Raw genomic sequence first — 72,089 nt, forward strand, 5'->3', positions numbered from 1 at the left:
AATCTCAATCCAAAGCTCCTATCTTATTTGTGAAGAAGAAAGATAGATCTCTGTAGATATAAGTTGATTATCGAGGATTCAATAAGATTACCATTAAGAATAGGTATCCTTTGCCTTTGATTTTATAACTTCTTGACTAACTCAATTAAGCAAAGATCTATACCAAAATAGATCTACAAAGAGCATACAACTTAGTTTGTATCAAAAAAGGAGATGAATAAAAGATTGTTCTTTGAACTATGTATGAACATTTTGAATATAATGTCATGTCTTTTGGACTCACAACTACGCCGGCCACTTTTCAAAATCTTATGAATGATATTTTTCATGAGTTTCTAGATGATTTTATTATTTGTTATTTAGACGACATTCTAATCTACTCTAAGAATACAAAAAAACATGAATTTCATGTTTGTCATCTGTTATAGAAACTTAGAGATGCATGATTACATGCCAAGTTAAAAAAGTGTGTATTCTACACTACTCAAGTTAACTTTTTAAGATACGTCATTTCCAATGAAGGCTTTATGATGGATTCCAAGAAGATCCAAACTATCATAGATTAGAAGATTTTAAGAATAGTACAAGATGTGTAATATTTTTTAGGTTTTTTTAACTACTACCAAATCTTCATCAAGAACTTTTTTCAAGTTGCAGCTCCATTTATACATTTGAATTTTAAATACAAACTCAAATGGAATAAAAAAATAGAAGCATCATTTGATGCTTTAAAGAAGGAATTTATTTTTGCACCAATCTTGCATTGTGTCAATTTTTCTAAGATATTTTTTATAGAAATAGATGTGTCAAATTTTGCTAAGAATGACATGTTATTATAAATGGAAATAAATAACAAACTCTATCCAGTAGCTTTCTATTCGATAAATTTTTTACCAGTCGAGATTAATTATGAGATCCATGACAAAGAACTCCTTACAATTGTAGATTCATTTCAAGAATGGCATCATTATCTAGAAGGCTCATCAAGTCCAATTATCATATATACAAATCATAAGAATCTTGAGTATTTCATATCAACACGTGTTTTAAATCATTATCAAGCCTATTGGAGCATGTTTTTATCAAAATTCAATTTCAAGATCACTTATCAACCCAAAAAATAACAAATGCTATGAGACATCTTTTCTAGATGTTCTTATCTTGTACCAAAAGAATAAAATGTATCTTTTGATTAACAAAGAACAATCCTCTTGAAGCCCAAGTATTTTCATCTTCGAGCAATAAAATCAACATTGACTATTGATTCAACCTTTATCAAGTAAATTCAATCAAGTATATCATCTAATCCTCTTGTTCATGATATCAAGAATACTTCTTCTAAGTCCTATAACACTTCAAAGTTTGAGTTCAAGAACAACCTACTATATTTCAAAAATCGCATATATATTTCAGATGCAAGGCACAATTACATGTCTTTCAAGCTTGTCATGATTTTTCAACAGCTAGACATTTTGGATACAAGAAGACTTTAGAGCTAATATCAAGAAATTTTTGGTGGTTTCAAATGTAGAAGGCACTGAAAGACTTTGTACAATCATGCGATACTTATTCAAGATCCAAAACTCCTTGCCATCAATCTTATGGACTGCTTCAACCGTTACCTATTCTAAAACAACCATGGTCTTTTATTTCTATGGATTTTATTATAAATCTCTCAGTCCCAGATTCATATGATTCTATATTCATAATCGTAAATCGCCTCACATAAATAGAAAAAGGTTCTAGCCTATGATAAGTTGGACTATCATAAGCTAGAATCTTTTTCTATTTATGAATAAATCAATCATGTTGCTTATCAATTATATCTATCGAAGTCTATGAAGATCCACTCTGTATTTCACATATTTCTTTTTGAATCATATAAGATAATGAATATTTTGGAAAGAAGACAAATGCCACCTCCTCCTATAGAAGTGGATAATAATCAAGAGTTTGAGGTGGAAGAAGTTTTAGATTCAAGGCGGTGCTCAAATAGGTTGGAATATCTTGTTCATTAGTATGGATAAGATATTAGTGAATGTACATGGTAGCCATCAAAAAATCTTGCAAATGCAGCAAAGAAAGTTGAAGCTTTTCATCAATAACATCTATCAAAACTAAGATGAAGAATAGCAAATCTTTGCTATAAAAGAAACAAGATCAAAGAAAGATAATATTCTACCTTCTATCTTTCTTTGTAGCTAATGTATATTTGTGAGACTAAGGAGATAGAGAACCTACAATCAATAGATTCAATTCAAGAGCTTTCATTTGCATACTTACTAGATGAGACATTGCAATTGTCACAACCTTCAAGATGACAAAATTGAGATGAAGATCATCAAGAACAACATGTCTTTCCTCGATTAGATGGTGAGATACAATATATTTGATATCACAACCTTGGAAGAGACTTCCGTTGTTTGATGATTTTAATAGAAGTAGGAACAACTCCTGACAGTGCTCCAAATATTTTATTTGAAAGAAGTTACAAAGGCTTCAACAGTGACCAAATAATAGAATGGTCTTCTTGTCCTAGTGTAGGATACTATCAATGGCTGAGAGGGTCTATCAACCATCTTCAAAGAGAGCAAAGATCGAAGTATGTGACAAATGTAATTTGCTACATTTTAGACTTCTTCAATATATGAAGACCACTCCTTGTAGAACTCATCTTTAAAAGAAGAGGTAATATCACAGACATATATATTTATGTCAATAATTACTTATATGATTATGTAGAAGTAGATAAATATAGATTAATATCATAAAGTCTTTTAATAAAGCTTCCTAGAAGCTTCATAAATACGGTTTTAATTTTAGATATATTTGTAGATTGGAAACTTGGCCAACAAGTTAACCTCGTATTGGTAGCTTGTAGAATAAGCAAATCATGTGATGCCTACATAGATAATTTGCCTTGCAAGTTAAGACATGTGGTTATCAAATTCAATATGTTTTACACGTCTTTTAGAACATCACTATGTACCTCCTAATTAAGAATATATGGAGGCAATAGTAAAGCCTTCTTCACTCTTTTCAATATTGTTCTAGTCCTAAGTCTTATTTCAATACTTTTTAATCTTCTTATTTTTGATAATAGTCATTTTAGTTAATATTACATTACCTTTTGAGTGACTTTCTAGTTTTTTTTAGTGACACAAGAGTGTATCAAGGATTTTCTTTTTTAGAGATTCATGTCCTTGACAGTACTATGCATATTGATAGCTTGTAAAACAAGCTAACTATATGATGTACATATAGATAACTTATCTTACAAGTTAAGACATGTGTCTAATAAAGTCAATACATGTTAGAAGTCCTATAGAAGATTGTCTTGTAGCTCTTAGTTAGAAAATATATAGAGACAAGAGTGTAGCCTTCTTTACACTTGTCAATATCTTTTTAGTCTTTAGTCTTTATTTCAAGACTTTTTATTCTTCTTGTCTTTGGCAATAGCCATTTTTGTTCAATATATTACCATCTTTGAGTGATTTCTTAGTCTTTTTGAGTAATATGAGAGTGTATTGAAGATTTCTTTTTTTTAGATTTATGCCTTTGCCAATACTATTTCAAATGAAATTAATTATTTATGATATTGTATCTTATAATCTTCTAACTAGAATATGATGCTTGTAATATTGTAAATACATTAGATTACATCTTAATCAATAATATTTATACTTAAATTATAATGCTAATTAAGAATATAAAATATGATAATAAAATTGAGTTGTATTTATTAGCAGCTTAAAATTAGTAATATAATAAAGTGGCCCTAGCACATTATATTCATAATAATGAATTTACAACCATAATTAAATTACATTCACTACTAAGAGTGATATATCAAACCAATAAACTTTATTTCATATCATATCAAAGTTTATTTTGGTCTTTATAATAAATAAAAGTAATTTAAATTGACTTGATTCACACAAGAAATGCAAGAAATATATATCATCTTCATCCACACAATAAGCACCTCAAATAATCTCAATTCATTGAAAAAGTGCATCTAATTTATACATCATCAACTTCCACTATACACAACAAGGAACTTGAATTGTCTTTATTTATTCAATAAGCATATTAGATCCACACAACAAATAACTTGAATCTTCCTAATATATCTAAAAAGTAACTCAAATTTTCTTGATTCAGTCAATAAGAATATTTAATCCATACACAAAAAATAAAATAAAATAAAATAAAAACTTAAATCATCTCAATCTATTCAAAAAGAAATTCAAATTATCTTCATAGCAAGCATTTCAAAAAAAATCAATCTATTCAGGAAGCATATTCAATTTACACAACAAGCACGTCAAATTATTTCAATTCACTTTAAAAATGCATCCAATCTATACAATAAGTAACTCAAATTCTTTTGATTTATTCTACAAGAATATTTGATTTATACAACAAACAACTCAAATTATCTTGATCCATTCTATAAGAATATCCAATCTATACAACAAGAATCTCAAATCATCTTGATTCACATAACAAGTAATTTAAATCATCTCAATGCATTCTTTTAAGTGCATTCAATTTATACAACAAAGAATCCAAATCATCTTAATCCACTTAATAAGGATATTTAATTTATGCAAGAAGAAATTCAAATTGTTCCAATCTATACAACAAGCAATTCATAGTATCTCAATTTATTCAACTAGTAATTCAAATTATTCTAATTTATTCAATAAGCATACTTGATCTATATAATAAAAAATTTAAATCATGCTAGTTCATTCAATAAGTACATCCAATCCACACAACAAGTGCCTCATATCATTCTAATTTACTCAACAAGCTTATCTAATCTACATAATAATCAACTTTAATTGTTAACCAAACAAACAATTGTTTATCTTTCTTATGCATTAACAATTATATTGATTGTTGTTATTGATGATATGCATAGTAGCTACAAAAAGTAGAAGAAGAGTAGAGTGGTCAAAAACAAGAAAAATACAAAGTATTATCTTAAACCTAATAGCAAAGTCCTAATAAATTTAAATACTAAGTAAAATGGATCTAATGAAACAAATAGGTTGATATATGATTTTTCTATATTGATTACATATTCTCCTATATAGATGGTGTAGATTTTTAAGAATTTTAATATTATTTGGTATGACCAACAAATCAGATATTTTTAAATATTAAACCAATTTTATGTCTTAATAAAACAAATAATTAGTTAATAATTTTTTTTTATACAAGAACAACCTTGAATTCACATTGATAGATGAATTTTACTTCATACATGGTTATTTTAAATATCAATACTTGTTTATATGAGTTGGAGGCAATGAATATGTGCTAAGTGAAATTCTTATGACATAGTAGGTATTGAGTTTGAATCTTGTGTAAGAGCCATCGTTAATGAGTTCTTTATCCCGAAGGTCATGGGTTGGCGAGTAATGCAAGCCAAAACATTTCAGACCTGCCCGAATTCTTCAACTGAATGGACCTTTGTTACGGAAATTTACCCAAAGCACATAGTTTTAGGGCTGTTTCTCTCTGGTCGTCATAGAAAAGTGGATGAAAGGGCCCCAGCCATGAGATTCATGCGGTGAAGGGAGCCGATGTCACAACAAATTAATCAATGTCACAGCCAAACTGGCTTTCGATCGATGCAGATATAGAACAGCAGCCTCGTTTCTGTGCATCACATTGTGCCCACGCAGCACAATAACACCAGACTTTGCAAGGAATTGTGTAGACTGTGTATCTGTTCTCTGGGATTGCATGTTTGAAGCTGCAGAAACTAGGAAAAGACTAAAATCTCTAGTGATTGAACTGAAGACTAGGATGCTGAGTTCCACTTGCACCTCCCCAGCTGAAGAATCATAACTAATATTTTATGCTGGGAGGGTTGTGAGGTCGCATTTCACGGTTGGGATCAGACAAGCGTTGTGTGAGGAATGAATAAGACATGTTGAGGGTATGGTCCTCATTCCAAGGATACATTCTAACGCAATCGAAGACAAGGTTCACACGGACAAATTGTGCTGCAGTCGTTGCATGATAATGGAAATCAATAGGCAGTCATCCCTATATCGAAAGATATTCCGTTGCTAAGTCCATCCACAAGCCAGAAAATGAAACGACCGTTGTAATACTATTCATCTTCCAAATGAATGTAGCATGCTCACAAAATAAATCTGTCCGGTGACCTTCCTCTACTTGAGAGGAAAACGACCCATGCGATGGAAGATGCTGTCAAAGCTCTGAATCAGAACACGCAATTACAGCTCCAGCATTGAAACCCCCAATCCGCAGGTAAGTTGTGTGTTAGCAACAGGAAGCCAGCATCACTGCTGTACATGGCAACAAAGAAGAATTGTCTACCATAGAGGGATTTCGGGACTAAGTGACCGGGAAGGTATTTCACATCGCACAGCCGAATTTCAAAGAAGTTTAAGATGTGGACGAAGAGGTCATTTTCAGGCTTCCTGATATGCTCCGGATTCAGCTAAAACCCACTTGAATCAGGTTCGCCAGGAAATCAAAGAGGAATCGAGTAATAATCCGTCTATTTCAGAAGAAATTCCATTGCATTCTTCCTTCACTCCTCAATTTATTGCTATTTCATCACATCTACGTTCAATGTGAGAGTTCAAAAATACCAATTGGCACTGCTGTGATCTGACACAAGCTTCCTTGTGTAAGGATACGTCACTCTAATTCAAGTAGCTTATAGTCCTTCTCCTCAGCAGCCAGATCTCTCGCCTGTCTGGAACACAGCCGAAGGCAGCATCAGCGCAAGGGGTGCCGTTCTCTGACTGTAGAAGTATCTGACCATTGACGGTGTTTCTAACTGGGATTCGTGCAGTCGGTGCTGGAAGAGTTCAAATTCAGATCCACGCGCTGGTCTTCTCTTTTTCATTGTTTCAAATCTGCTAAGCATTAGTGTAGTTACACTTACCTCTTTCCCAGGCAAGGAGAAATCATCTAGATCCATGCGCATCAAAAATGTTGATAGTGGAGAGCGACTTGGAAGAAGATTGACTATGATACGGAGGATGCATGTCGCAAGAAGAAACAGACCGGATGCAAGATCCGAACTGCGGATCAGACCTACAATTACAGTTTTCTGAGCAAGCTTCATCCGTATTTGACAACACGATGGACCCCCTTGCTACGGCGAAAGTATTACAACCACGAAGGGAGGTTTTATTGCGATTATCAATACCAAAGTTACAAAAACTTGACATCATTGATTCTGCGGCATTCGCATCTTTGCAAACAGGACTAGAAAAAATGTTCCTAACACTTATCGTTCGGGTTCACTGATATCGGAAGATGATTCTCAGAAGCTTCGGGTTGAACACAAAAGGAGAGTGGATATTATGAAAGAAATTGACAGGATCTTATAATCAATCGTAAGTCTCACGAATAGAAAACATTTTTTTCTCTGTCCTGTTGAGCATGCTTCGCAATTAACTTAACAGAGCAAAATATGTATCGCCACTCTGCATAAGACAGCCAGAGGTTGGCTCATTCTATACATTTAGAACGGCAATGCATCACTCTTCCATCTGTAGTGGCCGGCTCTTCGGTCCTGTCATAAGCAATTAATCCTACATCCAATCAGATAAAATGGAAAAATCGTCATGATGAGTAAGTCTACACCTTGGTCTCATTGGAGACTAGCACCATGCTATGCAAAGCACAGTCGACCGTTAGCAATCAGGGCATCAGTCCCCGATCCTGGTCGCCATTTCACGCCTGACCAGCACACTTCTTCGTCACTGAGTGAAAAACCCATGGAACAAGGAACTTCTTACGGTAGGCACCGTAGACATTGAAGCTCGCGCCCCTAGAATCCTTGAGGATGTCTCCAGGGTATCCTGGGTAGGAGTTAGGACCATAGATTCCAGCACACACTCCAGCAATCTCCAGAGGGTCCTGGTTATCTCCTTGGAAGTAACCGTTTCCATAGGGATTTGTGGTAACACCAGCAAGGATACTTGCGATGTTGATGATCATACCGTCCACTCCCGCGTCACCATTGGGGGCCTTCAATGGCGGAGTGTTAGGTCCGGCTCCGTAAGCGGCCTTAAAAAACGGCCACGCGCAGTATCCTCCGCATTTCTTCGCTGAATTTCCGACCCATCCGTATGGCAGCCTTGTCCGCTTCGTGAGAGCAGCGGGACGAATAGAGGAGTGAGTTCCGCACTGCGAGCTGCAGAATCCCTGGACATTCACGTCGTCTGAGGTGAGGACGAAGTACACACCGGTGGGATCCAGAGCCAGACCCTTCCTTAAGGAAACAGTGATAAGCTTCTCGATGTCGGATTGCTTCAAGCTCTTCGTCAAGGAATACTTCGTGTCGTGAACTTGGGTCCCCAAAGTCACGACAGGCGCAACGGTTACACCCTTCGTATTTTTGTATTTGCTCACGATTGACCACCAGCCAGCGACGGTAGGGAAACGCTTCGATGGCTTAGGGGCTGTGAATGATTGCAAGAAAGTAATCACTATGGCCTTCTGGGCTTTGGTGAAAGACCCATAGAATACTAAGTGTACCTTGAGAATCTTCTTGTTGTCTCCTACTAGGACAGGTCCCCTGTGGTATTTGACGTCTGGACCCTGGTCCGTGACGAGGAACTTCGACCTCCCAAGGGCATTCTTGACGTAGAGGTGGAAGGGAAGAGCTCTGGAGGCAGATTCCCATCTATCCTCCAATGTAGCAGGGGCAGGCAGTGGGTCTCCATCAAGGTTCGGAGTCACGAAGTTCGGCCATGTGACCACACCGATTATGAGCAAAGTGCCGAAGACCCCAAGTATTGTATTGCGGTACCAGATGGCGCTGCTTTTCCCTGAAAAACGGGAAGAAAGAAGACGCTCAGGAGAAGTGCGAACGCGTTCCACTGGCATTGAGGATTGCTTAGTGAGCATTGACTCACTGAGAAGCTTAGCGGTGCTAGCTTCCGCCCTTGACATGGAGGAAGACCTCTGATATAAGGTACCCGACGCGCTCCTATCCAGAGCGGCCATGGTGGAAGGAACAGAGGACACGGGGACCCAATTCAGTACAACAAGTCGAATCGTCTCGAAACCCTGTCGCAGACAATCAACAGTTAGTAAAAGGTGAATGATAGCGACAGGTGAAGGTGTTCACGGAATCCTAGTGTTGATAACCTTCGTGACGGCAGGAATGAAGAGGATTTCAGCGCTACTATACCTACTCGGCGTTAACACATTCGCGGACAGACAAGATGCACAGTGCGGGAAATTGGGGACTGAATTGCTCCACCACAAACACCACAAAACTGCATCATTATGATTTACGGTTGACACATGCAAGAAGAATGTACAATCTCCTCAAGACTAACTACGCTCCAAGTGGACAGTGCGCATTCACAGCTTCGTGATCTAGATCCAACCTGAAAAGAAAGAAAGGAAATCCCTCTTCGTTCACTTGTGAGGGAGATGACCCAAAGGACACAGAATGGCACCGCTCTGTGTCACAGCAATAAAGGAAACGCGACAGTGAAGAAAAGAGAGGAGATGAAGAGGTAGATCTATCCTCCAGGTGAGGGTGCAAGTCACTGGTGGGGCAGGAGGAAGCAAGTAGCCATCTGAGAATGAGGAAGGGGAGGGTGGCGGCTCAGTGAGCGCGCCATTGTCCAGCGCGATGGTCGCCGTTATTACAGGAAGAACTATTTAAAGAGGATTCATGGTCATATTGTTCCTATTTCTGCTTTTATTGCTTGTCATTTGAGCTTGTCGAAAGGCACAACCGTTGAGGGCTTCAAATTTGCCATACCCAAATATGATCCTGTCATGTTCCTCGTTGCACAGTAACAGGAAGATGAATACTAAATGGCCAATTAGAGGCCAGCTCAGAACTCGGTGGTCGCGCTAATCGTGGAGCAAAGCAGATTCAAGGAACCGTTCGCACAACGGCGTAATTTCTTCTGTTTCGCCTCCCGCTGTTCATAACTCCCTCAAACTTCCCCTCCTCCTGCACCAAAACTCAATTATTTACGCGCGCATCCAGGTTGTGCAAGTGCAATTATTGTTTGCTCAAATTAAGATTAATTTAGTAAAAAGTCCAGAAATACATTGCTCACAAGTTGTGTGAACTTTCGGTCTAATTTCCCAGACGCGTTCCTAGATTGCAATGTATGTCCACTGTTGAGTATGTTTGTGTGTGTGTGTGTGTGTGTGTAATTGCGTGTGCGCGCGCTTGCAGACAACGGTTATTGAGAACAGATTGCGCAGTGCTTCACCCTCAAACTCCATGATGAACTGATTACTGAGAATCCCGAAACGAAGGCATAACCGTTACCACCTAGCGTACAATATGTAGGCACTTCTTACAATTTTTAATTGATGACTCTGCAGGGTCTACAATAACGAATTGATTTGTTCTAAATGAATTCACTCTTGCATTGTCTAGCAGCTGGAATAGACACACTGACTTGTGCTGGGAGAGAGACGGAAGTTGGCACCTGCTTGCACATTCAATCTCTCATTTCAGGGTTCGCGTTGCGAAAATGTGCTGTAGTCTCGTGAGGAAAGGATCCATTCGCTTCCCACTCGGTGAAACAAACGCGACTGGGAGAGCGCACATTCGAAAACCAGCCGGGTTGTGAGGAAGGAAGCTCAAGGGAGGGTGGCTTGGTTACACTGTGACCCTGAACGAAAGATTTTTCCTGCTGTCGCCAAGTAACTAGGTCTCGCGGTTCCTACATGTCGTTATAAACGCACCTGCTAATCAATGTGAAAAAACCCTACCATGCACGGCGCGGGATAACAATGCACCGTGCCTAAAATCTCTAGATGCCTAAAGCCACAACCACAACCACTGTTGAGTACTACTCAAAGTCTGCCGCTGTCTGCTCTGTCCATTTCCGTCGGGGCTGAACACGTTGGGCAAACAGCATCACCATTAATTCGTGAACCCACTTGGGAGACGGAGGGAAGTAACTAAGCATATTAATGACGTGGTACGCTGCCCCTGGATATGAACCTCCGTTAACCTCGGCAGAAAAGCTGATGTAATTGTGTTCAGTTAGCGCCCAAAATTATGAATAAGTTGTTAGTTTACAACTTCGGACATTTTAAGACGTTCGCAATTTGGTGAGGGAGAAACTGCTGCACCCGATTCCTATGACACAGCGGTGGTGAACACAATCCAACATCATAACTGACATGAGGAATTCGAGCATACCAGCGTAGAAATCCGTGGTGCTCGAGCTATTGAAATCGGAGATGAACTTCTTCAATGCATTGCAGATGCCGACTCCGGTTGTATGCTCAGAGAGTGTTATTTCGTTTCGGAGGTGGGTTCTGCAGTTTGGTAGGTTGTTCAGCTCTCCCCAGACGATTGAATTGGACTGATGTGGAGGACCAAACATTGTCGATTCAACGATATTGCTCAATTAGGGATCTTGTGATCCACAGATGGCTTAAAATCAGTCAGCGCCAGTGATTTTGCCCACTATGTGAAGGTAACTTCGACTGACATGGTGCTCTCGACACGGCTACGCTGACATCCATGCAACGTGAACTCCGTCACGATTGCTACTAAACGATCAGATCGGCGAGCTAGTTCAGTCAATTGTGGTCACCACCTGGTGCAGGTCTGAAGTGTTTCCGACCAATTCCACAGCGTTCAACAATGAGGGTTCAATGGCGATGAATCTAGAAACTGCGCAGCCATGTCCATCCCGCCGCTGACTTGTGAGGTGATCTCACACTGCTCCTCCCCAGCCATGCAAAAACCCCAAACCCTAAATCCTCCGGGCTTCGGCCTTGGAATGGCTCCCTGCGGCAGTTGGTGAAAACGAGTGTCAACAACACCAGGCATCCAGATTGGGCTTGGAAGTTTAACGTTGTGAGCCATGCCATGTTTATTACAGCAAATGTTGCACACAGAGACTCAAAATTGCACTGTAATTCTCACTCTATGTATATATATTTATATATATATATATATATATATATGTGTGTGTGTGTGTGTGTACATGCTTTTCAGATGGTAAATATACATTAAATTCTGTATTTTGATTTTAAAATAACTTTCTGGTGTCATGGATGTAATATTGGGACACAAGCATGCAAAAAGAAAACTTTATGGATGACAAAAAGAGTTGTGAGCTTTAAAATAGGAAAACAAAAAATAAATAAAATCCTCATGGTTAACATTAAGAATTATTGTAAAACATTTGGTTTTTTGTATGTAGTTGAGGGAAGTTGTTTTAACTTGTGTGGAGCCTCTACATTTGCTACGATAAAGGTAAGGCAAATTTGACATCATGAATTACTATTAGCATTCATCAAGAAAAAAAATCACTTCATGCATTTCATAAATATGCGCTGTAAATCGATTTTTGTTTCTTTTTCTCGTTTTTCTTTTTTGCAAACATGTAATACTGTATTTTATCACAGAAATAATGCAGCTTTTTGCTTGAATGATAGATTATGTAGTAAAAAACTCCAGTAGTGATGTCAAAATTTTAGTAGTTGAAAAAAAACTAAATAATTTTTTAAAATGAAAATTTGTATTCTTCTCCCTAAATGGTGACAAATGTATTACCACACACAAGTATTAAATTTATGAAAATATTACAGGACATCTAAAATATTGCATAGGTTGAAAGAAAATTGTATATGATAAAAAAATTGATAATTTTATTCAAGAATATAATTATTGTACTGTGATTTCAAGAATAGAACACAATACCGGTTGCTATTTGAATTTTATGCAATTCAAAATCTTTAGAAATAGTGTTAAGGTAGAGCATTTCAACAATCAAATTGCACATTTTATGATAAAATAAACAGGGTCAAAGATTGTAATTTTGTATTTACATTTTTTTCTTCTCTGTACGTCTTTTTAATTTTAGATAACTTTTGAAACATTGTTCGAAAATCAACGAGTGTAATTTTTTCTTTTTTCTTCTTTCTTTTTTTCTTTCTAAATTTTTTTTAAAAAACCAAAAATAAATTTAAAGAACAAACAAAAAAATACTTGTACATGTACATACACTCCATTTGATAAATGCTAGAAGTTTTAAGCTAATACATCTTAAACATAATATTTTTATTAAAGCACTAGAACTAAACTCAATACAGGAATTCAAAACTTTTAAACAGTAGAAGCCATAAACAATTCAAACAATATTTTAATATTATTTCCTGATTTTAAAAGGTGTCATTTGTTTTGTTTGTAATGTATTCTTTGAAAAGTTTCATGTATTCAGTGAGAGAAGTTGGTATGGACTTTATGATAAATTATCCACAACATTCTGTTTTATGTGATCCTTGAAATAGTAATAAAAAAAACCAATGAAAGAACTTAGAAATTTTACAAAAGTATCTTTGATAGTATTTTCAAAAATTAGGTAATTACCAAAAATAAATTAATATTAAAACACGTTCTAAAAGGAAAATATATTTATATATATATATATATATATATATATATTTATTATTGGATTAAAAGTTATTAATTAAAATTAGATTACCATTTTAGATATACACATATTAAATTTCAGATTTTAAGACGAATATATTAGAATAGATGTCAGGTTACATCAAATAAATAAAATTGAATCTAATAATAATAATTGTATATTTTTAATAGAGTAAAATTTTATTATTTTTTTAATGCAAAATTCTAATGAAAAACAACATACAAACTATGGAACAAAAGACATCAATTTTTTATCTTCAAACTATTGTTAAAATGTTTTAACTAAATATCAAAAAAAATCATTGAAATTTTAAAAAATCAATTTTATTTAAATATGCACAAGATATGTATTATTAAAAAAAAATAGAAATAAGATTTTGATTATCATATTTTAAATTATAGTTGAATACTTATAGTTCCTCAACTTTATTTTCAAGTAAAGTTTTTAAATACTATTTTATGTATTAATATGTAAAAACAAAATTGTGATTTTAAATTCTATTAAATATTATTTAACTTTCCAAAACATATAAAATATTTTGATACAATAAAAAGTTATAAGTGTGTGTGTATGTATGTAGGCACATGATTTTACATTTCTAAATCTTATAGAGATGTGTACTACTTTGCAAAATTGTTTAATATTAAAAAATCACAACTATTAATGATTTTTACTTTTATACAAAACAAATTAGATATATCTTTTAATACAAATGACTTTAATTTTGATTATCAATAAATAACACTAAAAGTAAAGTAGTTTTTAAAAAAATCATTATTTTATAAACAATGGAGCATAGTAATTGCTAAAGTTTTGAAGCAAAACACTATAATAAGGAGTAGTAAAAAAATTATTGTATCTAAATATTATGAAAGGATTTCTAAGAAATTACTTGTATATGCTAATTATAAGATCAAATAACTTATTCTCGGAGTATACATTGACTTTATGTAGCACAGTTTCAAGCAAATGAGTTTGTTACAAGTATCGATTATAAGAAAATATTTACTATAATTTAGAAAAACACATTTTACAAGTCACAAAAATATTTAGAATGAATGATATGTTAATAATGGTTTTTTTTAAAACTAATAGTAATAATATATACACACATGTGTTTAATTTTTATTGATTAATTAAACATAACTAACAAAGTCTGCAATAAAAAATCTCAAGCCATTATCATAAAATCAGTTTTTGTACTTACAAAGTAAAGAGTATATCACTTGTTATTTTAATTTTCAAGTCTCTTAAAATGCACAAACCAGTAAATTTCATACTAGTTCTATTCAATTAAGCTGTAATTAAAAAATATTAATTTAAATCTAAGATTGAATTTACCGAATTTAATTTATTGTTGAGTTTGAACTAAATATTATATTTGTTTATAATATTTCTTATATGATAATTAAATAGAAAACAGATTAATTTTTCTTTTAAGTAATTTCTTAAAAACACAATTGTGTTATATTGCTATTAATATAAATTCAATAGTTATGTATTGATGATGTATGGCTAACTTCAAGTTATTATATCAACTATGAGAATACTTGATAAGAGCATCAAATTTTATTGGGCAAAAATAACTTTCATTTAATTCTTTTCAAAAAGTGCAATTATAGTCAAGAGACAAATGTAACATTGTACTAACTTTATTGGTTTATAGAATATTATTGAACAATATGATTTTTTAGGACATTTTTGAAATTAAACAAAAATTCTTACACAATATGATATTTTTGGATATATTAAAAAATACCATCTTAAAAATATAATGATATTAAGACCAAAAATTTGACAAAGTTTTATAAAAAATATTATATTTTTATACATCATATTTTATAATTATAATACTTGATTTTAAAATTTTAAAAAAGCAATTAATATCTGATTTTATAATTTTATTTATAATTAATTTTGAAGCTTGTAAAGATTGGGAAGATGAGTAAAACTGCACAATGTTGTTTTACTTACAAAGACATAGTATATGATTCATGTTATGAATTTTATTTTTATTCATGAGAAAAAATCCTAACAATCTAAGATAGATAATTATGTTTTCTTACTTTTTAAGCCAACAATATAATCATGTTTACACAATAATGATTATAAATTCTATTAGTAAAACATAAAAATATTAAAGATATTTTTTTAACATATTTATTATTACAATAAAAGTTACTATGGAATGACAAAGGTGGTTAATAGTAGAGTGGTAATGCCACCAAACGAAATTAGGTCATATAATAAGGTTGTGACATTCTAATACCTTAGATGCAAATAGAATTCTATTTTAAGACTTTAACAATCTAGCTCATGTTGTTAAGTATATTTAAATCATGTTAGATATTTGGTATTAAGGAATAAAACCACGAAGTTAAAGTGTTATGTATTAGATTGATAGTAAGTAATATTTGTTAGAATTTGTTGATAGTATTGGCAACAGTTGCAAAAATTAGTGGCCATTTAATTAGTGTGCAATACTATTTTTATCGTATAAAAATAAAATAGGTAAATAATTAGACTCAGCATTTAAGTCAAAACAAATATAACTTTATTAGTGTTACATTTATCACATATATATTTTTCTAAACAGATTATTTTAAACCTTCAGTAATGTTTTGTTTGTTTTTTTTGTTGTTTTTATTTGTCTATTTAGTTGTTATTGATTCATTGTTCAATCTTCTCCAAAACAAAACTTCTAAAAGGCTTTAAAAAGTTATTTTCATGTTGAAAATATTCACAAAAACATCAAAGTTTTTACAACAATGCAATATATACATACATACATACATACATACATACATACATACATACATACATACATATTTATAATTTTTTTACTTACTTACTGAAAATATGTATTTAAATCCAATTTGTGTCTTAAAAAAAAAAACATGATTTGATATAAGCACAATATTCATATAAAGCACTGCAATTTGTATAATTCAAAAAATTAGGATCATTTTTATTTCACTTACAGTTGCTTCATACACGCGCACACATACACACACACACACATTCAAAAACATCAAAAAGATACTACATTTATTATCATTTTGTAACATCTTAAATATGCCCAGAATAATATGTTATCTTTAGATGCTTACCAAACACAAATATAAACAGGTTTGGAAAGGCCACAATTTATATATTATAGACAATTATCGCATCTCCGTCTCATCACAAAAATAAAACTTGCTTTTAATAAATTCTAAACCCTAATCTAGACCAATGCTAGACCAATGTGAGATAGACACGTGCCACAACTCAATATGCGTGCGCCTACCTTGAGGTACATCAGAGAGTCTCAACATCAGGATGAATGCCGAATTGACGAATGAAACACCCACAACAGATGAACAATTGGATAGATGAATGTATGGATGGATATCTAAGTGGTTGAGTAATGTGGATTCTCACGGGGTTTGTTTCCGGTAGTAATCTTTGAAGCTGGGCCAGGACCCGATCGATGGTTCTTTTTCCCGCCTTCCCATCGTTCCTTCCTTCGCAGGTTGGGGCAGCGGCGGAGCCACGACCTTCCCACTTCGCCGCTCTTCACACTTCACTCCTTTTCGACTCTGCTCCGCCATGGCCTGTTCCGGGGTCGTAAGTTTGAATGGCCGAATCGACTAAGTTTGAAGTTGTTACGCAGGTTTAGTCGACGTCATTGAGGAGGACGAGAGCAGAGTGTTGTCTTTGAGCAGGTTGGATTCGGCCTGGATTTTGAATTCGGGGAACAAGTTTGAGGGGAAGAGGGTGCGGCGGAGTAGGGACGTGTTCCAAGATGGTAAGGGGAGTGGTGACTGTGATGATCTGGAGGTGGAGTGAGGTGATTTGAGGGGATTTGAAAGTAGTGCTGCGATGCAGGGCGGTAGTGTAGGCGGAGCGCCAACTGCGGAAGCGATAATAGAATGGTTACAGCAGGAGATGGGATACAGAGCAGCGCCGTCGGTAGAGGCGCTGCGCAGGATTTGCAGGGGGAATATGATGCTCGTGTGGAAGTTCTTATTGGACAGGGTGAAGAGTGACCAAACGGTGGAAAAGATTCGGCGCAATATTCATGTGCATGGCAGCCCGGCTCGAGGGACGGCCGTGAGTGAGGTTGGGAAACGAGATTTGAGGGGAGATGCGGGGGACGAGGGAGGGAAGGAGAAGGAGATAGAGTCGGTTAAGATTGAGAGATCAAATTCAGGGAAGAGTGTGAGAAGGAGGCCTGGGACAAGTGATTACAAGAGCCGATCGAGACCTGGGACGGGGGACAGGCCAAAGTCGAGGGAAGGTGCTGATCAAAGGGATAGAGAGAAGGTGGCTGATAGCGAGGATTCGATTGAGAAAGCATTGGGTGAGAGGGATGCTGCGGAGCATGAGGTGGAGAAATTGAGATTGTCTGTGCAGCGCATGACTAAGGATTTGAAAAGCCGCATGCTGGATGTCTCCAAGGAGGAATGTGAACGGCAACGCGTTCATGAAGATAAAAGTAACTCGAGGTGAGTTCTTATTCAGATGAAGAAAATGTTGTTTATGAAAAACACAAAACATCTAGGAATTATTTGAACTTGAAAAGATTTCCTTGGTGTTCATATTTGATGGTTCATTTGTCTTGCTGTTGGAAAATATAGTGCATTCTAATCACATGGGGTTACAGACACAAGCAGGTGTTGTTGGAATCATACGATCAGCGTTCAGAACAGTCGATTCGCATATTTATGGAATATTGGAAGCGACTGCACGGATATGTTGAGCATGCAAGGGACGTGCAGAGAGGAAAGGCGGGGCCATCTGACTTTCCTCTAGAGCGGGCCCAAACCAACTTAGATGCACATCTTTCTACATCAGTAAGTGTATCTGACGGCAATCAAATATTAAATGAGTCTTCTCGAGAAAGGACTATTCGTCAAGCCTGTGAAGTTCTCTCAGCTGCCTTATTGGATAAAATTAGGAGCTCTTTTCCAGCATATGACGGTGGAAGCAGCAATTCCGATGGGCAGCTAGAAGTTGCAAAGTTAAGCTTTGAAGTGGACGGGGATGGCATCCCAGAAGAAGTGAAAGAGAGTGCCACGATTTTGTTGAGAAATCCACCTCTGTTATTACAAGCCATGAACGACTATTCTAAACGTGTTGTGGCAATGATCGAATCCGAAACTGAGAAAATTGATGTTAGAGCGGATGCTGAACGGCTTAGGTGCGTCTTCATCCATATTTTCAGATGAACCTTGTGAGAATCTCATTGAAAGGCTTGTTTGTATTGACACTTTGAGCCGGAATATTAGTTCTCGTCCCTCTCTGCATGTTTAAACTTTTTTTTGCGACTGTTGAACGGCAAGGAAAATGATACAGCTCAGACTCCTCTAGGAAAACTTTTAATTTCATAACGTTTTACTGCCCTGCCCTACCTTTTATAATAATTTGTTTCGTCAGATCTGCAGGTACAGGTATGAGAATAACAGAGTTCTTGAGGACATTTCGGCTGAGGCAGATGATTTGTTGAATTTGCACCGCCGCAACCCTAGGGGTGGCAGTAAGGAAGTCAAAAACACATTTAAACAACTTCGAGAAAGACAGGTTAGATGCTGACTGTCTTTCGATGAGTTTAGTCAATCGAAGGTTCTGGGCGTGGGCATTAAGGCCTGGACAGATTTTTCGTAATTTAATGAAGTTATACTTGCATGGATAATAATCGTTCTTTGAATGGTTTAGTTGGTTAGATGTCTGCGACTCAACGTATCTTTTCGCTAACCGAGTCCGACTTTGACAGAGAGCGCACGCTTTTCAGTTCATGGCCACTGAGGATGCAGTGAACCAGGCTGCTGAAGCTAAGAAGAGAAGCGATGAACTGATTTTAAGGATTCACGAAGTTGGTGCAGACGCCACAAATACTGGACCTCTCAGGCAACATGAAGTGAGATAAATAGCTACTACTAGGTGTTTGGTGTTATTATCGTGGTTTCCCCTCTTTCCTCCGCATGTGAATCGAAATTCTTTCCTGAAGGTTGACATGACAAAATTGCCCATGTGTTTTCCTACAGTTAGAAGTGTGGGCGAAGGAAAGAGAGCTGGCAGGAGTCCGAGCTAGTTTAAATACACTATTGTCAGAGGTTCAGCGACTGCATAAGTTATGCGAGGAGCGAAGAAAAGCAGAAGAAGCACTTCGACAGAAATGGAAAAGGATAGAGGAGTTCGATTCTAGGCGCTTGGGATTGGAAGCTATTTATACTGCTCTGCTCCGTGCGAACATGGTAATGATCCACTGCTTAATGTCATAATTTATTGCGCTAGACTTGAAATGCAGCAAACGAGCAAGAATCAGAAGTTGTGTTTATTTCTTGGAGATGACTATAACAGTTACGAGATAGACAACCAATACATATACGAATGACCAAAGCCTGTCAGTACATATGTATTGATCTCCAACTAGTTGGTAAATTAAGTCTTCAATTTCCGTCTTTGAAGTCTTGATGCAGATACAATGATTTCTGTTCTTTTTCAGGCAGCAGCAGCTGCTTGGGAGCATCACTCAAGGGCGTCTAGAGAGCAGTCGGCAAGCACAATCATCCCCATTTGCGAGTCTTTACAAAACAAATCCAACGCCGCACGTGACCTCATAGAGAGGGAACTCTCAGCCTTTCAAAGGAGTCCTGACAACCGTTTATACATGATGCCAGCTTTCGTCCCGGTAATCTAGTTTGTTTCTATAAAGATGATGTTTATGAAGTGTCTTCAGGATTTGTATTTCGAGGTAGATCATGGTCTCTTTAACATGATGAACCCCAAACTTACTCGATTTGGATATAACCAGGGTCTTTTAGAGGGAATGACTTCCAGTACCTCAAGTGGAGCCGAGGCTATTGCAGCTGCAGAGAGGAATGCTGATTTGCTCACCGCCAAGGCAGCAAGTGGAGATCCATCTGCTATTCCATCAATTTGCCGCATTTCAGCAGCGATGCATTCTTCCGGTACCGTGAAGGCCCCATATTCTGCAAGTTTCTTTCATTATTTCTTTCATTCTTAGAAAACATTTAAATCAGGGCATACAAATTATCTGGATGCTGAAACTTCATGTCTTCCGGCGTAAATTTGAATTTGATACTGCTACTCCGATTTTATTTATTTATTTATTTATTCCAGCTTAATAGTTGTCTGTATGTTTTCATTGCTTTCATAATTGCATTTGTCTGCTTTCCATCTTACGCTGCTTTACATATTTAGAGCTTTGAAGATTTTAACGTATGCAAGAAGTCCTCATCTTCTTAGATATTTGTCTGCTGCAGGAGTGGAAAGTGGAGATCTTGGGCTCACTCAAATTGTGGACTCTTTGCGGTTCTTCCTCCGACCTGGTGGGACGTCTGCAAACCTTGTAGAGGATCTTGCCAAAGCAGTGAATCAAGTGCAGACCTTAAAAGATCTTCTTAAAAGTGGCCGTGGATTGTTAGCTGCTGCCGGTGCATCGATACCCGAGTATGAAAGGTAATTTTGTGTTTTATGATGAGAGGGTTCGGTGGTTGGTAATTGACTCGGACGTTTTACGATTCACTTAGCGTTTCTGAATTTGAATGTGCAATTCAACAGGAGTGTGCAACAATGTGCTGAAAAGTCAGCTGAGCAAGATAAGCTTGCTCTGGAGGTATGGTTACCAGAGCTTAAGAGTGCAGTACAAGAGGCCCAACGGTGTTTGGAGGACTGCAAGCGCGTACGTGGCTTGGTAAGTGTATGAAATTTCCTACGTTACAGTTGAGAATTGAGGACGTTTTTTTTGGGGATATATTGGTTCTGTGATACACACCCCAAAAGTCATTTCCATTATTTTCTGAGTCGCATTCGCTTCGTGGTGTTATGCATGCAGGTTGATGAGTGGTGGGAACAGCCAGCAGCTACTGTGGTTGACTGGGTCTCTGTTGATGGCCAGAACGTTGGTGCTTGGTTGGCCCTTGTGAAACAACTTCAAACAGCTTTTTACGAGAAACAACTCTTGTGATTTCTGTTGATTGAAGTTGTTGCAATGATCGAAGAACAGCAAAAGCATCTTCTGAGAATGTGAGGACCTGCTGCCTTGTAATTGGATCGCGGAGCTTGACTAAAGACTGAAGCCGTCGTTTATTACACTGTATCTGTGCTTGCGAGCAGCAGGCTTTGTCCATCGTTACAAATCCATCACATGTGGAGAATTTATGCAGTGCTGGATACTGACTGCTACGCGATTGTGGGTAAACGCAATGGTTCTCATCAATAGTTATTTCTTATCTAGAAACAGTCAACTCCGATTACGTTCGATCACGAAACAGTGTAGATTACATGTTTCCTTCACAAGAGCCCTTGGAGCAAAGTTCAAAACAATGGAGAATATCTGTGGATTTATTCCAGTAGTGATATTAATATTCCTCCCAGTTAAGCGATCTATACTGTGAACCAAATGTAAGTATTAAACAGTGGTGTATCAATTCCCATCTATTCAGTCAGCTTACCATTTTATTGAATCTCACTGTTGCTAATTAGGTACTGCTGCTTCACTATCTACCTAAACAATGGACGGATTTTTAAAGCATAAGGAGGGTGATGGGCAACGGAATCGATGTGATGGATTTTTGGAGTACTTGGCTATGGTCATTCTTCCTCACAGGCAAAATCAACCGACAGTCTGCTGAAGGTGTAATCATCTTAGGGTAAAGTTTTATGCCAGACATTCGTATGCTAATGACCGAACTAGTTTCGTGGACATTTTATTGGTTGATACGTCTAATGCATGAGACAATTTGGAGCTTTATAGATCTCCAGTCATCCGTCAACCTTTGAAGTTTTCATTATCTGAAACGGCATTGGTTTATTAAGCTAAGAGGTTTTATAATAAAAGATCTAAAACAATTGTCTGCCCAAGAAATACTCAAATGGTGGTAAAGATCTGATCACATTCTAACCTAAATGTTCTAATTTTGGTTTCACATTTGAGCGGCATGACAACACACATGGCGTGTATTCCGTACACATAATCGAACTTGACCATATACCCAAACCATCGACTCAGATGCACAGAAAACACACACATTGATACATACACATACATACATACAAATAAAAGAGTCAGTTAGTTTGAACTCGAAATATTGATCATTTCGCACCTCCCACGTATTTCAAATTCACAAGTACATCAATGTCGAGAATCGCAGGAAAACCCTAAATATATTGTGAAATTCAAGTGTCAAGGGCATTGTAGAACCCTACACAGTATGAACATTCATTAATCTTTTTTTCAAATAATAGTATCCCATTTCGAAACCTTGGAATGAAGTAGTAAAAGATTCCAACCACGTTGATACTGAAAATGTGAGAGAGAGAGAAATTACGACGTGATTATTACATGCCTAGCTCTGCGCCACTTCATCAATTCCTTTTCGCATTGCATATCATATTTCCTTTTCCTTCCTCCAAACAGAAAAAAACCTGAAGACAAAAGAAAAATATGTGGAAATTAGAAAGTGCTTGCGAAGAAACGCGGCGAAACGGCTATCGTTTTTTTTGGAGCGCCGCCGCGCCACACTCGCCCCACCCCACCCCACCGGATTCTTCCCAGAGTCCTTCTAGATTCCGACTTCGCTTTCGGTTGCACATTCAGGTTTAGGTTTCGGTTTTCAGCTGCTTGCGGCATCACAAGGCCGTGAAAGGGCATATCAGGGCTCCTCGCCCAGTTTGGCAACCACTACTGGGCTGGACCACTGTTGGCCCTGGAACGCGGAAAACCGTTTCGCCGCTCATGGTGTTTCGCATCATCGGTTTTTCTCTTTGCTTTTATAAGGGTGTCGATTTTTCTTGAGAATTGTAGTTGGGTTACTTGAGATTCAGAGCATTTCGAGTTTCTGAGGGATTTGAGTTTCTGAGGGATTCGAGTTTCTGAGGGATTTCGAGTTCCTGAGGGGTCTTGTGGGGGAGAAGAAAAAGGGGAGCCATGGCGGCTTTGTGTCAGCGAGTTTCGTGGCACCATGTGTCGTCGCAATTTGTAGGAGAGATGGTGCATAGAGATGGAATGCGATCGTGGCAGAGCTGGCGGAAAGTGAATTTGGGGGAGAATCGATTGTATGTGTGCGAGGGGGTTGTGCGAGCTAGTCGGGAGCAGGAGTCTCCTTTCACTGAGAAGACGTCGGTGAAGAGGGTGCGTGGAGGTGGCCATCCTAGTGGCATCGCACTTCAGAGTTTGGAGTTCTGGAGCGTTGATGCCGCGGCTCGGACGCGGGACGGGCAAGGTGACACTTCGAATGTGTTGCAGAGCTTCACGAACACTGCTGCCGAGTTCCGTGAGCCGAAAGATGAAACATCAGGTGAGGACGTTTGTCGATTTTTTTCCTTGGTTGGAGTTTGAAAACTACTAAGTTTAAACAATGTAATTTTTTTTGAGAGAAATCAAATTGTAAAAGATGAAAATATTGAAATTCTGCTGGTTTTGTATCAACTTAGACTCTCGCTTTAAAAACTTTTAGTCGAGAGAGTTATGATTCAAGGTTTCCTTGAAGTGAGCAAGAAATTCCGCTGTGCTGCCGATTAGGAAGTCTGGGTGTAGAAAATGGTTCTCTTTTTGTAAACCTTGCTGTGCGTACCGTCGCATGATTTTCTAGATTTTTGTAATTTCTCTATTTGGCTTATGAAGAGGCCAGAGTAGCGCATCTCCAATGAGACCATCGAATTTAGTCGAACTAGTAATTTTTCTTAAGTTAAAAGTTTTAGAACGAGAACATGTCACTCAATTATGTCACGTTTCTGTACTTTCGCTACATGAAAGTAACTTACAGCTGAGCTTTAACTACGTAGGTTCAGGCCGTGAGGAGGAGGATGATATTGCTGCCCGGTTACCCGAGCTCAGAGAAGTGCTAGACCTACTACGTGCCCAGTGGGCTCAAGAAGAAGCCACAGGATTGAGAAAGAAGAGAGGACCTGGAAACGTGTACTTGATAGGGACTGGTCCAGGCGATCCAGACCTCCTCACAGTGAAGGCATTGAAATTGATGCAGTCCGCGGAGTTAGTCTTATACGATCGTCTGGTCTCCACTGATATTCTCGACATGGTACATGCGGGTGCACGTCTTCTTTACGTTGGCAAGACATCCGGCTATCACAGCCGAACTCAAGAAGAGATACACGAACTTCTTCTCAGTTTCGCAGAGTCTGGTGCAACTGTCCTCAGATTAAAAGGTGGAGATCCCCTCGTATTCGGTCGAGGCGGCGAGGAGATGGACTTTTTGCAAGAACAAGGTATTCACGTCCAAGTTGTGCCTGGTATAACGGCAGCGTCTGGAATTTCTGCAGAGCTTGGAATTCCACTGACTCACCGAGGAGCTGCCAACAGTGTGAGGTTCTTGACTGGCCATTCAAGGAAAGGCGGTGACGATCCACTGTATGTTGCAGAACGAGCAGCAGATCCAGATTCCACTTTGGTCATCTACATGGGCTTAGCTACTCTCCCAGGCTTGGCTGCCAAGCTTATGGCTAATGGGCTCCCAGCTGATATGCCAGCTGTGGCAGTAGAGCGAGGCACGACTGTCCAGCAACGAGTGGTGTTCGCTCACTTGGCTGATTTGCCATTGGAAGTATCAACAGCTAAGTTAGAATCGCCCACACTGATCATTGTGGGTCGTGTTGTCGCACTCTCCCATCTCTGGCCATTCAAACCCTCTAGTGAGGATGTAGGTGTGCAGGTCCAATCTGCAAAGCTCGGCAAGCAAAAAACTGATGCTGTGAGTAGAGAACCCCGTGTAAGGAGTTTGCGCGGCCCTGATCCAAGTCTTCCTAGTCAAAATTGACACAATGATATTCATTTAGGTAGAATTAATTGATTCTTTCTCTAATTTGAGACTGAGTTTGTAAAGATAAAAGGCCTTTTTTGTTGTATGTAATTAGTGATCGTGCTAGCAAAGTTCGAATAGAACGCAATCGAACGAAGTGTGTGTTAGGCGATGAGGAAAGGTCACTTCACATGTTGAGAATTTCAATAATCCACTGTGATATGAGTTGTGACGAATGCATTTTCTGCATTATCAATCACAGTCGTACAACTTCGTTCTCTGTACGAACCAGTTGATATGGGATGTCGTGACGAACTCTCCAACTTTGCGTATAGATTCTTGCACATAGCAGGCTTTCTTAAGAGGTTTGGAGCTTTTGGTGGGGGTGAAAACGTTCTTGATGCATGCTTATGTCTCAGCTGCTTGATCTGAACCTTGCAATTTCCCCAGTTTTGGAGTTCAATTTCCTTGTGGGAGAATGTCTTGAAGAGTAGGTCACATTGTGTTTTGCTCTAATACATGCATCTATTTGCTACTTCTTGATATTATATTCTTTACTTCGTTGGTGTTTACTTCTTGTCGTTGCCTCACTGCATTGTCTTGTGTTCTTTGTATTTTTGCAGTTTTTCATTTTCACATTCTGGCCACAATTACAACTTCAATTTTAATAACCAGTTGGAACAATAAACAACTAACATTTAATTTTGTTCGAATGTTTTAACTCAATTTACTTCATTAGAAAAATTATTTGTAATTGATATAATGTCACAAAGATTAATAACCTCTAAAAACATGAAACTATAGAACAATAATTTCATTTCATTGTGTATATATATATATATATATATATATATATAAGTATATAAACAATACAAGCTTATCAAAAAAACTAGAATATTTTGTAGCCATGTGGCATATCTACGACCATTTCTTTGATGTTTTTCATTTACTTCTAATTATATCTATTTACTTCAAAAGTGCAAGTATTGATTATAATTTTTATAACAACAATTTTAAGTCCATTTAGATTTTATTGACTATTTTTATTGAATTTATTGAATATTATATTAAACATTGATGAAATAAATAAATAAAATACATAGCTTTATCAAAAAAAAATTAGAATATTTTTTATATATTGCCACATGCTTTCAATAGCTATTATATACTTTAGTACAAGTGCAAAGGTTATGTGGCTTTCTTTAGCTATCTTTGAAGGAGTGTGGTAATTTAGATAGTTCTAAGATCTAGAATCCTATAAGTTAAATTTTTTTTATTTTCTTTTTAAAAAATGACAAGATAAAAAAAAACCCAAGTTTATTAGAAGTGATTTAATTTAATTTTTTTAAAACTTTTATTTAGGATTAAAAAGATAAATTATAAATACTTTTATTAAAAAAAGAAGAAGTATCAAGACATATTTTACAAATAATCAATGATAAATTCTATATCAGTCCTTCCAATATAAAATTATTTAGAGAAACTTATATAAAAATAGATTAAAATATATATATATATATATATATATATATATATAAAACTGAAATATAAGTAATAAATTAGAATAAAAAATATAATTTGTATTTAAGAAATCAAAATAGTAATAATTTCATTATATATATATATATATATATATATATATATATATATATGTAAGTGATTACAACATTATGATTATTTTTTTTCTAATCTTCTAACTTATTATCAAAGGAGGCCATATTCAAGGCAATAAAAACTCTTAAAGATTTTTATTTTATTTTATTTTATTTTATTTTTCCTAAAACAAATAAGTAGAAGATTTATGTTATTTTTTTAAAATTAAAAGACAAGAAAAAACATAAAATTATTATTTTATAATATTTTCAAATATCATATATTTTTTATATGCTATGATAATACAACTAAAAATCAAATTTACTTTAATTAACATAATTGATTAAGTTCAAAACACATGTTCTTTTTTGACATGATTTAGATAATGTGGTAATTGTATACAATGTCATATAATTTTTAGAAACATAAACCTATACAAACTTATTCAAAGATAAATATTCACTTATAATTAAAAAAGTATTAAAATATGAATAATATACATTTCTAAAATAACAATGTATAAGTATAAATATTATTAAATATGAAACTTAAAAAAATTCTTGAAATCAAATTTAAACACAAAAAATATATTGATAAGATTATAGATGGGCTTGATTTTTTTTTTCTCTCTTTCTCTCTCTCTATATAGGTGTGTATATAGGAAAAAATAGAAGATTTCTAAAAACACAAGGCTTTTGAAACAAGTGCTTAAGTTGTAGATTACTTCCATAATAGATTTATCAATGTAAGAAACTTCTAATAGAGTTTCTAAAGCTACTTGACTCATCTAAGAACACTTACATATATATTATACATCAAAAAATCTTATTTAAAGTTTTAAAATTAAAATAGTAAATATTTAAATTAATTAATTAATTTCTATTTATTATTATATATATATATATATATATATATATATATATATTTATTATAGATTGAAATGCTTCTTTCAATACTATAAGAATAATAGATTTTTTTATATGCCAATCTCTCTTTGTCTTTCTTTCTTTCTCTTTCCATATATATATATATATATATATATGCAATATAGATAATAATGATTTCACGTCATATTTTCTTCTTAGGTTCCCTGGACTTATTTTTTAGTGATTTTTAAAGTATTTTTTGAAGATTTTTATTAAAATAGTTTTATCAAATATTAGAGGATATGTCCAAGAATTAAAGTAGGATTTGAAGGCTTATAAGATTCTTAAGTTGGTTAGATATTATGAAATACTATAATATATTTTAATATAAGAAAGTAGTTTTTAAAAATAAATTAGAGTAAATAGATTGCACCATGTTTTAAATATGCAATTTTTTTGGTTTTTTTTCTTTCACTTTTTTTGTATTATATTATTTTATATTATACTTTAATTATTATTTTTAATTATATTATTAATTAAAATTATTTTTACATAATGTCATCTTGCAATTTGGATTAAAAGATGAATCTTAATTTTACAAAGATCTCTACAATAATAGGCTTTGACTTATTATTAATCCTATAGGCTTTGACTTATTATTTAAAGAAATAAAAAATATTATAAAAATATACTACAAATACTTGTATTAAAAGATTTTTGATTATTTTGAGATCTATAAAATTGAGATAAGACTTTATTAAAATAAAAAAAGAATTTAAATTATTACAAACAATGTCATTTTAGTATGTTTCTATTGCCATCAATTGTTATTAATTGTATTTGATAAAAATCATATTTATCTCTTGTCTATGTTAAATTTATAAGATATAATTGTACACCGCTTTAAGCAAAAAAATAAATCAAATTCCTCAATCTTAATAAATCTAGGATCCATTGCTCTTTGATTATTGATTTTTAACATTAGAATACTAAAATGGTCATAAAAATCCATTTGAACAATAAAATATATGCCAAAAATCCATACTAAAGTATTGAGGTCCATAGCATGGCTAAGGAAAAAATGATAGATTCTCAATGATATCATAAGTAATTGTGGTACCAATTAAAAAGCCCATAGCATGCTCTTTTTTATTGGAATTAGGTTCTTTATAGATTTTAGAATTAATATCTCAAATTATACAAGGTCCACATCCTCAAAATTTAAATGATGGTAGAAATATAACAAAGGTAGGAAATATATCATGAGATGCCTCTACCTTATGTCACGGACATTCATATTTATCTTGATAATTATCTTGATAATAAATATAAGTAGAAGTAAGTCAAAGTAGATAAATATGATAATATCTTATAGAGAGCTTCCTAGAAGCTTCATAGATATTGCTTTGCCTTTATACATGTCTATAGGTGATTGGTAGGTTGAAAACTTGGCCAACAAGGATGCCATGTGTTGACATGTTGCCCACTTGTAGTACAAGTTGGACATATGGCGCACACTTAGAAAACTTGCATTACAAATTAGACATGTATCTTGCAAGTTGGACATGTATTAGAGATCTTATAGCATGTAATCACATAGTTCTTAGTTAAGTAGTATATATAAAGGCAAGAATGATGCCTTCCTCACTTTTATCAACTCCTTTCTTGTTATTAGTCTAGTTTCAAGAGTCTTATGTTTTCTAGTCCTAGGCAATAGCCATTCTAGTTCTTCCTTGAATATACATACTTTCTTATATTTTTTCACTTTTTTTTTTTGACATAGATTCCACGAGATTATGTATCTTTTTCCAGTTTGTATCTTTGATAGATTGACAAGAGTACATATAAAATATTAGAGCTTTTTCCTTTTTTGATTAAGAGTGGATTATCCCTTAATCTTGATAAGACATAAACATATTAGAAGTTGCGGATTACCTTCTTCAAAGTGATATTGTTTCTAGATTTTTTTTTTTTTTTTTTTTTTTTTTTTTTGATTCTTGAATATTGTATTTTGTGAGAATATACACCTTTCTTTTTATTGTAATAGCATGGCACAACTTGCTGAAATAGAGTGCAATGGTTCAAATACAAGAGCAAATGAGAGAATTAATGCTTGCAATACATCAACTCAATCTATAACTACAAGGAGCAATAAGATTATTAGGCAATGAAGATATAGAGATGATTGGAGTTGCTACAACATCTATACCAAGCCATACTATTGTTCATACAATGGAACATCATTCAAGTTTCAAGAAAGCAAAAATTGGATTGTTTGAGAAGTTTGATGGATAAGATCTAAGTTTCAAGGATTCATCAATTACATACAAGTGGTGATTGAACTACAACCTCAAATTTATTGAGAAGCTAAGCAGACTACTTAATATTATCCAAAGAAATAACACAACTAAAAAATGAGGAGCACTGCTATCAAAGATGAAAACATGTCAAAAAATGAATTTGTCTAGCTATAGTAGGGACCGTGCAGCTGGAATCTTATACAATTTATAATAAATGTCATATTCTCTCCTGAGAACCCTCTTCTTGTTTTATAATAGATGTGTATTTAGGATTTAATAATCACAAAGTCTTTGCTTTAATAGATTCAAGAGCCTCAGCTTGATTTTTAGATGAAGAATTTGTTAAAAGTCATAATATACAATTAGTACGAAAAATTAAACTCGTTGTCGTAATATGTGAAGTCTTGCTTGAGAATGCACCAAGCACCTTGCTGTGGAAGGTAAAAGAAAATTACATCAAAAGGTCCTAATAATCCAATAGGATTATAGAGAAATTACAATTAAATGTTAACAATCATAATCAAACATTAAGAAAGCTCAATTAAATTTTATTGAAGTTATAAAAGAAATACGAGGAAATCCTATAGAAATATAAAAGAATATTAAAGAAAACTTAGTCAAACCCTAAAAAAAATCTAAATAAACCTTAAATTCTAACCAAATCCTAATTCTAATCCAACCTTAATCAAATCCTAGACAAACCCTAAACCCTAAACATACCCTAGTCAAATCTTAGAAAAATCCTAATCCTAACAAATCGTAATCAATTCCAAATCCTAATCAAATCCTAAACAAATCCTAGTCAAACCTTAATCAAACCCTAACTCTAAATCCTAACCAAAATCTAATCCTAACTAAATCCTAAACCCTAAACTAAATCCTAACCAAATCCTAATCCTAAATCCTAATCCAAACCAAACTCTAATCACAGATTTGAAATTTAAATAACTAAAGATTGAACTGTTGATTCTAATTCGAAATTTGCACACTTCTTGGAGTTTAAGTTAGCAACCAGCACACAAATTTTGAAAAAAATTGCACTTACCAATTAGTTGATGACCTCAAAATTCCCCTCGGATGTCGGAAGGCCTCTCCTTCTCTAATTTGATGCCAAACTTCTAGTGCCAATATCTCCTTTTTTCACTGTTTGATTGCTTCCAAATTTTACTTATACATAGGAAATCAAGTCTTCTACTGATAAAACCAAAAATCTCTCCAATCCAACTAGTTGATTGCTAGATATCTAAGAAAACCTTACTAGTCCTCAAAACCCTAAATTCTGAGACCTTAGCCCACAAAAACCTTCATATGTATCGATCTAGCCATTCGATTGACCTCAAATATCTTATACACATTTATAACAAGCATACCAATAAGTCTCTAAATTTTCACCTATAGAAATGCTACAAAAGTCACGAAATCCAAAAATTTGTAAACCGGTTTTATTTCTCAAAGATCTAAATTCACAAAGAACATTACTCACTTTGAAAATCCCTCAAAAATCCAATACTAATCCAAACGACACGAAATTACCTCTTAAAAATCCCTCCACAAGTCTGCCTCCTAATTCAGCTCTCCGATCTCCCAAAGAACCCTTGAGTCGCGGTCAGAGTGTGGTTTTGTGCCTCGGGGTCTGATTTCGACCCAGGTTCATAATTGGTCCTCTTCATATATCAACTATCATCTTCTTGAGGTAATTTTTACTAATTTACACTCCTAATTCCTCCTTACATATGCCTATATCCTTTATTTTTCTAATCTACCTCGTTTTGTCTTATTTATGGTCTTACAAAGTAAATAGAAGCATAATTTGTAAATAGGGAGCATTAGCACCTTTAATTTTTCTACCTTTTGATTAATATCTATTTTTCCAAGATAATTTGTTACAATATTTTTGAATTGAGATCCTCAAAACATTATATTTTCTTCATCCTTTCACTTGTTATTTGTGTTACATCATGACACTGTACACATAGAAGTCATAGATAGTCATCTGTTATCTTTTGGAGATGTTACTCATGAAATACTTCCTATAGATGTAGTAATAAATGGTCATAATAGTCGTATAATTTTTAATATAATTAGATCTCCATCTAATTCAATCATTTTAGGTTTATCATGGCTAGGAAAATATAATCCTATGATAGATTGGATTTTTCATAAATTTGACTTTTTTTCAAACATCATTAAGAATTTTTCTAATCCAATAGAAAGCCATGAATTTAGTGTAGCCAAACTTATACTTGTAAGTTCAAAAGTTTCTTTACATGCTGCAAAAGATGTATTATTTTTTGTTATTTATGCCACATTTATTTTAAATAATAGAAAGATTTCAAGTAAAATTCTAAATGAATATCAAGATTTTAAAGATGTTTTTGAAAAGAAGAATGCAGATATTTTTCGAGAGCATTGTCCATATGATTGTTCAATTGATCTTAAAGAAGAAATTCATATGATTCCATATTTGTGATTGTAGATTGTTTCACGAAGATGGGACATTTTGTACCATGTATAAAATCTATCACATGTAAAGGAACATCTTAATTCTTCCTTGACAACATCTATCACTATCATAGATTACTAAAGAATATTATATCAGACATAAGAATATAATTTTTATCAAGATTTTGGAGAACTCTTTTGAAGATATTGAAGATGGATATAAAACTAACTTCAGCTTTTGATCCTCAAATTGATGGACAAACAGAATAGATAAATCAAGTTTTAAAGCAATATTTGAGGTATACCATCAATTATCAATAAGATGATTGAACAACTCTTTTGCCATTGGCAGAGTTTGCTTACAATACTTTAGTACATTCTTCTATTCAACAAACACCTTTTTTTGCCAATTATAGTTATCATTAATGATTTGATACTTTTGACTTTTCAAAAGTTAATAATCTTGTGGCGAAAGATGTTGCAAATTGATTGTCAAAGCTACATGCAAAAATCGAGGTACAATTAAAGGAAATTCAAGAATGACAAAAAGCCAATGTAGATGTCTATTGCTAGGAATAACCTCAATTCCATGTGAAGGATAAGGTATGGTTATTTTGTCGTAATATTAAAACTATTTGTTTTTGTGATAAGCTGGATTATCATAGGCTTGGATCATTTCCTATTTGTCAATAGATCAATCTAGTTGCTTATCAATTATACCTACTGTAGTCTATGAAAATCCATTCTGTATTCCAAGTATCTTTACTTGAGCCATACAAGACAATGGATATACAATGAAGGAGACAAATTCCACCACCTCCTATAGAAGTGGACAATAATAAAGAATTTGAGGTGGAAGAAGTCTTAGATTTAAGGCGGCGCTGAAATAGGTTAAAATATCTAATACATTGGCATAGGTATGATATTAATGAATGTACATGGGAGCCATCCAGGAATCTAGGAAATGCATGAGCTAAAATTAAAGCTTTTCATCAATGACATCCATCAAAATCATGATGAAAAGTCATAAATTTTTTTGTTATAAAGCAAAGCAAGCCCAATGGAGATTTTATTCTTTCTTGTATCATTGTTTCTTTGGATTTTTTAGTACTTAGGAAATGAAGAATCAACAATCAACAGATTTAATTCAAGAATTATCATTTGTTGAGCTACCAGATAAACATTGCAACTATCACAACCTTTGAGATAACAAAATCGAGATGAAAATCATTAAGAATGACATGTTTTTTGTCGAATAGATGGTGAGATACAACGCATTTGATACCATGACCTTGGAAGGGACTTTCAATGTTTACTGATACTTTTGGAGGTAGAAACCACTGTTGATAGTATTATTAATATTTTATTTGAAGGAAGTTATGAAAGCCTCAATAATAATCAAATATCAAGGTGGTCTTCTTGCCTTGGTATGAGATATTATCGATGGTTGAAGGGACCTATCAACTACCTTCGAAGGGAATAAACATCAAAGTACATGGCAAATATAATTCGGCACATGATGGACTTCATCAAGATGTAATCATCACTCCTAGTGGAACTCATCTGTAGAAAGAAGGGAATAATATCATGGATATATATATTTATCTTGATAATTATCTAGATAATAAGTATAAATAGAAGTAAGTCAAAGTAGATAAATATGATAATATCTTATAGAAAGCTTCTTAGAAGCTTTATAGATGCTGCTTTGCCTTTATACATGTCTATAGGTGATTGGTAGGTTGAATACTTGGCCAACAAGGATGCCATGTATCCACATGTTGACCACTTGTAGTATAAGTTAGACACTTAATGGATGTACATTTTAAAAAATGTATCTAGGTAGTGTGGTTTGATGCATAAACTACTATTGTATAAGCCACATTATTTTATTTTATTTTATTTTATTTTATTTTTTTGGATTAAAGGTCATCTAATCCTTGACCTCCTCTATTACATAAATGACTTTAATGAAGCCATCTAACAATCAATAAGTTTATGTTGCCTAATTTTTTTCAAATCCTTATTATAAATGAAAGTGGCATCTTGAAGAAGTTGGCTAAAACAACCAAAAATAATAAAAGATTGTAATTGCTTAGGATACAAAAGCAACAACCTTTGGACATAATATTGAAATATTGTTACAAATATATATTTTTATTCCAATAATTATCTTTATAATTAAGTAGAATTAAATAAAAATAGATTTATTTCATAATATCTTTTAAAAAAGCTTTTTAAAAGCTTTGTAGATGTTGTTTTGATTTTATATGTGTTTGTAATTAATTATTAGGTTAAAAATTTGATAAAAAAATTAGCTATATATTAAATTTGTTGGTAGTTTATGGAACAAGTTAATTATGTGGCACACATATAAAAAACTTATCTTGCAAGTTAAGACATGTATTTAGCAAAATTAACACATATTAGAGGTCGTATAGAAAATTTTCACATAACTCCTAATTAGATAGTATATAGAAACAAGAATGAAGTCTTCTTCATTCCTATCAATGCCTTTCTAGTCCATGGTCTTCTTTTTAGACTTTTTAATCTTCTTATTTTTGGCAATATCTATTTTAGTTTAATATTGTATCATCTTTGAATGATTTTTTGACTTTTTAAGTAACACTAGAATGTCTTGATCTTTCAAATCTTCAAGATTCATGTCCTTGATAGTTTGATAATAATATTAACTTATTATTCTTATCTTGTTTAAGAAATGAGTGGATTACTCTACTTTTATTATTGTATTTTGAAGGTTGTAGATTATTCAATTTTAAACAAATAATTTAGTTTTCTAACATTGATTTTTTTCTTAAAGAGACTGGATTATCTCTTTTTGTAGAAATTTTTATTTGATATTTGATATTATAGATTATCTTTTTTTACTTTAATTTTTGTTTGAATTAAAATAGAAGAAAAAATCATAGATACTACATTGGGCAAAATTAAAAATAGGTTTGTAACTATTATAGATCTTCACAAGTTTTTTTAACACTTTTAGAGTAGAAATTTCATGCATCACTAATACCAACTAGGAAGCACTATTCTAACATCTATAGAAGAAGTTTGCAATCTACACAAAGAAGTTATGAAGTTAGGAAAAGCAAATAAATCAATCTCACAACAAAATTCAAGAAGTTTTTGCTTTTATAAGAATAAGGGAGAAAAGGATTAATATGCTCAAGAAGTTTAATGGAAGAAGATCAAAATTTGAATATTTTTAGAAAAAATTAAACTCTATATAATATTTCATCTTTTGTAATACCTCAATAGTTTTTTTCAAGTTAGTTTCATTGGCACACTTCTATTGGAAAGTACTTTCTCTTCATTTGTATATTTGATGAAAAAAAATTGAATATTATTCTATGATTTGAATTTATTCTTTAAAGTATTTATGGCTACATTTAAAAAAAATGATTAAGAAAGGATCACAGAGACCAAGCTCATATCACTATGACAAGGATCATGTTTAGCCACCACATATATTATTGAATTTTAATATCTTACTTGCAACATGGATTAGAATAAAAAAGCCTTTATCAATAAGTATTGATATAGATTAAAAAATAATGTCAATAATATCAAAAAAAAATTTATTACAGTAATTTATTACTTTAGTCATTACATATAACAATCTATTTTTTGAAAGATGCTAAAAAACGTTTTGATTGGAGAAGTATAAGTCAAGCCATAGCAATATCTTCTAAATTTTTGGAATCTTACATGTTTAGGCCAAAGTCTATACAAATTAATATGGTAAATTTTAAACCTCTTATTAATAAAAAAAAGACTCATTGTCGTCAAGAAGATTTATGCTTTCATTGTTAAAAATCCAAATATATTTCTCAATATTATCTAAAGAAGTAACACAATTACAAAATGAAGAGCATGGTTGCTAAAGAAGAAAATGTGTCAAAAATGAGTTTTTCTAGCTATAATAAAGAACATGTCATTGGAATTTTGTGTCATACCTAGTAAAGGTCATATATATATATATATATATATATATATAGTTTTTTAGATCCTTTATCTTATTTTATAATAGAAATTTTTTTAAGACCAAAAAATCACAAAGTCTTTTTCTATAAATCTAGATTTTTTATAACCTTGATTTTTTCCATAGTTTATCTCAAGATTCTACTACACAAGTAAAAATTCATAAGATCGATACATCCAAATTATTATTAATAGATGCAAGAGCTTTCATGCATGTTGCAAAAAAAAAAAAATACATCTTATGTTATATATGCTATATCTATTATTGATAGAAAAAAGATTTCAAGTGGTATTTTAAACCAATATCAAGTTTATTAAGATATTTTTGAAAAGAAAAATGTAGATATTCTTTTAGAGCATCGTCTTTATGATTGTTCTATTGATCTTTAAGAAAGAGCTCAACGACCATTCAAACCAATCTATAGCTCATTATAAAATAAATTGATTGTACTTAAGGAACATATTAATGAAAATTTGGCTAAAAACTTCATACACCATTCTAAATCTCTAGCCATGGATACATCATTTCAAACAATGGTCTTATGATGGATTTGAAGAAGATCTAGACTATCATCAATTAGAAGATTCTAAAAATAATCAGAGATGTAGAATATTTTTTGAAATTTATAATTTATTATAAGATCTTCATTGAGATTTTTTTTCAAACTGTAGCTCTTTTTATATACATGACATATAAAGACAAACTTGAATAGAGCAAAGAGATTAAAGCATCTTTTAAAGCTTTAAAGATAACATTTATTTTTACATCAAACTTGTATTGCATTGTCATATTGTGGTTTGGTTACTATGTGAAAATAATCTATATAAATATTTAATGTATAACTTACTATACAACATGATAAGATGCCATATTAGTAGATTTTAATTGATTATAGAATATAATTAGATTACTACTTTAAAAGATAATTATTTAAAAGGACTACTATTAGAATTTATATAACCTTATTTTCTTTTGATAGTAGCTTTTAAGATTAATTTTAATTGATAGTAATTTTTATATATTTAAAGTCATCTTTATTAGATATTAGTGATCCTTAAAGTCTTATTTTGTTTCTTTTATCTAATATTTAGGGCATATATTATATAAATCTTATTAAAAAAAAGATTGGAGAGGGGTCTTGGTAGCAAAAAGAGAAGTTAGGGCATTCATATGGATGAATGGAGATAGATGATGAAAATCTCCATTCCTATTGGTAAAAAATCATGCTCAATGGGCTTCAAAGATGCTGTCTAAGGCCTTATTAGGAATTAGGGTTATTCTTTTAAGGTCATTCAAAATTTGGAGGCTAGGATTAGTAAGTTCAAGATTTTTACTATAGTTTTGATAAATATTTTGTGTAATTTGGAGATTATATGAAAGAGATATGGACATTTAAAGTTAAGGTGATGATTTGGTACCTACTATCACTCTTTTGAATACAATGCACATGTTCAAAAAGAAATAAAGGATCGGCAACTAGAATTGAAGAGAATACTTTCTTGGCTACATTTTTTGCATAGTAATTGATGAATTCTAAGTTGGAATAAAGAAGATATTAGAAGTTGAAGTCAGTGCTTCAAATCTAAGGATAGTAAGTGATCCGATTCACTAGTGGTTGTATTTTGAGCTATTTTTTGAGCAATTTGATAAGATTTTGGCTAAAATTTTCTAAAAATATATATAATCATATTATTAAATTTTATACATAAACTTTGTAATATTTGAATTTTGGATTTTTAAGATATAAAGAAAATAGTACTCATGTGCTTATAGATTAGGATTTAGAATATTTATTAGAGTATCTAAGATGTCAAAAGATCAATAGTAAATTTTTAATTTTTATTTATTTATTTATTTATTTTTTGTGGTAAAGCTTAAGAATAAGTGCTACATTGTCTAATAATTTGAAAGAAATTGAATAGTTAGATTAAGAGATGAATTTTTAAAGTTTGAGAAAAAAAAATCCTTTGTAAGAAAAATATGTTTTGAGGAACTTTGCAACAATTTGGACATTTTATATGAAGTGAAGAGGTTTTGAGAGCCAAGACTTTGTATATAAATTAAAGATGGAAAAAATCACTTATTAGAGCTTAGTCAATAAGTTAAAACTGAACTTTCTATAGCTAAATATCTCATGTATTCTCAGATTGTAAATCATGTCCTACGACAATTAATAAATCTTATGTAAAATATCTAGGATAGAAAATTTTATAGAAATATTTTTGGTTTTCTATTATGGTTGGAGAACAAAGAGGTGGTAGTAGGAACTCTATTGAGATATCACCATTGCAACTTGATTCTGCTACAGCTTAAATATTTCAAGCATTTACTTTTTATATACAGCAACAATAAGTAGTGGAATGTAAGGAAGCAATGGCTTCCAAAGACTTAAAATCTTTTGTTGGTTTATTAGATCACTTTAATCGAAGAAATATTTCTAGATATCTAAAATATTATTTTTGAGAGATGGAGCTTAATAAAGTATTGGAAAAGGAAATAATCATAATATTTAAGCTTGTAGTTGTAGCAAAGTTTTTTGAGCATATCAAGAGGATTATTTAAATTCATAAAAATAAATAAAAAGATTTTATCCTTCAATAAAAAGAAGAGTATTCTTTGGAGGATTTTAAAAGGATAATAAAAAAAATTGTTTATGAAATATGTTAATAAATCCAACAAGGAGTTCATTGCAATAAAGTTGTTTAGAGAGTTTGAAAGAAAATTTCTTGAATTGTCATAAATAAAAAAGCTTATACTTGAAAATAACAAGCTGGAGTTATTTTTCTAATCAGCCAATAATGAATTACAAAGAGAACTAGAATTATTATTGGAAGATAATACGGAAGACAATGGACTCACTATTGATAGGAAGGTCTTTGAAGGAGTGGAAGTACTTACTAAAAGAAAATATCAGAGAAGTAAGGTGGTAGTAAGGCAAGAAACTAGACCTCCATTAATTACAACATCTTGTAGGCAACCACTAGAACTTGCTATACTAATAATTATTGCTCCAATTCCTATATTTATAATTGTACTACATAAAGATGCAATTGAGGAGTTGGTATCATGGATATATATATATATATATATATATATATATAGGTATTTTAGTAAACACCTATATGATTAGATAGGAATAGGTAAAAGTAGATAAAAGTAGGTTAATTTCATAAGATCTTTTAGAGTAGCTTCCTAGAAGCTTTATAGATGTTGCTTGACTTTATACATATTTGTAATTGATTAGTAGGTTAGAAACTTGGTCAACAAGTTAACCACATATTAGTAGATATATGGTTAAACACATATTGATAAAGAATAAGCTAACTATATGGCACAGATATAAAAAACTTGTCTTACAAGTTAAGATACGTGTCTTGCAAAGTCAACATATTTTAGAGGTCTTATAGGACATTGCCACATAGCTCCTAGTTAAGAGTATATATGGAGGAAAAAGTGAAGCCTTCTTCACTCTTGTCAATGCCTTTTTAGTCTTAAGTCTTATTTCAAGTCTTTCTATTTTTTTTATTTTTAGAAGTAGTCATTTTAATTTAATATTATATAATATTTGAGTGACTTTTTAGTTCTTTTCAATGATGTAAGAGTGTGTTGAAGTTTTTTTTTCTTCAAGATTCATATCCTTGATAGTTTGACAAGAGTGCCAACATATTATTTTTGCCTTGTTTTAAAAGTGAGTGGATTATCCCACTTCTATTGTTATGTTTTAAAAGTTGTAGATTACTCACTTTCAAAAAAAAAATCTTATTTTTAAATATTGATCTTTTCCTCAAAGATAGTGGATTACCTCTCTTTGTGGAAATTATTTTTAGAGGTTATGGATTACCCTCCTCTAATTTAATTTTTTGAATTTATTTGAATTGTCCATAGAAGGAAAAATTATTGATGTTACTTTCAACAAAAGTGAAAATAGATTTGCAACTATTGCAAATCTTCATGAGCTTTTCAATATTCTAAGAGTAAAAATCTCACATATTTCCAATGTGAATCATGAAAGTACTATACCTACTCCTATAGAAGAAGTTTACTAACTCTGATAAGAAGTTGTGTAATTGAAGAAAGCAAATAGATGGACCTCATAACCAAATCTAGGGAGTTTTGCTTCGACAAGTATGTCAGGGACAAGGATTAGTATGCTTGAGAAGTTTGATAGAATAAGATCAAAATTTCAAGGATTTTTGCAACAAGTCAAGTTCTATTTAAGATTGCATGCTTTCCATTACTACAATGGATTTACTCAAGTTGGATTCATAGACACTTCTATGAAGAAGTATTCATTCTTGGTTTGTATCTATAATAGAAAAAGATTTATGACTCCTTTATGATTTGAATTCATTCCTAAAAGTGTTTATGGCAATATTTGGAAAAAAATGATCAAGAAAGAGTAGCAAAGACTAAGCTCTTATCTTTATAAGAAGAATCTTAATTAACTACCATACATGCTATTGAATTCCAAAACGTCGCTTGCAACATGGACTAGAATGACAAAGCGTTTATCAATCAATTTTGATATGGATTGAAGGATAATATCAAAGATTTATTACAAACAATGTCAAAGATAGAATCCTCAAAATAATTTATTGCTCAAGCCATTGGATGTGAAAATTGATTATTTGAAAGATATCAAGAATAAAGATATGACTAGAGATGAACAAATGAAATAATAACGGCAGTTCCTAAGTTTTCAAAAACTTATTTATCAAAGCCAGAACCAATGCAAATTAATATGATATATTTTAAATTCCTTACAGAGCAAGAAAAGAATCAACAATGTCTAGAGGGCTTATGCTTATATTGTAGGGAAGCTAAACATATTACTCAATATTATCCAAAGAAATAACACAATTACAAAATAAAAAGTATAATTACCAAAGAAGACAATGTGTTAAAAAATGAGTTTTTTCAACTACAATAGGGACCATGTAGCTAGAATCATCTGTAATATCTAGTAAAGGTCCTATTCTCTCCTCTGATCTCTCATCTTATTTTACAATAGAAGTTTGTTTAGGACCAAAAAATCACAAAGTCTTAGCATTGTTGTATTCAAAAGTCTCAGCTTATTTTATAGATGAATACTTTATCAAAAAATAAGATATATCCTAAATTAAGAAAATCAAATTTTTACATATAAAAGTAATAGATGGACGTTCATTGTCTTTTGGAGATGTTATACATGAAACTATTCTTGTAAAAGTAGTAATTAGTAGTCATAATAATTTAGTAATATTTAATGTGATAAAATCTCCTTCTAATCTAATTATTTTAGGATTATTGTGGTTAGAAAGATATAATCTTTAGATAGATTGGATTTCTTATAATATTGATTTTTTCCATAGTTTAGTTGAAGGTCGTGCTAGGCAACTAGAAATCCATAAGTCTAGTACATCCAAATCCTTATTGGAAGGTACAAGAACTTTTATGCATGTCACAAATGAAAGGCCATCTTTTGCTATATATGCCATGTCCATTATTGATGGTGAGAAGATATCAAGTGGTATTCCAAGCTAGTATTAAGATTTCTAGGATGTTTTTTTTTTTAAAAATATCGATAATCTTTTAGAGCATCATCTTTATGATTGTACCATCGATCTTCAAGAAAGAATTCAACTACTATTTGGAACAATCTATAGGCTATCATAAAATGAGTTGGCTGTATTCAAAGAGTATATTGATGAGAACTTGGCTAAGAAATTTATACACCATTCTAAATCTCCAACCAACGCTCCTATCTTTTTTGTGAAGAAAAAAGATGGATTTTTATGGATGTGTGTGGATTATTAAAGACTCAACAAGATCACCATCAACAATATGTATCTTCTACCTTTGATTTCAAGACTTCTTGATTAATTAAATCAAGTAAAGATCTATACAAAAATAGATCTACGAGGAGCATATAACATGGTCTGCATCAAAGAAGGAGATGAATCGAAGACTACTTTTTGAATTAGGTATGGACATTTTGATTATAATGTCATATCTTTTAGACTCATAAATGTACTAGCTTCTTTTCAATATCTACTGAATGATGTCTTTTGTGAGTTTCTTGATGATTTTATTCTCTATTATTTAAGTGATATTTTAATCTATTCTAAGAATACAAAAGAGCATGAAATTCATGTTGGTTGTGTATTACAAAAACTAAAAGATGCAGGATTATATGCAATGATAAAAAAGTGTATATTTGACACTACTGAAGTTGATTTTTTGAGATACATCATTTCTAATGAAGGCCTTATAATGGATCCAAAGAAGGTCCAAACTATCATAGATTTGAAGATTCTAAGAACAGTAAGAGATGTACAATATTTTTTGAGCTTTGCTAATTATTATCAAATCTTTATTAAGAACTTTTTTCAAGTTACAGCTCTACTTATACGTTTGACTTGTAAAGACAAACTTGAGTAGAATAAAGAAGCAAAAGTATTATTTATTTCTTTGAAGAAGGAATTTATTTTTGCACCAACTTTGTATTGTGTCAACTTTTCTAAGGCAATCTTTAGAAAAATAAATACATTAGACTTTACTTTGGATGCAGTATTTTTGCAAATGGGAATAAATTACAAATTCTATCTAATAGCTTTCTATTCCAAAAACATTTCAGTAGCTAAGATTAAGTATGAAATCTACGATAAAGAACTTGAAATTATAGATTCATTTCAAGAATGGCGTCATTAGCAAGAAGGTGCTTCAAATCCAATCACAGTATATATAGATTACAAGAACCTCAAGTATTTCATTTCAACACGTGTTTTAAATCATCGCCAAGCTTGTTAGAGTATGTCATTATCAAGATTTCATTTCAAGATCACATATTGACTTGGAAAATAAAAAGATTTATCAGATGATCTTTCTAGATGTTCTTATTTTATACCATATAAAGGAGACATATCTTTTTATCAAAAAAGAAAAACCCTCTTGAAGTTAGAGCATTTCCATCTTTAAGCAATGAAATCAATATTGACTATTGATTTGATATTTATCAAATAAGTTCAATCAAGTATGTTCTTTGATCTTCTTCTTTATGATATTGAGAATCTTTCTTCTAAGTCTCATTATATTTTAAAATTTGAATTCAAGAACAAACTAATTTAATTCAAAAATACCTATATATTATAAAAAAAAAAGTATGTTGTCATATTGTAAATATTTATAGTATATAATAATTAGTTAAAACATATAACATGTTCATAAGTCTTGGTGTGTGTTAGAATGGTTAATAGATTAATTTAAAGAGAGCAGATTTAAGAAACTTTATTTTAAATTTTATCTTTTTTGATTATAGCATTTAAAAAAATTGTAAGATCTAAATATTTAATATAAAGCCTTGAGAAGAGATAAGAGCGTAAAGAAGAAAATCTTAACTAATAGGAGGCTTATTGAGAGTGATGAAACCAAGGCATGGTTGGATAAAGGCAAGGAATGAGAAACTTCATTCCTATTGGTCAAAAGCCATGTCCAATGGACTTCAAGGAGACTGCTCGAGGACTTACTAGAGATTAGAGTTTTCTTTTGATATCATTCGAACTTTGGAGGCTAGGATCATCAAGTTTAGGATTTTGGATACAAATTGGGTGCAAATTTTGTGTTATTTGGAGTTTTTATAAAGGAGTTATTGACACTCAAAGTTAAGATATAAATTTCATACCTATTATCATTCTTTGAGGCATAACTTATATTTATAGAGAGCAATGAAGGATCGGTGTCATATTATAATTGTTTATAGTATATAAAAATTAATTAAGATATATAACATGTTTGTAAGTCTTGATGAAGATTAGAGTGGTTAGTAAATAAATTTAAAGAGAATTGATATAAGAAAATTTATTTGGAGATTTATCTATTTTGATTATAGTATTTATATTATATAGGATTTAGATATTTAGTATAAATCTTAAGAGAAGGTTGGAACCTAAAGAAGAAAATCTTAACTAATAAGAGGATTATTCGGAACGATGAAAGCAAGGTATGGTTGGATGAAGACAAAGAATGAGAAACTTCATTCCTATTGGTCGAAGGCCATGCCTAAAGGGCTTTAAGGAGGCTGCTTGATGCCTTATTAGGGATTAGGGTTTCTCTTTCGAAGTCATTTGAGCTTTGGAGGCTAAAGTCACCAAATTCAGAGTTTTGGATATAATTTGGATGAAGATTTTGTGTGATTTCAAGTTTTTTTGAAAGAGATATAGGTGTTCGAAGTTAAGGTGTCAAATTTGTACCTACTGTCACTCTTTGAAGCATAACCTATGCATACAGAGAGCAATGAAAGTTCGGCAACTAAAGTTGGAGAAGATACTTTCTAAGCTACACTTTACATATACTATTTGACCAATTCCAAGTCTAGATTAAGGAATTATAGGACATTGAAGACACCACATGTAATTCAAAGGCAGTAAGTGAGTCATTTTGTTGATAGTAATGGTTGGAGCCATATCTTGAGTTCTTGGACGAATTTTTGGCTCAAAATTATTATAATTATGAATCATTAAGTTAAGAAGCTATAAATCATAGTTTCATGGTATTTGAATACTTATTTTGTGAGATATGAAGAAATTAGCATGCAAGTCTATGTAAGCTAGGATTTAAAGCTAATGTTAGGATTTTGGTGATATCTAAAGATCTATAACGAATTTGTGATTGAATTTTTTGGTGGTAGTTTTTGAAAGCATATCAGTACTTCATGTAAAATTGAAGTTGTTTGGATAGTCTGATTGTAAGATATGAGGTGTTGAAGTTCGAGAAATATTTCTCATAAGGATATATAAGATTTTAAGATACTTTATCATACATTTGGATATTTTCTTGATACTTGGGCTTATGTTTTGATGTAATTGTCCAAAAAAAAAAATATAATATATATAAACTTGGTACTTTTATATCTTAGACTTGATTGAATATTTAGTGGCACCTAGAAGTCCAACGCTTTCTTGAGATAAACTCTCTCTACTCCGACATCGGCGATTGAAGTTGAAGAGAGCACTTCTTTGATTGTACTTTTTATATATTTTTTGATGAATTCGGAGCTCAGATAAAGAAGTTATAGAGGGTTGAAGTCAACACATCCAAATCAAAGGCAGTAAGTAAGTGATTTTGTTTATAGTAATGGTTGGAGCCATATCTTGAGTTTCTGGAAGAATTTTTGGCTCAAACCTTTTGGAAAAGATAGATTATTGTATAAAAAAACTAAACACATAAATTTTATGGCATTTGAGTGCTTAGTTTGTGAGATATGAAGAAAATTGCATGCAAATATAGAAAACCTAGGGTTTAAAGCTACTATTAGTGTTTTGGTGATATCTTAAGATTTGTAATGAATTTGTCATTGAAATTTGTTATAGTAGTTGTTAAAAGTACATCAGTACTTGATGTAAAATTTGAGTATGTTTGAACAGTCTGATTGAAAGATATGAGTTTTTGAAGTTCACGAATAATATCCCATAATAATATTAAAGGATTTAGAGGTTTTATCATATTTTGGGTATTTTTGGGAACTTAAGACTTATATATATTTAGTGTAATAGTACCTAAAAGTGTTATATATATATATATGAACTTGGTCTTCTTTATCTCAAGACTTGATTGAGCAATTAGTAGCAACTAAGAGCCCAATGCTTTCTTGAGGCAAACTCTCTCTACCCCGATAACATTTACATGTTCTTTAAGCATGTTATGAGTTTTCAATAGTAGGAAATTTTGGATACAATAAGACTTTAGTTCTTATATTTAAAGATTTTTAGTGGCCGCAAATATAGAAGATGGTAAAAGACTTTGTCTAATCATGTGACATTTATTCAAGATCAAAAATTCTTTGTTATTGATCCTATGGACTTCTGTAACCATTGCCTATATTCAAACAACCATTGTTTTCCATTTCTATGGATTTTATTATAGATCTTTCAAGTTCAAGTTTATGTCATTTTATATTTGTAATTGTAGATTACTTCACCAAAATAGTATATTTTATACCATTTACAAAATCTATTTTAGGTAAAAAAATAACTAAACTTTTCATTGATAATATCTATTGCTATTATGGATTACCAAAGGATGTTATATCAAATAAGAAAACTTAATTTGTATTAAGATTTTAAAAAATCCTATTTAAGATTTTAAAGATCAATATAAAACTTTCTTTGATTTTTCACCTTCAAACTAATAGGCAAATAAAACAGATGAATTAAGTTTTGAAGCACTATTTAAGGTGTACCATCAACTATCATTAAGATGATTGGACAACTCTTTTGCCAGTAGCAAAATTTACATACAATAATTTGGTATATTTTTCTACTCAATAAATACCTTTCTTTGTTAATTATGGTTATCATCCATGACTTCATACTTTGGATTTTTCAAAAGTTGATAATCTTACAACGGAAGATTTAATAAATTGTTTGTCAGAGCTACATCCAACAATGAAGATACAATTAAAGGAAGCTCAAGAATAACAAAAGTCCAATGTAAATTCCTATCGTAAAGAGCAACCATAATTCAACATAAGTGACAAGATATAGTTACTTTGTCACAATATCAAAATTACTTGTCCTTTTAACAAGTTAGACTATTGTAGGCTTGGACCTTTTTTTATTAGTAAACAAGTCAATCTTGTTGCTTATTGATTATATCTACTAGATTCTATAAAGATCCACCTTGTATTTCATGTGTTCTTTCTTGACGCCTATAAGACAATGAATATCTTGGAAAGAAGATAAATGCCACGTCTCCCTATAGAAGTAGATAATAATTTGGAGTTTGAAGTGGACAAAGTGTTAGATTCAAGGCGGCGTCGAAATAGGTTGGTATCATGGACACATATATTTACCTCAATAGTTACTTATATGATTAAGTAGAAATTGATAAATATAGAATAATTTTATAAAGTCTTCTAGAGAAGCTTCTTATAAGCTTCATAGAAGCGGTTTTGACTTTAGATGTGTTTGTAGGTTAGAAACTTGGCCAAAAAGCTAACCATGTATTGGTAGCTTGTGGAACAAGTTATCTTTGTGTAGTAGCTTGTAGAACAAGCTAACTACATGACGCTGTCATGTTGTGATTCGGCTACTATATGAAAATAATATAATTATGTACTTAATATATAATTTATTGAGTAACATGGTGAGAGCCATGTTAGTAGATTTTAGTTGGTTGTAGAATATAATTTGATTATTATCTTGAAAAGAGGTTGTTTAAAAAGATTACTATAGAATTTGTATAACTTTAATTTTCTTTTGATAGTGGCTTTTAAGATTGGTTTTGGTTGACAATAATTTCTAAATATTTAGAATCACCTTTGTTAGACATTGGTGACATTTGAAAACTTATTTTGGTTCTTTCATTTGGTATTTAAAGTATAAAATATATAAATCTTATAAAAAAAGGATTGAAGAAGGATTTTGGTAGCAAAGGAAATAATTAGGGCACCAATATAGATGAATGGAGATGGATGATGAAAATCTCCATTCTTATTGATCAAAAATCATGACCAATGGATTTTGAGGAGGCTGCCCAAGGCCATATTAGGAATTAGGGTTAGTCTTTCGGAACCATTTGAGCTTTAAAGGCTATGATCAGTTAGTTTAGGATTTTGGCTATGGTTTTGGTACAAATCTTGTATGATTTGGAGTTTATATGAAGGAGATATAGGCGCTCAAATTTAAGGTGTTGATTTGGGAGCTATTGTCACTATTTTTGACATAATGCATTCAAACTGAGCGCAATTGAGAATCGATGATTGCAACTAGAGAGAAAATTTTTTCGGCTACACTTTTCACAGACTCCTTATTGGATTTCAAGTTGGTATAAAGGAGATATTAGATTTTGAAGTCAGCCCATGAAATCGAAGGGTAGTAAATGATCCGATTTACTAGTGGTTGTGTCTTGAGCTATATCTTCAGCAATTTGACAAGGTTTTGGCTCAAAATTTCAAGAAATATATAAATTCATGTAAGTAAACTTTATACATAAGTTCTATGACATTTGAGTATTGGATTCTTGAGATATTAAGAAAATAGTGCTTAGGTGCTTGTAAATTAGGGTTAAGAGCATCTGCTAGGATTTCTTAGATGCCAAAAGATTGAAAGTGAATTTGTAGTGGGATTTTTTTTTAGTAAAAGTTAAGGATAAATTCTACCTAACTTATAAATTTGAAATAAAATAAATAGCTAGATCAAGAGTTATGAATTTCTAAAATTCAAGACAAGAAAATCCTTCGCGGAAAAAATATGTTTTGAAGGAATTTTGTTATATTTTGAGTATTATGCAAATCAAAGGAGTTTTGGAAGCTAAGACAAGATTCATGTAAAGGTTTAAGCTAAACTCTCTATAGCTAGATATCCAGTATATTCCTAGATAGCAAGTCACACCATACGACAGTGCATACATAAATAACTTGCCTTGCAAGATAAGACATGTGGCTAGCAAAGTCAACACATGTTGGAGGTCCTATAGGACATCGCCACGTAGCTCTTAGTTAGATAGTATATATGGAGGCAAGAGTGAAGCCTTCTTCATTCTTGTCAATACATTCCTAGTTCTTAGTCTTATTCCAAGTCTTTTTAGTCTTTCTTGTCTTTGACAATAGCCATTCTAGTTCAATGATATATCATTTTTAAGTGATTTTCTAATTCTCTTCAGTGATAGAAGAGTGTATTCAAGATTTTCTTTCTTTGAGATTCATATCTTTGAGAGTTTGACAAGAGTACTAACATATTTTTTTTTTTTTTTATTTTAAAAGTGAGTGAATTATCCCACTTTTATTGTTGTGTTTTGATGGTTGTGGACTACCCACCTTTAAACAAAAAATCTTGTTTTTTAACACTGATCTTTTTCCTAAAAAGAGTTGATTATCTCTCTTTATAGGATTTATTTTTAGAGGTTGTGGATCACCCTCTTCTAATTTAACTTTTGAATTCGTTTGAGTTGTCTATGGAAGGAAAGATTATGGATGCTACTCTCAACGAAAGTGAGAATAGATTTGCAACTCTTGCAGATCTTTATGAACTTGTCAACACTTTAAGAGTAGAAATCTCATGTATTTCTAATGTGAATCATGGAAGTACTATGCCTATGCCTATGGAAGAAGTTTAGAGTCTACATCAAGAAGTTGTACAATTGAAAAAAGCAAGTAGATCAACGTCACAACCAAATTCAAGGAGTTTTGCTTCTACAAGTATGACAGGGACAAGAATTAGTATGCTTGAGAAGTTTGATGGAACAAGATCAAAATTTCAAGGATTTTTGCAACAAATCAAGCTGTATCTAAGGTTGCACCCTTTCCAATATCTTGATGGATTTATCTAAGTCAGATTCATAGGCACATTACTATCAGGAAGTGCTCTCTCTTGGTTTTCATCTTTAATGAAAAAAAATTCATGACTCCTTTATGAATTGAATTCATTCCTAGAAGTGTTTACAACCTTATTTGGTGAAAGTGATTGAGAACGAGTAGCAGAGATGAAGCTTTTATCCTTATGGCAAGGATCACGATCAGCCACTACATATGTTGCCAAATTCCAAAATCTTATTTGTGATGTGGACTGAAACAACAAAGCACTTATCAACCAATTTTGATATGGATTGAAGGATAGCATCAAAGATTTATTATTAACAATGCCGAAAGTAGAATCTTTAGAATAATTTATTACTCAAGTCATTGCATGCCACAATCATTTATTTGAAAGGCATTGTCGAGGAAAAGAGAGTTTGCCTTGAGAAAGCACTGGACTTTTGGTTGACACTAAATTCTCAATTAATCATAAGATGAAAAATACTCCAAGATTATTTATAATTTTTTTTATTCCTTTTCATGATATTAAATATAGTAGCAATAAATATTAAATGCCAAGCCTCTAATAATAGTAAATATTATAGCAATAAATAATAATTACCAAATGATCAATAATAGTAAAAGTTGTAGTAGTAAATAATAATTACCAGACCTCTAGTATTAGTAAAAGTTATAGTAATAAATAATAATTACCAGACCTTTAGTAATAGTAAAAGTTATAGTAATAAATAATAATTATCGAGCCTCCTGTAATAGTAAAAGTTATAGCATTAAATAATAATTATCAGACCTTCAATAATAGTAAAATCAATCAGTAATTTCTAAATCTTTTGTAATTTCCAAAACCCTTTTTGTGGTAGTAAAATCCTTGTAATACCAAAATTCCTTCAATATCAAATCCCTTTGATGCACTGAACTTTAAAATTTGATAATTCTCAATTCAATTGTTAGATTGAGCTCAAATTATTTGAGAAACAAGGTTGTATCCTTAACTCTTTGTAGAATGTATAAATGACTTTTCTGATTTGTTATCGGTTAAATAGTAGTAATGTTGAGATTTAGATGAATGGTTAGTTCGATTAGTTGTTAATAGTAGGAAGTTAGGAACATATGCGGTTAAGAAGCCAAAGTTTCACAACCTGTGGAATCTGCTGAATGACGATTCATATTTTGGTAGGATAAAGAGGTTGAGGAAGAAGGAATGAGGGCTAGACTGTGATAGTCGTGAGCCAGGGTAAAGCTTGGAGCCACCCTTTTGTTTTCTTTGCTTTTGTATTTTTTTTTAGTATTGGATTTAAGAAAAGGATTGCTGAAACTGTGATTGAGATATTGAAAATTATGAATTCGAATTAATTAATTTGGAGAAAGAAAGTGTGATTGTGATAATAGAGATTATTGCATTGTGATAGTAGCACTGGAAGATTGAGTAAAAGTAAAGGAATTGAGAATTGAAGTACTGTGGAAAGAGATTAAGCATCTTGTAGATGTCAGGAATGTCAGTGATATTGAGTAGCTGCAGGGCAGTGAACGATTGTAGAGATTGTGAAGGGATTGAATTGAGATGAGGAAGAGAACTTTGGAAGTTTTAGATAATTAATACATAATCAATTGTGACATAACATATCCAATTCATACAACGAGTCTTTCCCCGAGATCGAACCCACCTATACTGATCAAATATCTTGGTGTTTTGAGTCTGTGTCAAATGACGATTACATTTTTGGTGCCGTTGCCGGGGATTGACAACAGTATGAAATGTTAAAGAATTGATGGTACAAAAGACGAGATCGAAGGAGTATGAGCGGTGATTACGACTATGATAATCACAGAAGGAATCAACAAGTAAAGGAAAGACAGGAGTGATTTTATTTCAGAAATTTATTACGACAACAACAAGAAGGGATTCAACGTAAAAAACGTCGATGGAGTTGGATAAAGCCGTGGCTGCATGCATGTGCGAGTATTCGAGCATATCCAAGTTCTGAAAGAAGTGTAATATTGTACCATTATATACCATTGGAAAAATTACTGCGAGCGCTTGTAGGAGATACCGCGAATAACGAAGCGTCAGAGTCAAGTTCAGTAATTATAAGAAGTTTAAGTACAGAAGAATTGAATAATAGTGATAGTTTACAAGAAAGAAGAGTGAGCAAATATCAAATTGGAACAAAAAGAAGAATTCATATTAATATAGCAAGAAGACCAGCACAAGCACCAATGGCAGAAGAAGCACCCGCAGTGCCAATAGCGGTACAGATGGGAGCAATTGGAGATCGCACCACCAGCGTGGCTCCATTATCCATGTTTAATGGATGGTTGGGTTTTGATCCCGATCAACATCTGTCCCAATTTTTGACAGCTTGTGTAGCCAATAATGGCAGAACTGAAGATGTCTGGCTGCGATGGCTGCCACCGACTTTAAAGGATACAGCGTTTGAATGGTATATTCGACAACCAGTGGGACAATTTCCTAATTGGGAAGCATTGAAAAATACTTTCTTAACTCATTTTCGACCAATAGGATTCGAAGATCGTCTTCGAGAAAATTTGCTGAACAGTAAAATATTTGTGGGAGAATCGGTGCAGTCGTATTATGGCCGAGTTGCAGATATATTACGTAAATGGCCAAACAATCAAATGCCAGACGCGTTTATATTGTCAATAATAGTGAATGAGTTGCATCCCCCAGAATTGAAGATGTTTGTTAAGGAGTCTCAACCAGTTACAGTAGCTGCCTCCTTAGCACGTGCGAAGGTGTGGGAGGAGTGCTATTATGATCAATTGTTGATGGTGGGAACCACAATGATTCCTAGTGTAGGAAATCAAGTTCCAATGACCAATACGATGATAGGGAGCTACCCACGAATGATTGCGCCTAGTATGGAAAATCCCAATTCTCAAGGAGTAGTTAATGCCACTCCTTTGCAGGCGATACCACCCGTGGCAACCTATCCTTCGCGGATGGCATATCGACAAACTAAAATACCGATGAATGCAACAATTAACGATTCTAACGAAGCTCTATTGTTAAATCTAACGAAGAAAATGGAAGAATTAGCCGTGCATATGACTAAAGATAAAGAAAAAAGGCATAAACCTTCTAATATGAGACCTAATGTATGGTGTAACAACTGTAAAAGGTAGGGACACTTTGATACGGAATGCTCCTCGCCTCATCAGAAGATGGGACAGTGTATGTATTGTGGAAGAAAGCATAACACTGCCAATTGTTGGTACTTACCAAGACAACAAACAATGATACAACCAACTGTATGGAATGTAAATCAAGTGCAAACAGGAAATATGGGTGGATGGAATAGAAATAGAAATAATAGAGTGAATCGTGGTTTCGGAAATTTCCAAAATCCTAACTATAATCAGCCCTACGGGACCAATATGCAGAATGGTGGCCAAAATCAAATGGGAAATCAACCATCGATGCCAATACAACAGACCAATTCAGCAATGGCGACAACTAGTCAACCTGGATCCTTTATTGCACCAACATGGAACCGACCTGGAAGGTATGTCCCGACGGAGACTCCCAATGTACCTAACGGGACAGGAAGAAAATCAGTTCGTTGTTTTCGATGCCGCCAATTGGGTCATTATGCAAGTGATTGCAACAACCCAAGATTTGTCGAAGAATACGCACCTCTTTGTGCAAATTGTAAGCAATCTGGTCATTACCACTACCAATGTAATGTGCCTTTTAATCCAAATAGTACGAACCAGCACATGACATCAACAGTGTAAATTATAGAAGAAACAAACAAACCACAGGAATCACCGGTACATCGGGAGGAATCGATTCACGCAATATTGACAAAAAATCAGCAAAAAGGCAAAGAACCAATTCAAATATTGGAGAAATCGATACCAGCCCCGGTCAACAAACCAATACCAAAATCTGCTCCATTATTGGACGAAGTATCACCATCACAACCCAATTCGACCAATATATTGGTGCGTCCACCAATTTCACAAGTACCAATATTACACCAATACAGTGGACAGTCGCACCAGTTAAAGGATCCAATTTTCAAGGAGCAGTTGCAACCAGAAATCGAAGAAGTACCAATTCTTGATATTGGAAGTACCAATATACGGGGACCGGGATCCGAAATCCGTAAGAAAAAAAAGACATTGGGAATCATGACCAATATGGAACCCTATGATATTCTGAAGGATTTAGGTTCAATTCAACCAACAATCACAATAAAGCAATTATTGGCAGTAGCACCAGAATGCCGTAACACTTTAAATTCTTCTTTGATTCGACAAAGAACTCGTCAAAAAGAAATTCGTGAAGTAAGTTTGAATCCGGATCCAGGCGCGCCGACTATTGATGTATCAATTGATGGAGTATTAGTTCAGGGTGTACAAGTGGATGGCGGGGCTAGCGTTAACCTCATGAATGTGGATACAATGGAAGAATTGGGATTGGACCAATTAATGCCAACTACGGTTGTTTTGCAAATGACAGATTCAAGTCAAGTCCGACGTATGGGTACTTTACGAAGAATTGATACAGTTGTTGCAGGGATTACATACACAATTGATTATATTGTATTCCGATTGCAAAGCACAGTATTGTCATATCCAATTTTGTTGGGTCGACCGTAAATTACCAGTCTAGAATATACATCGGACTGCGAACAGGAGTATACGGAAGAAGAACTGGTTGTTTCAAAATCAAAGGCTGTCGATGCACGGGAAGTTGCAATACAGAATAGGATTATTTACCATTGTGGAGGACCAGGAGAATATTTTGTTCCTCCAGACGTTATTGATGATTCAGATCATATGATTGCACACTGGATGCAGCGAAGAGATGTTAATCAAGTTGGTGCTATAGATCCCAAATTGGAAAGCTCCAATTTGTCGTAGTTTATGAAAAATCCCGAAACAAAGCAGAAGATTACCGCTGAAGCTCTTAATGGACCAAAGTGTCAATCAATAAATCTAGGCATAAAGGATAATCCCAAATTGATTCAAATTTATGATGGTATAATGGGTAAAACTAAAGAGCTTTGAATAGATTATTTTATAAAACATAAATCAACTTTTGCTTGGTCTTATAAAGATTTGAAGGGTATTCCAATTGAAGTTTGTGAGCATCGAAGAAAATTGGAGGACACGGCTACACCAGTACGACAAAGGCAACATCGACTAAATCTTAAATATTCGTTGATGGTAAAGGAGGAATTGGATAAGCTTCTGGAGGTGGGATTTATATATTTTGTACCACATAGTGAATGGGTTTCGCCGATAGTTATGGTTCCCAAGAAGAACGGGAAAGTCCGAATTTGCCAAGATTTTTGAAAGTTGAATGCTGCTACAAAGAAGGATTACTTTCCTTTACCATTTACGGATAGTATCTTAGACGCAGTAGCAGGCCACGAATGTTATTCATTTCTTGATGGTTTTTCTGGATATAATCAGGTACAAATTGCAAAGGAGGATCAATTAAAGACTACGTTTACTATGGATTGGAAAACTTTTGCTTATAAGGTCATGCCTTTCGGACTTTGTAATGCGCCAGCTACATTTCAGAGGGTGATGATGCAAGCATTCCAAGATGAGCTACGGGTTTCAATGGAAATCTTTTTAGTTGATTTCTGCACATTCAGCACCAGAGAAGAACACTTAGACAAATTGAGCCAGTGTTTAGGCAAATGTGCTAAATTTAGAATTTCTTTGAATTCAGAAAAATGGAAATTTGGGGTACTCTCAGGAAAATTATTGGATCATATCGTATCAAAAACAGGTATCGCCACCGATCCGGATAAAATAAAAATTATACTAGAACTCCAAATATCTGATACAGTGACAGGTGTTCGCACCTTTATTGGGCATGTTAGCTATTATCGACGTTTTATTTATCTATTTGCTGTTATCTGTATTCCATTGACAAATTTGTTGAAAAAGCAACTATCGGACAGTCTCGAACCAATTTGGACCAAGGAATGTACAGTTGCGTTTGAAACATTAAAACAAAAATTGGTTTTTGCACCAATATTGGTTGCCCCTTGTTGGACAAAATCTTTTGAGGTTTATGTTGATGCCTCTAATGTTGCGATTGGTTCGGTATTGAGCCAGAAGGATGACAAGGGCCACGATCATCCTATTTATTATGCAAGCCATCAGTTGGTGGCTACCGAACAAAATTACACTACAACTGAGCGAGAGGCTTTGGGAATGATTTATTCTGTCCAAAAGTTTCGACATTATCTTCTTGGATATAAATTTGTCTTCCACGTGGATTATGACGCTTTAAAATATATGATTAATAAGTTGAGTGGCCGCATCGCAAGATGGGTATTGCTTTTACAAGAATTTGATTTTATTATTAATGTACGGCTGGGGAAGTCGCATGCCAATGCGGACCATCTATCGCGACTGTCCAATATATTGAGAAATGAACCCATTCCTGATGCATTACCTGACGCTGAGTTATTTCTTGTTGACCTAATTATGCCGAAATATAGTGAATTGATATAGTATTTGACTTTTCAAACTTTTCCTTTCCATTTTACGGAGAAGCTTAAGAGAAGATTGGTTTTGAAAAGCGCACCTTATACTATGATTGGAGAAACTTTATATAAACAAGGGAAAGACGGAATTTTACGTCGTTGCGTTTATCAGAATGAAGCACACACTATATTGGAAGGATGTCATTTGGATAGTTGTGGTGGACATTTTGCAGGCGACAGCACAGCACGCAAAGTTTTACAGGCGGGATATTGGTGGCCGACAGTGTTTGCGGATGCTCACTAGTTTGCACGTCGTTGTGACCCGTGCCAGCCAATTGGTCGTCCTACGGGTACATCTGCAATGCCGTTAGTTCCAATTCTGGCACAGGCACCTTTTGAAAAATGGGGTATTGATTTCGTGGGCCCAATTGCACCTGCCTCTCGCCATGGACAAAAACGGTATATATTGGTTGCCACGGACTATGTTACCAAATGGGCCGAAGCGAAGGCAACAAAATGTGATAGTGCTAGTGATGTAGCCACATTCTTATATGAAAATATTATTACACGTCCAAAAGAATTGGTGAGTGATCGAAGAACCCATTTCATTAATAGTACAATTGAAGCATTGACTGCTAAATATGAGATTAAACACCGCAAGACGACATTGTATCATCCCAGAGCAAATGGCCAAATAGAAAAGACCAATGGCATATTATGTACAATTATCACCAAGACAATATCTGGTGCAGGCACGGATTGGGACACTAAATTGTTTGTCGCTTTGTGGGCATACCGTACTGCATATAAAGTTACGACTAATGCCACACTCTTTCAATTAGTTTATGATCAGGAAGCAATATTACCTATCGAATTCAAAGTTCAAAGTTTGCGCATTGCAGTGGAGGAACGATTGGGGGATACGGAGTCGTTACAAGTTTGTTTCACACAATTGGAGCAGTTGGATGAAACTCGAACCAATGCCCTATTGAGACAGGAGGCCACTCAAAGACAACGGAAAAGTTATTATGATAGTAAATTAAAACCAAAATTTTTTATGCCCAATGATTTGGTACTGCTTTATGACAGTCGTTTTAAAAATTTTCCAAGAAAATTTCATATTCGGTGGCATGGGCCGTACAGAGTCATTGAGGGTTTTCCCAATGGCTCAGTCCAATTGGAAGACTTTATGGGTGCTAAATTTACCATGCATATAAATGGGAATCGGCTACGTCTGTATGCTACATAAACCCGATACGAGTTTTATATCGGTGGGGGGGGAGAGAGAAAGCCAATTTAGTATTGAAGTAACAGTGCAAGAGTTGTGATGGGAAGGAAAGAGCGTGTGATGATGAAATTATAGATGGGTTGAGTGATGGTGAGCCGTCAGGAAGACACTAATAGGATAGGTTGTTATAGGCCTGTTAGGTTAAGTCATATCAGGAGGAGAACGAGGGTAGAAGTTAGGAGTGGGACTCTGGGCTGGCATTGTTTATATTGTAATTTCTTAATTCACGTTGCTAAGCACAGGTTTTAGAGGATTATCGTGAGTAACGAAGATGGTGATTGAGCGTAAGAAGAGGACAGCTATGAGAGAGGAGCGACAGCGTAATGTCAAGACGAAGGGAGCATTGCCACCAATGGAGTGCGTGATAGTGATCAGTATGGAGCCGGTCGCTATGGACATTTTTTGGTCGCAAAGAAGACAGAGAGAGTTTCGCACGGCACAGATGTATGGGTTTCTGAAGTTTTCGCAGAGGCTACCACCAATAGATATAGCATTGTTAATGAAATATGTGACGAATTATGATCCGGAAGATGGTTCCAGTGTGGTTCATGGGAGAATTATTGGTATAAATGAGGTGACGTTGAACAAGGTTCTATATCTTCCCATGGGAGAGCTACCGATATCGGGAGACTTGGAGTCTGATTTTGTTCCAAGCAAGTACTTCAAGTCGGGAAACGAAGCATTTGAGAAAAATCAAGGGTGGAAGACAACGGATGTGCTTACGCCAGAGCTGGGAGAATGGATGCGGTTTGTGCAGAAGCGATTAGGGCTGAACCGACATTCGACGTATATAGCAAGGAGGTTATTGTTTTCAGCAATTGCGACGCTGGAGGGGATGGTTTTTAACTGAGCAGCGTATGTTGTGACCAGAATCCATGCGGAATTGGACGTGAAAAGAAGAACAGGGAAGGTTACCATGATGTTATGCTCCAACTACGTGTGTGAAGCAATTAGATATCAACTGAAGCAACCTTCAATGGTGGAGAGACTAGACACTGTAGCAACAGAGACAAGAATAGAGTCAACGCCATTGCCATCAAAACTAGTCGAGGAAGCGGCGATAGCAGAGTGCAGCCAAGCTAGAAATTACGAACGGACCAATGTCAGCTCGTCATCTAGAGAATTGGGTCGTCCCAGTACCAATATGGCCGTCACTCCACCAGTATTGGTAGAGTATTATCAACGGGTGGATTTATTGGGAGCTGGCCAGTAGGCAAGAAAACTCAAGGAGTTAATCTCGACACAAATTACTCAATTACAGATGGTCGTTGAGAAAATGGGCAATGAGTTCAGCCTTAGACAGGTATTGGAGGAAAAGGACAAGATCATTGAGGATCAGAAGAAGAAGATTGGGGATTTACAACGTGCTTCAGTAACGGACACTCTCAAATATTCAAGATTAGAGCACCAATTCAAGGAGACCCAAGCAGAATGGGCCAAGGAGAACAAGTTGGCAAAGAGTCTGATGGAGCTTACCAAGCAGGAGTGTATGGAGTTGCGGAACCAATACCAGGAGGAGAAGAATAGGGTGGCGGAATTGGAAGCCGGGAGATCCAAATTGGAGGATGATTTTCGGAGACAATCGGAGAGCTCGAAGACGGAGAACGAGCAATTGAAGAGAAGGATTGCCGAATTGGAAGCAGAAATGATTACAATTACCATGCAGCAAGGAGAGGTCAATCCAACAAGTACATCTTTATGGGAATTAGAGAAACAGGTGCATGCCCTGGAGGAGGAGCTGAAAGAGCGAGACATCCAAATTGTGCTTTTGGAGTCTCAGGTTCGAGAATTGGGAGCACTTAACGAGGACTTGACAGCTTTATTGAACGGAGAGCAGGTGGAAGAGGGAGTTGGAGAAGAAGCTCAAGAAGTCGAAACCAATCTCACTTATGAAAATGATGAAACGGACCAAGGCAGACCAGAGGTTCAGACATTGGAGGAAGCCAATGATGTGGTGATATTATAAAATGTAGTACGAGGTGGTTTGCGAGAACGCTGCACAGTACGGAGTGGGACTATGTAGAATGTATAAATGACTTTTCTGGTTCGTTATCGGTTAAATAGTAGTAATGTTGAGATTTAGATGAATGGTTAGTTCGATTAGTTGTTAATAGTAGGAAGTTAGGAACATATGCGGTTAAGAAGCCAAAGTTTCACAACCTGTGGAATCTGCTGAATGACGATTCATATTTTGGTAGGATAAAGAGGTTGAGGAAGAAGAAATGAGGGCCTGACTGTGATAGTTGTGAGCCAGGGTAAAGCTTGGAGCTACCCTTTTGTTTTCTTTGCTTTTGTGTTTTTTTTTAGTATTGGATTTAAGAAAAGGATTGCTGAAACTGTGATTGAGATATTGAAAATTATGAATTCGAATTAATTAATTTGGAGAAAGAAAGTGTGATTGTGATAATAGAGATTATTGCATTGTGATAGTAGCACTGGAAGATTGAGTAAAAGTAAAGGAATTGAGAATTGAAGTACTGTGGAAAGAGATTAAGCATCTTGTAGATGTCAGGAATGTCAGTGATATTGAGTAGCTGCAGGGCAGTGAACGATTGTAGAGATTGTGAAGGGATTGAATTGAGATGAGGAAGAGAACTTTGGAAGTTTTAGATAATTAATACATAATCAATTGTGACATAACATATCCAATTCATACAACGAGTCTTTCCCCGAGATCGAACCCACCTATACTGATCAAATATCTTGGTGTTTTGAGTCCGTGTCAAACGACGATTACACTCTTTTATATCCAAATTTCAACTATCGATTTTTTTACAAAACTCTAGATAATCCAATTTCAGTAGCACGGCCTTTACATGTTGACTTACAAACACCTATATACTGATTTTGCGATTTCTTACAAATCCAAACTCAAATGACATGATTTTTTTTTTGTGTAGCTTCTGAATATTATAACTACACCTTTGGCAAGTTTGAGCCAAAATTCATTCAAAATGCTCAAAGAAAATGGCTCAAAACATAACCATCAACAATTCAGTTCACTTACTTCCTTAATTTGCAAGCTCTGACTTCGACCAGCCATTTCTTCCTCACTTCAGATTTGATTTCATCAAATTTTGCACAATAGTTAAAGCCGTTCAAGTCAACTTTCCAACTCCACCTTTCGATTGTTAAATGTCTTTCTACAACTCTTTGTATGCTTGAAAGAGTGACAGTAGGTACTAATTTCACATCCAGTCTTTAAACAGCCATAACTCTCTCATTGCTGACTCAAAGTTAACAACTCTTTCACAAAAATTGTAGTCTTTCAATCGAGCTTTCCAACGACACCTTTAGTTTTCTAGAAAACCTTCTACAACTTTCTGTATGCTTAAAGAGTGAAAATCGGTAACAATTCACATCCTAACTTCAAACAACCTTGACTTCTTCATACAAAACTCAAATAACAAACTTTATACACCAAAATTATAGCCCAAAACACAAGCTTTCTGAATCTCTCCTCTTAACCCTCGAAATCTCCAGAATAAGTGGCCTCTCTTCCGGTTTTCTCTCGGACAGCCCCTTGAAGCCCATTGGTCATGACCTATAGCCAATGAGAGTAAAGATCTTCTTATCCTTGCCTTATCTATCCACGTAGATGGCCTAAGGCCACAATATTTTAATATCAATACCCATATCTTTCTACATCTTCCATATTAAATACCCTAATACTTCTACTTTTACTTTTAAAACTTACACAAGTTATTTGAGATTTCTATAAACTATAAAATTCTATAGAAAATAACTCATTATTTTCTAAGGTCATTATTAAATAACATCAATATAATAACCATTATTTTTACACTATGAATAAACACGACATCTATCCCTCCAAACTTGCACATTCTTCGAAATGTGCCAATTTATATATCTTCATCATCTTCATCATCTTTTGTTACTTACCCATCCTCTACTTGGTCCAGATTTAATTTCTCAAAGTGCTCAAGATCACATGGATTGAATATATCGTCTCTTCTCTTGAATGCCTTTATTTGTTTTCCAGCCACAGGCATTTTCAGCATTATTCCATCTAACTCACAAAGTGAATAAGTGGCATTATTATATACTATTACTACTACATATGGACCAAACCATCTTCGAGCAAATTTTCTAAGAATGCTATGTTGATGTTTAATACTGCTATCAAATACCAGCACCCAATCTCTAGCTTGAATTTGCTTGATCCTCAATCGGTGAATTTTATCAAACCTTTCTTTGTTGTTTAACCTAGCTGTCTTTAACTTCTCTAATGTAATATTTTTATTTTCAGGTAATCTTTCAAGCTGTTGGATTCGATGTTCTAGTAGCTCTTCTCTTGTAATGCCATCTTTTGAATTTAAAAATATCCAAGTGGGTACTGAATCTTCCACTGGCAAAATTGGCTTTTGATCCAATATAAGCTCAATAGGCATACAATCAATAACAGTGCTATGAGTGGTTCTATCTGTCCATAAAGCAAATGGCAAAAGTCTTGGCCATTGTTTTGACTTACCTCTACAAGCCTTAACAAGAGCATTAATAATGGGAGGATGCCCTCTTTCACTCTTGCCATTAGCCTCAGGATTATAAGCAGTAGTTAATTTCAACTTCACACCATACCTTTGAAAAAAGTTTTTAGCCTCAATTGCATCTAATTCTCCTCGATTTGCTCTCATTCTTCCAATGCTTCCATATTTATTAAAGATGTCCTCAAGGATAAATCTACAAATTCCTTCTATAGTCTTGGTCCTCAAAGCTCTACCTTCAACAAATTTAGAGAGTTCTTCTCTAACCAAGATAAGATATTTCATATCCCATAATCCTAAAGGCATGGCTACTAAGTCAATCATCCATTGAAAGTACACGGTAAGTGAATAGCTAGGATATAATTCATCCATGTATTTATTTTTAGATTGTAATTGATATTCTATACAAGAAGCAAAAAATTCTTCCACATCTTTGTAAAGACCTTTCCACCAATATCATTCTTTGATTTTGTTGCAGGTAGTCCAAATTCCTCTATGCCCTACCCAAAGGGTATCATAAAATTCTTTAAGAATCTGATTTTTAGTCTCTATATCATCAATCATCGTTAATGGCACTCCAACTTTTTTTTTGGCCTTTTCTACAAAAAACTATCCTTTAGAAGATAGTTATAAGACTGGTGTCTAATATCTTTAAAGATCTTGTCTGACCAACCTTCTTACCTTCTCATAATACTTAAATAAATGCCAATATCTTTCAATTTCTCTGCATAAAGATCATCTCTAAATGATCCATTTCTATCACTTGATTCTGCTTTGTCAATAGGCTATACATAATTATAGCATTCAGTCTCATCATCTTCACCAATTTCTTGTGTTTCCATTTCTTCTTCACAAATTTATCTAGCTCTAGATAATATATCTGCTACAGAGTTTTTTTTCCAAAAATGTGCACCAACACAAGGTTAAGTGATTTGATGTAGGCTATCTACCTTAACATAGCAATATCAAGAGTCGAAAAATTAGTAATCATACCTAATAATGGTAAGTAATCAGTTTTTAATACCACATTAGTTCCAATCAAATAGTTTCTATCTGCCTTCATAGATGTGAGTACTTCCAAAAGCTCTCGCTTCACTTATGGATATTTTCTTTGTCTCTCTGTGAGAATCCTTGCTCTAAATCTGATAGCCAAATTTTTTCTTTCAACATCATCTTGACCAATAGCCCAACCAATAGGAATTGGGCTTGTATCAATGGTAACAATAATTGGCCTTCCACAATCATAGTCAACTTGCCTCAAGATTGGTGGTGATTTTAAAATCTCCTTTAGATCTTCCATGGCCATTTCTTACTTTTGTTCCCATTTGAACTTGGTTCCTTTTCTCAAGTGATTATACAATGGCTTAGCTATATGAGTAAAATGAGGAATCCAAATCTGATAGAAGATACAAGCATCTAAAAATCTTCTTATTTTAGTGATGCTATTACATGCCTTCATCCTAGCAATGACATCAACTTTTTCAAGATTAGGTTTTCTACCATATCTCCCACACAAGTATCCAACTATTAAAATCTCATCAACTCCAAATTTGGACTTGCCAATTGATAATGTTAAGTCCACATCTTCAAGTTTCTTTAAAATTCTCTCTACATCTTTAATATGATCCATTACAAATTTTCTGCATCCATCAACATCCACAGTCAAGTCTTTTGCTTCTTCTTTGTAGTCTTTGATAGGAATATCATCTATAAATGGAATAGTCTTCTTAGGCACAAATTTCCTTAAGATTTTATTCATAGCATTTTACATATGAGCCACTAAATTTATCGCACCTTGAGGCAAGGTGTATATCTTCACATGTCCTAAAGGAATTTTTATAGTTGTCAAATCTCTACTTTTTGATGCAAGTTGAAACTGATCATAATTGGAATAAAGATCTCCAATAGAACAAATGGCATACCTTGTAAAAGCCTCAGCAATCTCATCTACAATTGGCCCTCATCCCTTATTTCTAATTGTCACTTTATTGGCTAGCTGCATGTCTTGAATGAATCTCAAAGCTCCAGACTTCTTAGGTACCATGAACCATGGATTAGAATATAGAGCCATTGATGGCTCAAGTATTTCTATTTGTAACTTTTCTTTCAATAAACTTACTAACTTTGGTAGCAAGGCTTTTGGTACAAGAATTGGCTTCAAATTCCATGGCACATGTAGAACAATAAAAATGACCATTGATATAATAACCTTTGGATTGACACATCTAATTTCATTTGGTGAAGAAGCAAAAGCCTTACCATGCTTGGAGATCATTTCTTAGAACCTTTTCTTTTCAAGTTCTTTCAAAAATTCATCCCCTCCAATTTCTAGTTTAACCTATGTTTCTTCTGTGAATTTTTGTCCAATCTTTCTAATTTTCCTTAATCTAAGCTCTTTTTTAGCTTCCTTAATATGATCTTCAGAGTCTAGGGATAGTTGTGTTGCCATTGATTTCACCTTCTTTGCTACAGTCTTGTACTTGGTATTTACTGTAGTATCAGTTTCTAAGCCATAACTCTCAACCAACCTTGCATTAGCAATTGTCTTTAATATTTCTTCATATAGGCTTCTTGAGTGAATCTCTATCATCACATTAGTAGATGCAATCTTTTCTCCTTGTAAATTCTCTTAAATTTATAAAATATCATTTAAAAATCCTTCTTCTTCAATAATTCCAGAAATGAATTCATCGTTCAAAATTACATCCATTATTTTTAATTTTCTTTCAATTTTTTTAATTGATCTTTTATATTTAAAATTCAAATCCTCAACCTACTTAAAACTTATGACTCCTTCTTCAGTTAAATTCCAAATTCTACAACCATATCTTTGTACATTGGAGCATGCAATAATAGATAATTTCTTTGCACCCGTGGCACCCCATATTCCATGTGTGCAGTCTAAAAATTCAAGAAATCATCATACTCACAATCCATAGGAGTTTTTCTAAGCTGATCTCTATGCCTCTCATGATTTGGTCTCATTGTAAGAAACTGAATTGATCTTTTTTTATCATGACTTCAAATTCTCGCATAAAGTGAGCCATCATTTAATACCTTGGTCTCCATCCTTGTTGCAGTGATGTATGGCTGCTCCAAAATAATCAAATAACTTCCTTGATTTTATATGAAGAAATTTTGTTCTACTTCCACATCTCCAACCTTCACCTTTACTGCTAGACAAGCACCAAAAAGAGTTCCTTTTTTATTGTTAGCAGCTCTCAATATCCATCTATGGTTAGTATCAATGGGCCATTTTCTTTTTTCATAAGTCTTCCTAGATAGGATGTTGATCTCAAAACCATGGTCCATAATAGTTAAAATTGGCTCATCCAAACTTCCAAGCTTAACATGTATTTTTGTGGTGGCTCTTGCCCAAAATGGATGAGAATAAGATGCTTCACCTTCACTTTTTCTATAATGTACCACCCTTGCTTTTTTTTCAAGTCCTCTAATATTTGTGACATGAGTCATTCTTCTTTCAACAATCTCTTCATCTTCTTGGTTCTTGCCAAATACACCTTTTATTTTGCTTTTGTTTACATGAACACCAATAAACATTTGCAAGACTTCATCTTCCATTTCTCCACTCAAAATTTCATATAACTCACTAGAAAAGTCTTTACACTTCTTCTTTGATTCATACATTAATACAAACACTTGACCAATCTCTTCTTCCTCTTCTTCACTCATTAAAGTATCTAATGCCTTCACCATTACTGCTTTTGTCATCATCTATCTTTTTCTTTTGATCACATCAATAATGAGTTCATAAAAGTCTTTTTTTGCAATACTAAGAGCTTTTCTTAAAGTAAATTCGATCTTAGCATCCAAAATCCTTTCTTCCAGAATACCCTTCATATCAATGAAAGATTCAATATCTGATTATAATTTATAGGCTAGTACTTTGGACTTTGACTTTGTCACATCTTTCTTTTTCCTACTATTCTCTGCATTCATTCTTTCTTCCTACCTTTCCTTAGGAAGTGGTGTATTACTTAGATGTGAAGAAAAAGGCTTTGTTTCTTGTCTTTGCCTTGTACAGCTTGCTGGTCCTTCTTCTAGTGAAGGATCTTTGATAATAAGTGATCATTTCTTTTTTATTGGCCTTTTTACCTCTTCTCCCTCATCATTTCTACCTCTCTTTACTTCCACGGATGCATTATAAGACTCTGTTTTTCCATGCTCACTTATCAAATAGGCTCTAATGGTAGTTGCATCAATTAGATCATTCCACCCAGTTAGCGTTTGGATAACTTGTGCACCGCTGTCGTGTTGTGACACGAGTATACAGTGAAAATAAAAAGAAAGGGGAATTTTATTAATATTCAGTTACCTCGAATATTGGGAGCATCGACCAACTCCAGTACAAATACTGAGTGGTTAGGTTCAGTGACTCCGTTACAGTCAGCCGGGGCATACTGAAATGCCCCGTTCGATTCCAATAACGGGAGTCAGCAGGAAGAGAAGGACCAATTCACACGACGAGTTCGAGGAGCCAATTGGATCTAATTTCGATAATCCAATCCAGGTCCTCTTACCCAATATGAGACCTGTATTGGTGGGGCAACCCAAGGCAGTCTAGTTACGGAAAATCCAGGTCTTACTACGGGTCTTAAGCAATCTAACGCGAGGACCAATTTGACCCAATTACGGTAACATCCAGGTTACTACGAGCATCTTTACCAATATAGGACCTAAATTGGTCGGGCGACTCAATGTGGTCCCGATTACGGGGTTCGATTCTGTTTCAGGCTGTCCTGTTCTCTGTGCCTTCTCAGGGAACGTTGTTTTTGGTAAATAGATTTCTTAAAGGTAAAAACGGAGAAGAAAGCTTGGCGACGAGAGCCAATTTCGGATCCAAGCTTGAGGTGGGAGCCAATTCCGGATCTAAGACGGAAGATTGAAGAAATTCAGAGGATAAGGTTAGGTGGGATATAGTTTTGGGGGGGGTTTTTTTTTCTTTCGGGGAATCGGGGGGGAGGAGTTTTCAAGCTTTTGCAAGGTTACTTGTTCGGTTTTTTCATTAGAGGTTTTGGGAAGATCAAGGGAATTAGAGAGAGGAGCTTCATGCTTCGGGTCGGGGAAGGAAAGACATAGGATTTGGATTTTTCTTCTTCGTAGAGTTTTGGGGAAGACTGAGGCAATCGCTGCTGAAGTCAGTGTTGTAATGGTGAATCGGGATTTTTAAATGAAGTGGGTTTGAATACTCTTGACTGTTTTGTGAAATCGAGTTACGTCTGTGATTGAAGGATTAAAAGGGTGTCTATAGGATTGAGTATGCGGAGTGAATGAAATTTATTGGGTTAATCTAACAAGACAGTCAGTGGATACAAGATCGTAAGTACAAAAGGGTATTGAAGATTAACAGTTTGGGTTGTTCGGGGTTCTCTGTAACGTCTAGAGACCTACCGGCTGGGGCAAAAAAAGGACTTCGACAAGCAGTCGAAGGGCATCAGTAAAGATTTACGGTGTATTCTTGCAGTCGTTTATATTCCAGTAGTAAAAACTGATAGACTGCTTGACTATCGGTGGATCTCCATACTACCTTCTACAGCCAGACGCCCGGCGCGTTCTCGAGCAGGAAAGCACGTAATACGACACCGCAGACCATTATCTCTTTAGATTCAAGTGATGGAGCTTTTATCTTACTGTGCTATGCGTCAATGCTATAAGTTTCTACTTCTTTGCCATGTGACAAGCTACCTTTGTTTAATTTCTCTTCCATCAATCTTTTCATACCACCTCTTCCAAAATTGGTCTCAAGAGCCTCATCAGTTACTGCATCTCTAATTCTTCTTTTTTTAAAGGTCATAATTCTATTCTTCATGGCCTTTGCATATGATCTACAATCTCCAAGCTTATGGTTTGGATCATCACATCAAATGCATCGTATTATAAATCCTTTTGTACCTTCTGTTAATCATGTAGAGTTTGGCTTTGTCTCTCTTTTTAAAGCACTCATTTCTACTTTTAATTTTTTAATCCCTTTCATTAGTTCTTTAAGGGTTCTATCATCCAATGTCTTACTTCTTGAAGAATTTGCTGATTTATGAGTATCTTGTGATGCCACTGGAGTTATTGTGACAATTACTAGAGTTGTCTCCATCCTTGCTCCTAGCCCTCTAGCCTTCACATGTTGTTGCTTTGCAATAAGACTTATTGCCTCTTCTAATCTTCTCCAGTTAGTTGTAAATCCACCTTTTATTGTTACATCTTGTAGAAGAAGAAGCAATCTATCTTCTAAAGTCTCTTCTGCAGCTTGAAAAAATAACTCTAATTTTCTAACCTCCAAAAGGTGCTTCTCAAATAATAGAAGTTGTCCAAATTTCTTTTCAAACTTTCTCAGTAACTCATTAGGTCTCATATGCTTACCTGATTGTTGTTCTATCCAATCAAGAAATGCTCTCTTTGATATTCTTTCAGTATCTTCATCAAAATATTCATCACGAAGTCTTTCCTCAAACTTGGTCTATATATTCTCATGGATTTTTTCATGAAGTTGCCTAACTCTCTCCCTTATCTCTGGTACAACTGCCAAATCAAAGGTTTCAATCATTTTATTCTTAGGTACCTAATAGATTTTTATCTCGTAAGCATAAATTCTGAGAAAGCCCGTGATGTTCTTACTATCAAATCTTCTAATCTTATTAATTACTCCTCTTAAAGCTTTGGAAGCTCCTTGCCTTGTTGCATTTGCAGCTTGTTGATTCATAAAAATTTACATGGCCTTTAAAAAATCTTCAACAAAATTTTGACTTCTACCACCACTTGTTTCTCCAAATCTAGAATCTCCCATCTTGACTTGTAGAGAATTCAATGCCTCAAGGTGCTATCATATTACATGCTGTCTTGCTTGAGAATGCACCGAGCATTTGACTGTGGAAGATAAAATGATGTTTTATAAGTATCCGAGTAGTCCAGTGGATTTCAACCATCTAAATACAAACAATTTTGGATTTCAATATAAAAGCTTACTCCCATTACAAAGTGCTTAGAAATGCTATTTTTAATAACTTCAAGAATTTATAAACATAATTTCTTCTCTTATCTATTAGTTTTATTTTTATTTTTATTTTTATTTATTTATTTATTTATTTAAATCCTAATCCTAGACAGCGAGCTTTGGCAAGCTATAATTCTCAATCTGACCGTCTGATTGTTGTGAAACTTCTATCACTAGTGTCTTTACTAGTCTTCTAAATGCTCAAGAAGTTCAATCCAATCCAACTTACAGATGGCAAGAAAATGCCGTAAATCCATAGTGATGTCCCTTGACCGCTGCCTAAAAGTGATGACAAACTGTAACTTGCAATTTTTCCTTCTCTAACCATTAATTTTCATTCAAATTTTGTATACAGCTCCGCCTTTAAGTCCTCGACTTATCGCATCAAAATTCACCTTATTCCAGCTAGTAGATCTCCAGATATTACAAAATTCCTAAACAACCCTAATATGCCAACTTTTGATACCTCTTTACACTAATGATCAAATATCCTCTATCCGTACTATTAGATTAACACAAATTTTTGCATTCACTTGACATATTCAATCATCAAGACACTTCTAAAATTTCAACCACAAATGTCTCATTTTCAAAAAACAATCAAGAGTACTAGCAGTTACTTTATTGCAAAAGCCCAATTCATTAATACAAACACTGACTTTCAGCAATAATTACAAGTCCTCCCAAACCCTATGAACCCAATTCACCAATATAAAAACTAACCTTCAACAATGATTGCAAGTCCTTCTAAATCCTATGAATTCCAATTCTACACCTTTTGAAGCTAGCTCTCCAACCATGTGAGCCTAAAATCCACCATTCTATGGATTTAATACTACACAACGAGCTCAAGAGGTAGAATGGAAGAACTCCTAATTGTGAAATTGTTAGGTTAATTAAAATATGGGTGTTTGTAATTTAATTAAAATTAACGCCTTCTAAGCAATGGTTACCGATATTAAATTAAAATATCAGATGAAATTCACCTTTACAAAAAGAGGATAAAAGTAATTAATTAAGTTTTTCTTATTAATTCACAATAAGAACAAAACATTAAGTTTAATTTAAAAGTTAAAAGTTAACATTAAAAGTTAAGTTAAAAGTTAAAGTTAAAAGTTAAAAATTAAAGTTAAATATTAAATTTAAAAGTTAAAGTTCAAAGTTTAAAAATTTAAGTGAAAATATTAAAAGTTAAAAGTTAAAAGTTAAAATTTATTAGTCAAAAGTTGAAATGTGGAGATTATGAGTTACTATGAAGATAAAAGTAAAAATAAAATAAGAGGGGTAAAAGCAAAGGTACCTTGACAATGCCAAGGATTGAAGGCAGCGACCCCCTTCTACTCCAAAATTCGCCAAACATTTTAATTAGCTCCAAATTTAATATTGCACCAGTTGTTGCAAGGTTAACTTAAAGACGCTCCTGCCCCAACAAATCTCATTGCAATCTAGTGATCTAGTCGTGAGAATTTCTCCTTTGAAGTTGAGTGATCCAAACTGCCGCGGCGACCAATTCCCTTCACTTAGAAATTCGCTAAAAATTCAAATTGTCTTCAAATCTAACTAAACTTGTGCCCTTAAAAGCTTAGCTTACAAATCTTAATGCTCTCAAAATTTCAAACGAACCCAGTTATTAGGCACTGAGAAATGCCTTCTCAAACTCGATTAATCCAAACTGCGAAGGCAGTCGACCCCCTCACACTAAAAATTCACCAGAAATTCAGTTCAACTCCAAATGGAGCGAGCCTTACCTTTTTGGAAAGCTAACAACAAAAGATACAACCACAAAAAAAATCACATTGGAACTAAAACAATTGAATGACTGATGGAGGGAAATCTGAGGCTCTTGAAACTCTTGGAGAAATTGGGAGGCCAAAGGAGCTATTCACCACAATGAAACGTGTTTTAAGACCCAATGACTATCATTCACAACTCGAAATCCATGCACACCCACCCAAAAAATTCAAAATGAGATTTAAAATCTAAATGAAATTAAAATTAGGATTTTTGGCCAAATTTTAGCATAGCTTCGCCCTTCACCAAAAGAGGAGAGAGAGAGGGCTTGGAAAACCAAGCCTCTCTTGTACAATTGAGTGGAGGCTTGTAGAAGGGTGACTACATCTGCACCCTTGATTTTTCAGATCCCTAATCTAGATCTACGGCCTTCATTCATCTAAGAGCCAATCTCATTATCAAGGCTGATGGCCCTTGTAAGTGGTCAAGAAGGCATTTTTTTGTAAATCTAACTTCACTATTGTGTTCAAAACATCTTTTTAAGCTAAGATCGACTACTCACATGCCCCAATCCATGCTCAATTATAATTTCCATGGAAGTTTTTACTTACAAGGATTTTGGCAATTTTTTTGTGAAATTCTTCAAAATGAGAATTTCATTGCTTCTCTTGTATTTTGAAGGAGAGGTTGCTGATCTTATTTTCTTCACTCCACGAGGTAAATCTGGTGCCACCATTGCATTAAAGAGACTCCTATTAAGTAGAAGAACCACCATGCCGCTTAAATTTACCAAATTTGGAAGAAAAATCTAAAATTACCATTGCTAACTTCCCTAAATCTTTTAGAGAATTATAATTCCAACCCCTAAATCATGTGAATGATTATAGACGTACTCATTGGCTTTTAGTCAACCCTTATAGTAATGACTAACAACCTCTAAATTATTAAACTAACTAAGTTGCTATTCTAATTTTCTAACTCTTGTCACTTTAGTCCTAATTAACCTAATTCAAGAAATTAGGCTATGATTTATACCATAAGGGTTTGTAATCCTAAAAATTCTATAAAATTAAATTCTACTTATATAAATCATAATCTAACATATTTAATTATCTTGAAATAGAAAAATAACAAAATTTTAAATTTTAGAATATAATTGAGAGCTGACAGACCTCAAAATTCCCGATCTCCGAATACCATCTTCATTTTTTTTTTCTTTTCTTTTAATTCTGTGAGGTCCCCTATTCTTCCGCCATGGACTCAGAATTGGAACAACAGGCTGTGCTTCTATAGAATTCCCACCTCTAAGAGGATCTTTTCATAGAAAAGACATGTCTCCCGAAACAGCATAAAGAATGGAACAGCTTGAAATGGAACCAAA

The 72,089-nt window shown here is 33.8% G+C and overlaps 3 protein-coding genes and 1 long non-coding RNA gene across 7 annotated transcripts; 2 read left to right on the top strand and 2 right to left on the bottom strand.

Moving 5' to 3' along the window:
• Positions 1-7,338: 7,338 nt before the first annotated feature.
• Positions 7,339-9,584, bottom strand: LOC112287951 (protein PHOSPHATE-INDUCED 1). Of its 3 annotated transcripts, none has more exons than XM_024531615.3 (2): positions 9,405-9,584; positions 7,339-9,078 (listed from the first exon to the last, which is right to left on the bottom strand). In XM_024531615.3, the coding sequence occupies exon 2, from the start codon at positions 9,013-9,015 to the stop codon at positions 7,738-7,740; it is 1,278 nt and encodes a 425-aa protein (XP_024387383.1). In that variant the 5' UTR covers positions 9,016-9,078; positions 9,405-9,584; the 3' UTR covers positions 7,339-7,737. The 3 variants fall into 3 exon arrangements, with proteins under 3 accessions (XP_024387383.1, XP_024387384.1, XP_090109720.1); XM_024531616.3 differs by having other exon boundaries at positions 9,203-9,578; XM_090253594.1 differs by lacking the exon at positions 9,405-9,584 and adding an exon at positions 9,207-9,398.
• A 219-nt stretch (positions 9,585-9,803) lies between these two features.
• On the bottom strand, positions 9,804-11,828 carry LOC149988233 (uncharacterized). Its single transcript, XR_016505049.1, has 2 exons — positions 11,198-11,828; positions 9,804-11,019 (listed from the first exon to the last, which is right to left on the bottom strand). It is a non-coding gene; the product is annotated as an uncharacterized LOC149988233 (long non-coding RNA).
• A 5,114-nt stretch (positions 11,829-16,942) lies between these two features.
• LOC112287628 (AUGMIN subunit 5) lies at positions 16,943-21,919 on the top strand. The gene is made up of 10 exons (XM_024530819.3): positions 16,943-17,935; positions 18,094-18,630; positions 18,875-19,010; positions 19,204-19,347; positions 19,475-19,684; positions 19,936-20,121; positions 20,245-20,401; positions 20,717-20,912; positions 21,015-21,147; positions 21,289-21,919. Exons 1-10 carry the CDS (start codon positions 17,310-17,312, stop codon positions 21,418-21,420), a joined length of 2,457 nt encoding a protein of 818 aa, XP_024386587.1. The 5' UTR covers positions 16,943-17,309; the 3' UTR covers positions 21,421-21,919.
• Positions 21,920-22,934: 1,015 nt separating this feature from the next.
• Positions 22,935-25,494, top strand: LOC112287629 (S-adenosyl-L-methionine-dependent uroporphyrinogen III methyltransferase, chloroplastic). 2 transcript variants are annotated; one of them, XM_024530821.3, is made up of 2 exons: positions 22,935-23,752; positions 24,246-25,494. In XM_024530821.3, exons 1-2 carry the CDS (start codon positions 23,383-23,385, stop codon positions 25,226-25,228), a joined length of 1,353 nt encoding a protein of 450 aa, XP_024386589.1. In that variant the 5' UTR covers positions 22,935-23,382; the 3' UTR covers positions 25,229-25,494. The 2 variants fall into 2 exon arrangements, with proteins under 2 accessions (XP_024386589.1, XP_024386588.1); XM_024530820.3 differs by having other exon boundaries at positions 22,992-23,752; positions 24,240-25,494.
• Positions 25,495-72,089: the final 46,595 nt, after the last annotated feature.

This window comes from Physcomitrium patens, chromosome 10 (assembly GCF_059467195.1).
Source record: "Physcomitrium patens ecotype Gransden chromosome 10, ASM5946719v1, whole genome shotgun sequence".
In the NCBI taxonomy this organism is placed as follows: domain Eukaryota; kingdom Viridiplantae; phylum Streptophyta; class Bryopsida; order Funariales; family Funariaceae; genus Physcomitrium; species Physcomitrium patens.

Coding starts and splice junctions, on each gene's coding strand:
- LOC112287629 (XM_024530820.3), top strand. CDS start 23,383: ATGGCGGCTTTGTGTCAGCGAGTTTCGTGGCACCATGTGTCGTCGCAA. Junction 23,753..24,239: donor GCCGAAAGATGAAACATCAG/GTGAGGACGTTT, acceptor TTAACTACGTAG/GTTCAGGCCGTGAGGAGGAG.
- LOC112287628 (XM_024530819.3), top strand. CDS start 17,310: ATGCAGGGCGGTAGTGTAGGCGGAGCGCCAACTGCGGAAGCGATAATA. Junction 19,348..19,474: donor GACCTCTCAGGCAACATGAA/GTGAGATAAATA, acceptor GTTTTCCTACAG/TTAGAAGTGTGGGCGAAGGA. Junction 20,913..21,014: donor TCGATACCCGAGTATGAAAG/GTAATTTTGTGT, acceptor GCAATTCAACAG/GAGTGTGCAACAATGTGCTG.
- LOC112287951 (XM_024531615.3), bottom strand. CDS start 9,015: ATGGCCGCTCTGGATAGGAGCGCGTCGGGTACCTTATATCAGAGGTCT.